The sequence below is a fragment of the Equus caballus genome, chromosome 4 (assembly GCF_041296265.1).
Source record: "Equus caballus isolate H_3958 breed thoroughbred chromosome 4, TB-T2T, whole genome shotgun sequence".
NCBI lineage: Eukaryota > Metazoa > Chordata > Mammalia > Perissodactyla > Equidae > Equus > Equus caballus.
The window spans coordinates 44046076-44118164 of record NC_091687.1 but is presented as its reverse complement, the minus strand read 5'-3'; the positions used below and the strand labels follow the sequence as shown (position 1 = coordinate 44118164).

At 36.6% G+C, this 72089-nt stretch overlaps 1 protein-coding gene and 1 long non-coding RNA gene across 3 annotated transcripts; one reads left to right on the top strand and one right to left on the bottom strand.

The window, feature by feature from the left end:
* Positions 1-23720: 23720 nt before the first annotated feature.
* On the bottom strand, positions 23721-30694 carry LOC111773104 (uncharacterized). Of its 2 annotated transcripts, none has more exons than XR_011437802.1 (3): positions 30569-30694; positions 28897-29019; positions 23721-24473 (listed from the first exon to the last, which is right to left on the bottom strand). It is a non-coding gene; the product is annotated as an uncharacterized lncRNA (long non-coding RNA). The 2 variants fall into 2 exon arrangements; XR_011437801.1 differs by lacking the exon at positions 23721-24473 and adding an exon at positions 26563-27825.
* Positions 30665-54741, top strand: SEM1 (SEM1 26S proteasome subunit). Its single transcript, XM_070264499.1, has 3 exons — positions 30665-30920; positions 48220-48313; positions 54542-54741. Exons 1-3 carry the CDS (start codon positions 30845-30847, stop codon positions 54582-54584), a joined length of 213 nt encoding a protein of 70 aa, XP_070120600.1. The 5' UTR covers positions 30665-30844; the 3' UTR covers positions 54585-54741.
* The last annotated feature ends 17348 nt before the right edge of the window (positions 54742-72089 follow it).

Sequence of the window (72089 nt, the reverse complement as noted above, 5' to 3'; positions counted from 1 at the left end):
TTCCAGGGCTGACTGTGCATCGACGTCTGGCTTGGACAGGTCTAATGAGCTGGGGTCTCATACTATGAGTTCTGGAGAGCCGGAAAGGCAAGTATAATCGAGGCCAAAATATTGACCAGGTAAGCAAACTGGAAGCGGGAGAGCAGAAGCTCATCTCCCATCAGGAGGAAAAGGCACGTCTCCACACATCACTTTCTTTCTACCTAGTGTTAACCCTGCAATTCAGGAACAGCTCTTCTGACGTTACAGACAAATATGAAGGATTTCCTGGGAGAAAAAGGAAACATCTTTTAAACCTGGTTGTTTTTTATTATTTTGACCATTGAGTAGCTATGTAATCTTCAGCTAAACACTTTCCATTTCTAAGTCTCAGTTTCCTCATTAGTTAAAAAAAAAGAATAATGACAACCATCTCATAAGGTGCATACAGGATGCTTACCATGGAACCCAGTAAGCTCTTAATAAATAGTAACTCTCAACATTTGAATATTTTAATGGTACTGTTTTGGATGGTAGCAACACTCGTTAACCATTATATTTTTTTCAGTTTCTTGGGGAGTTAATAAACTCTGCTTGGAAACGGAGCTTTCTCTTTCAGTGATTTAGATGAAACATCTTCTTGACATTTCAGTCAAGAATTTTACCACTGAACAAGAAGGGAAGTTTGGGTTTAATTTCATGTTGGCAATCTACTAATCAAAATTGCTGTTTAATTACCCAATTCCCCAGTTGATTTGTACAAAGAAGATTCAGTACATGGAGTGGATACATTTTGACTACATTAATTTGAATTATATCCTAGTTTTGCAAGTTACTTTTCAGCATTTAATATCATTGATTTTCTAAAGCTGTAGGGAGGAGCTGATGTGGGGGTGTGGCGCTGACTGTACAGAGAAATCTGCATAAGGAGAAGAGGGGAAATAAAAGCACACACCAGCTCAACTGCCTTAATTGATTTGACTGGCTGTTAGACACAAAAATAAACCCTTCCAGTTAAGGCTTTAAAAACAATTTTGTTTGGCTTGCTTCTTTCAGGGTGTGTGTGTGTTTACATTCTATATTTGGGATTATGGGAGAGTTTGTAACAATTAGACAACAAGGCATTGGGACATATTTTTCTTTTGGACTCCCAAAAACACAGTTGTGTTCGTTATACTCTTGGGATTTTGGCTCTGTGCAGATCTTCTCTCTTGTCTTATTTCTATTTTTTTCCCTTTCAACCCCAATGCCCACTCTTTTCACCAATACATGACCTCTCTAATATGCTTAATATGTCCCTGGATATGCACATATCTTTGAAAACTCTTTTAATATTTGCACTGCTTTTGTCACACAACAGTATGTTTTTAAGATCTATCCATGTTGCTGCATGTACATCTAGGGTGTGCTTCTAACCGCTGTATGGTATCCAAATATGCATTTGCTACATTTTATTTATACATTCTTCCAGTAATTGCACCTGGGTTACCTCCAAGTCACTCTTGTCACATACCACCTTGTATGAACATCCTCATATATAACTATTCACAGATCTGTGAGAATATTTTCTGAGATATAAACTAGGAATGGGACTGATAGGTCACTGAATAGAGAATATATATACATAATTTATATACATATATGTATATATTTTAAAACATAAGTAGTGACAGACTACTTTCCAGAACAGTTATTCCTATTTCCATCCCTACTTCTAGTTTTCCTGCTTCCTGTTTGCACCTAGATGTCACCAACATTTGATATTATCCTATTTCTACTTTTTGCCTCTCTGATCAGTAGAGTATGATATTTCATTGTTTTAACTTTCTTTTTTCCCCCTGATTACCAGTGAGGATGAGCATCTCTTCATACATCCATTACCTGTTTGGATTTTCCATTTTGTGAATCATTTCTATAGCCATGGTTCTTTTTTTTCTGCTTTTTCGTTTTTGTAGTTACTAGGAGCTCTCTGTTTATTCTAGTTTTAGAGCTAGAAAATATTTTCTTCTAATGACCTCTCTGTTAAGTTTGTCTATGGTACCTTCATTGAACAGAAATTCTTAAATTTTATATAGTTATAGCCATTAATTTTGGACAGTATTGTTTGTGTTTCTTTGATCCAAGAAGCCATTCCTCAGGATGAAGTTAGAAAATATTCTTCTACATTCTATTTATCAGCTTTATAGTTTAACCTGGTACTTTTTGGTCTTTAATTCATTTGGAGTTCATCTTTGGATAGGATGTGAAGTAGAGAGCTACTTTATTCTTCTTTATATGGTAAACCAGCACAGCCAGAATCATATATTAAAAATCTATGTTTCTCTACTGCTTTGTAATGCTTCCTCAATCATATGCTAGGTTTTACATGAACAGGGGTCTGTTTATAAGCTCTCTGTTCAACCACACTGGTCTCTGTCTGTTCCTGTACCAATACCACATTGTTTTTGTTGCTAGGTCAGGGGTGTACCTTAAAGCCTAAGGTGGGTCACCCTGCTTTGCTCTTCTATTTAAAAATGGTCCTAGTAATATGGGGACTTTTATTCTTCCACTTAAGTCTTACAATCAGTTGAATAAATTCCTAAAAACATATTGCTAGAATTTTATTAACACTTTCAGGTCAATATTGGGAGGAAAAAAATGTTACATTGTCATTTTATATATTTACTCAGATTTTCTTTTATAGTCTTTAAATGGAATTTTAAAATTTTCCATGAAGTTTTATGCATTATATACTTATGTTAGGTCCTGGACACTATAGTTTTGATGGTTACCTTAAACGGTATCTCCTTTCTGTTAATGTTTTTAGCTAATTATTGCTGGTTAAATTTTTTAAATGATTTGGCAAACTTGCTGAACTCTTTCAATACTTATAATACTTTAATATTTTGTCTGCTAATTCCTTTGAAGTTTTTTTAATGCAGATCTGACAAATGGCAGTTGTTTGTTCCATTCTAATCCTACACTTCTTATTTTGTTTTCTAATATTATTATTTGGCCACACCTTCTGGTATCATATCAAATATGGTAACCATTGCAGGCAACCCTCAAAGTTTCTCTAGAAAGTATAGTGTTGGCTGTAAATTTTTAGTAGATAGGGTTTATCTAGGCAAAAAAGTTTTCTTTTAGTAACAATTTTTTAAAATAGTCTTTATCAAATTCTTTTTCCACAGCTACTTGAATAACATAGACGTTTTTCTTTTAGTCCTTTAATGTGTAGATTTCCTTATGTTAAACCACCTTTGTATTCTCAAGAGAAAAACTCCTTGATCATGACACTATCGTTTTTTAAAATTCATTGCTTGATTCCGTTAGCTGATAATTTTATTTAGAATCTTCTTATCTATGTACATAAGTGGACCTATATATATATTTTTTTCTTACACTGTTTTCATCTCGCTTTGAAACCAAGGTCGTACCATCTTTATAAAATTACTTAGGCAGCTTTCCCTTTTTTCTATTTTCTGGAATAACTCATATAAAGTGTAACAGTTCTAGTAAATTTAGTAAATTTAGTAAAACTCAACTGTAAAACTGTAAAAATGCTTTGAGTACCATAAAATTTTAATTGTATTAGTCTATTAAATGTTTCTATTTCTTAGGCCAATCATACATTTTATGCTTTCTCTCAAAATTTATATATTTTACCTAGGTTTTGTTGTTGTTATTCTTTATTTCATTGTTGTTGTTTTTTGAACTTTATCTCTAATATCCTCTCTCTCCTTTTTTTCTTTGAGTTTACTCTGTTGCCCCTTTTCAAGCTGCCTTGCTTGAATTCTTAGCTCATTTGTTTTCAGACTTCCTTGTTTTCTGATAAATATATTCATATCTTTTGAATAGCCTCCATATTGCACATCAGCTATGTTTTGATTGCCTTCCAGTCACCCCCATTGTTAAGGGAGGGATTCTCCCACCCTAAATAGTATGAGATGGCCAAACACAAGACACCTGACATTGGATATATGAGATTGACAGCAGTATACTAGTCACATATATTCACAACCCAAGAGGGAAGGACACCACACACCATAGAGGGCCACAAGGGTTGTACTCAGGAGCAGTGAACAAGCAGGGGCTGTGGGGGACAGATGTTGTAGTAGCAAGAGGGTGAGGAGACCCTTGGTTCCCACAGGAGGATATGACTGGCTTGCTTGAATAATTTCATGAGCTGGCGGGGGAGTGAAACCCATTTGGTTGAGGACCAGGTGAAGTGGAGCTAGTCCAGCTGATAGGGGAACTAGTCAGGTGGGGAGCTTTTCCCACTGCATCATATTTGGTGAAAGTAGGGAAACTCATGGTTAGGCCTTTTGAATTCCTCTCAGTTTCAGGTGTCAAGGCAGCACATAAGACTTAATCTTAATTTTAGGCCTCCCATCATAAGCTATATCCCAGAAATTCTGAAATGTAGTATGTTCTTTGTGTTTATAGATTTTCTTTAACCTAAGAGTTATCTAGTTATACATGTTCGGAGATATATATATATATATATTTGGTTTCCACATAGTACTTTTAAAGCTATTCTTTTACATTTTTTTTACATCTAAATTTATTTCATTATGGGTTGAAAATGTAGTCCATGTAATGTAAAATTTTTGGAATTTTTTGAGGAATTTTCTTCCTTTATGTCATAGTCACTTTTTATGACTGTTCCATTTGTACTTTAAAAGAATACGCATTTTTTGTTTGATGAGTGTAAACTTCTATAAATATCTATTCATTCAAATATATTAGGTTGTCTAAATATTTTAAATTGTTTCTTACTTTTGACTCTTGGTGGATCAATTACTAAGAGTCATATCTTAGAAACTCCAGCTTGCTAACCCTACTTTCAATGGTTTGATATTTGCCTGTTAGGTACTATTCTAATCGTTTAGTTTCAATGTTTTGAATCTTTTTATTTTAAATCTAGCTCTTCTTAAGAGCACGTTGCTCAGTTTTGTTTTCTTATCCAAGCTGGACATTTATGTCTTTTGGTTGGTTGGTTTACATACATTTATTGTAATATTATTCTACTAGGACTTATTTCTACTATATAATTTCGTGTGTTCTCTTTATCATTATTTTTATGGGGTTTTTTCCTTCTTTATTCCCTACAGTCTCAGGTAGCTCTTGTGCCCTGCTTTACGTATGCTCATCCTACCTTTTACTCCAGTCTTGCCTGCCGCGATTGGCTTTAAATGGGTATAACAGGACCTTGCCTCACCTGCACCTTGTTTTCTGCTTTCTTGCTTTCTGCCTCTAAGGCTTAGCTGATTCATGGGCAGCCTGGAAGTGTGAGTTTGCATGCCATGGGACAACACACTTGCTTCTTCCAATCCTTGGGCCGGCAGACAATTATGAGGAACATTTGCTACAGCTCCTTGAAGAGTCCCACGGGGACCACACTTCACTTGTCCACAGCTCCATAATGTATCCTTGTGTTGGTTTTTCCCTCTTTCCTTCTGTTTCACTTCCCTAGTCCCCCACCCCTGCTCACCATATTCACTTCCTCAAATAAACTATCTACACAGCCTCATCTCCGATTCTACTTTCTTGGGAATATCCAGACTAAGACTTCTAACTTGCTTAGAAATATGGAACTTTCTTCAGCTGGTTTGAAAGTTGTATATTATATAGTTTTTCTTCACTATTTAATTTATTAAAATTCTTATTATCTTCTCAAGTATTTCCTTTCCTCCATTTATTTGGTTTGGTTTTGTTTTTTTTCCAGCTTCATTGAGCTATAATTGACATATAACTGTGTAAGTTTAAGGTGATGATTTGAAACATTTACGTATTATGAAATGATGACCACAATGAGGTTAGTTAACACTTCCATCATCTCACGTAAGTACCATTTTCTTCTGTGGTAAGAATATTTAAGAGCTACTCTCTTAGCAACTTTCAGGAATACAGCGTGGTATCCTTAACTATATTCACCATGCTGTATATTAGATTCCCAGAACTTATTTATCTTATAATTGGAAGTCTGTACTCTTCAGTATCTCCCTATTTCCCCCACCCATAGCCCCTGGGAACTACCACCACACTCTCTGTTTCTATGAGTTCAGCTTTTTTAGATTGCACAGATAAGCGATGTCACACAGTATTTGTCTTCTTCTGTCTGACTTATCTCACTTAGCATAATACCCTCAAGGTCCACCCATGTTGTCGCAAATGGCAGGATTTCCTTCCTCCCTTTATTTGTTTCCTCTTCTCAAGACTCCTATCATACAGATCTCAACATTTTTTCAAACTTCTATCTTCTTATCTCTTACCTTTCCTTCTATATTTTCCTGCCTGCTGCTTCTGGGAGAGTTCTCCATCTGATCTTTCAGTTCACTAATCCATCTTCAGGTATATTGAGTTCTTTATTTCAACTTTCATGTTTTGATGCCCAATTTCTTTCACTGATTCATTCTTACAATGATTTGTGTCTGTTTCATGTTCCTAATACTCACCTTTATTTCTTTGATGATTTGTATTATGCTTAAAAAATTTTTTTCTTCTATCTGGTACATTAATTGTGCTTCATCTAGTACAAGTTGTTCAGTTTGTCTTCTTTTATAGTGCTTGCACCTCAAAAAGTTGCCACTTTGGCTGATAATGTTTCCAAGCTGAAGTAGCAAAAGCCTAGGCCCTGTCTAGTACCCATCAGAATGCATTTGGCATTGGACAGGGGATGCTCCTCAATGCAGAAGGTCTCTAGTGTTATAACTCACCCTCTATTACTCACTCTGCTTGCTCTTCTCACTATCATCTAAGCAGTCCTGCTTTGAATTCTTCCTTTGCCTTGGCCTATGGCATTCCTCTTTGTCAAGAGCTGCCTTTCTGAATTGCAATCACCCATCCCATGGAAAAGGAGAAGAGAAGAGGGAGGAAAGAATGTTTAAGGGCTGGTCTCCCGCATGTGTTTTTTCTTTTTTTTTTGAGGACGATTAGCCCTGAGCTAACATCCACCACCAACCCTCCTCTTTTTTTTGCTGAGGAAGATTGGCCCTGAGCTAACATCTGTGCCCATATTCCTCTACTTTATATGTGGGACGTCTGCCACAGCATGGCTTGATAAGCAGTTTGTAGTCCACGCCCAGGAACTGGAGAACCCCAGGCCACCAAAGTGGAGCATGTGAACTTAACCGTTGTGCCATCAGGCCAGCCCCTGCATATGTCTTTTTTAATCACTATCCACCCAAGCTAGAGAGCTCTTCCCCAGCAGACTCTGATCCAGAGCACAGGATGGCCTTCTGCTCTAGGCTGCTGGGCCCCTCACACCTGGGCCTAATCTCCCTCTGTGCTCCCAGGAGCTTCTCACAGTTCCATCATCAGATTCTAGGATTCTTCAATCTTTTTCTTTCTCCTTTGGCATCCCCATGGGTTAGGGTAAAGCCAGTACCTAGAGCTGGTTTACTCTCTTGACAGAACCACCCAAGCACTTTCTGGGTCCTCCTAACTGTATCCCAGTCTTCACTTATAAAATGTGTCTAAAAAAACCTGCCTGCCCAGAAGTATGTTAAAGCTAAGTCTTTCACCCAGAAAGTTTTAGCTCTACAATGATATAGGGTATTTCACAAACTTGGCAGTTTTGTGCCAAGGTTTTTATGTTTTAGAAAGAACACAGCCAGGGCAACACAGTAGGATGGGCCTTGACAAGGACATATACCTCAGCCATATTTATTGACTTCCTATAATCCTGAAGAAAATTTTTCATTCATTTTCCTCTTTCTTTGCTTCTTTTCTTCTCCTCTCTTTCTCTCTAACTTCCCACCCCCTCTCCCTCCCTCCTACCCTGATCATGCAAAATAATCAGAAGCTGCTTGCCCACAGCAATGTGAATCCACACAGTGGGACTCAGGTAAAAGCGGATTTGCAGTAGGAAGTTCGGTGGCAGGGCAAAGAGAAACACTTTTCTCTGTGGTCAGAGGATTATGTCTAGACAACGATGACTGATTTGACTTCAAGATTAAAATGTTGCAATGTAATTTTTCCAACAATAATAGGTAATTCTTATAAGCAAAGCATTATATGGTTTCTTCTTTGCTCTTCTAATTGTAATATCCCCTCTGATTTCTACTATTAATGTGCTTCTTACCAAAAGCAAGCCGGATAATTGAGTAAAGACAGCTGGATTAGTCACTCTGAATTACCTATAGTCTACAAAAGAAAAAAAATTACCAGAAATCTACAGTCAATTTTTTTCTCCCAAAGTGAAAATGTGCAGGGGACTATTTAGAAGATATTTTATTTGCATTCTACATTTATGTAAATCCACAAGAATAAATGGTTTCCAATGACATCATCTTCTCTCCTTTCTAAGCAGATAATTAGAGACTGATATACTTTCCAAAAGAAGGATTTCACCAAATAAGGGTCTTTGCGAATGCAAATGCACAAAGCACACTTTTGCTGAATAGAAAAATAAATCTACCCTCGAAAGAGAAAGAATATACCTAAGTAACTGCTTCTTAGGAATAATAATGTTATTCATTTACTTTGAATTTTCTTATTCAGATATTCCCAATTTATTCGATAAAGAAAATAGTTTTTAAAGCTATTCATTTGCATTTTTTAATATTTAAATTTATTTCATTATGGTCAGAACCTATTTCAACCTATTAATTTGTCCTTCAAAGTATGACATAATCATGCCCCCTCTATCTATACCACTGTCACATCCTTATCCTCCGTATCAGTTCCTATTGCTGAATAACAGAACACCCAAAACTCAATGGCATAAGAAAATTATTTAGTATTTATCACGTGTTTGTGGACCCGACAGGGCTAGCTGAGGCTCAATGGCTCCCCAGCTTTCTCTCTATAGGCTAGCCAAGACAGATTCTTCTCTTGGTGATGCCAGAAGCAAGTCCAATCACACAAGTGCTTCTTGAGTCCCAGCAATATTCTATCAGCCAAAGCAATTCACAGAGTCAAGTCCACAGCCAAGTGGTGGGAGAGAAGGGTAGGAGAGAGAGGGAATGAATATTTGGAACAGTAATATAACATACCACATCCCCTTATTCATATATTATGGCACCTCAACCTCTTAGCTGCTTTTGATGACTATAGAATCATCCTTGTCCAATGTTTCCTGTATACACTTCCCAGATTAATCTTCCTTAAACACCACTTTATCATGTCATTCATCTGCTCTAAAATTGTGAATGGGTCATGATTTCCAGTTACACTGTGTCTGAAGTCTTCTTCCTGTCTTTCAAAACCCTTCATAATCTGGCCATTCTCCATTTACCCAACATACATCCTCCACTCTAATGTAGCCAGACTCTTCAATATTTCATGAACCTCCTTTATCTATTCTAATTTAAGTACCTTTGTCCGTACAGTTCCTCTCACCCCAAATGCCACCTTTTCTCCCCAGTCCTAACTACATCTCTTCCACAAAGTACCCTAGTTAATTTACCCTAATTTGTCTCCCTTTTATTCTATTGAATCAATGTGTTACTTCTCTCAGGGAAAGATTTGTTGTTCACTTATCGATTCACCAAAGTTTTACTTAGTATTTACTAGATGCCAAGCATTGTAGAAAGTGTTGGAGATAACATAGGGAGAAAGACCCAGTCCCTGTCCAACGTGCTGGTTGGCGATCTCTTACGGAATATTAGGGTGTCCTAGAGCTGCAGAGGGGTGAACATAGGATGCATAGGAGTACACAGGAGGGGCATTTAATCCTTTCTTGGGAGACTGGAAAGATATTTGGAGAAAAGTTGTCTATGGTTAAATCTGTGTGATGAGTGAGAGTTACTCAGGTGAAAAAGGATTAGCAGAAAGCATGAAGGGTAGAAGAAACTAAGACAAAGAAAAAAGAGCCAGCATATTTGGAGAGCTGCCCATTACTTTGTGTGGCTGGGGCATTGAACGGGAGACAGAGAGAGGAGGGAGATGAGGCTGGAAAGGAAAGCAGTGTATAAGGAATCTGAAACATACTGAGGGCAGTAGGGAAGTAGGTCATATGTTTAAGCAGGAGTATGACATAATCAGATCAGTGTTTCAGGGTTTTTGTAAATTGAGATATAATTGAAATATAACATTATATTAGCTTCAGTTTTACAACATAATGATTCAATATTTCTATGTATTTCAGAATGATCACCACAAGACTAATTAACATCCGTCACCAAACATAGTTACAATTTTCTTTCTACTGACGAGAACTTTTAAGATCCACCATCTTGGGGCTGGCCCCAAGGCCAATTGGTTAAGTTCGTGCACTCCACTTCGATGGCCCAGGATCCCAGGCATGGACCTAGCACTGCACATCAAGCCATGCTGAGGTGGAGTCCCACATAGCAGAACCAGAGGGACCTGCAACTAGAATATACGACTATGCATTGGAGGGTTTTGGGGAGAAGAAGAAAATGAAGAAGAAGACTGGCAACAAATGTTAGCTCAGGTGCCAATCTTTGGGGAAAAAAAAAGATCTATGGTCTTGGTAACTTTCAATACAATACCGTATTATTAACTATAGTCACCATGCTGTACATTACATCCCAAGGACTTATTTATTTTATAACTAGAAGTTTGTACTTTTTGACCCTTTCACCCATTTCCCACCCACTCCACCCCCCACCTCTGGCAACCACCAATCTATCCTCTGTATCAAGTTCAGTTTTCTTTTTTAAGATTCCACATATAAGTTAGATCATACAATATTTGTCTTTCTCTGATTTATTTCACTTAGCATAATGCCCTCAATGCCCCCATGTTGTCATAAATGGCAGGATTTCCTTTTTTTATGCCAGAATTATTTATATCTATATATTTATATATCTTTATATATATATATATAGATATAGATATAAATAACATTTTCTTTATCTATTCATCCTAAGTGTCAATGGACACTTAGGTTGTTTCTATGTCTTGGCTATTATAAATAATGCTTCAGTGAACATGAGGGTGCAGCTACCTTTACAAGTTAGTGTTTTTGTTTCTTTTTGATAAACACCCAGAAGTGGAATTGCTGGATCATATGGAAGTTTTATTTTTAAATTTTTGAGAAACCTTCATGCTGTTTTCTATAGTGGCTTCACCAATTTACATTCCAACCAACAGTGCACAAGGGTTCCCTTTTCTCTAATTCCTCTCCTGTTTCAAACCTTTTAAAACAGATTAGTGTTTTAAAAGATCACCTTGGCCACTCTGTGGACCACGGATTGCAGGAGACAAGAAGAGAAGCAAGGAGACCAGTTCAAGAGGTTGTTGTAATAATCCAGGAGAGAGATGAGTATGGATCAAACTAAGGTAGTGAAGAAAAGTAGATCATTTCAGAAATATTTGGAAGTGGATTTAACAGGATTTGGCTATTAAATGAAATAAGGATGCTAAGCAAATAGCAGTGCCACTAGTTTGGGGAGCCTGAGAGGAAAAAGAAGAGAAATGGAGAAGTGGAGAGTAGGGCAGGAGCAGGATGAAGAGATGAGTGATGAAGGATGGTGGGGGGAGGGTATCATGCCTTGATGCTAATTAAAGAATGATGCTTCTTGTAGATATGACCAAGCAGGCAGGTAAGGAGGACCTTCCAAGCACCCCTGAAATCACTCCACATAGGTGGCCACCTAACCTGCTCATGAGGAAGACTAAGTTCAAGGCACAATGGGCCTAGGAGGGGGGTGCTATGGCCCAATGTTGCCTGAGATACAGATCACCCCATTTGTGGTTATCACAAGTGGGGCACAACATTGCTGAAAGTAAGACCATGGGTCTCTGTGCATCCTCTCTTTATTGGACTTAGAATAGTGATGTTGTTAATAATTCTTCATTCCTTAAATACATATCCAGTGGTGGGGTTCCTAAGAGATGCTGCTCATCCCTACTCATTTGATGTTGCCAAACTAATAGTATTTTATTAAACAAGAAATAAAAGAACTAAGTCTGAAAAAGCTAAAGTCAGTTTTGCATTTTAAAAAAATTTATATTCCTTTTGAGGAAACTGAAATTAAGACTTATCCTTTATGTCCTGAGAAACAAAATTTCCTTTGCTGGAAGAACAATCAAAATATATATAAGGATCTTAAAAATGAAGGTAGACTTATAGAATTTTTATGTTAATATCAGTAATATTGGAAGGTTGCACCAGAAAAATTAGTGCTCATAGGAATGACAGCTACACACTCAAGGGAAGGAACTGCTGTACTTGATGGTTTGTGATGTATTCAGTTACTGGGTAAATCAGTGACCCAAGGTCCTTAGGAGTGCAAAAGGCTATTAGATCACCCACCACCTCTCCACACCCCCACCAGGGCAGGAGTCTTCTCTTTGGTATGTTCATAAGGACTCTGTTCAGTCTCGTTTTAAAGGTCTTAAGCTTGGGGGTTTTAATCACCTCCTTTAGAAGACTCTTCCCTCCTATCATAGGAAGTATGTCCTTAAGGGAAATTCACTGATACTTAACCCATATTTTACTAGTTATAATTTCCTATTACCTTAATTAATACCTTTCTCTGAGCCTTTCCTTGTGACTCATCCATGAAGTATCACCTCTTCCTCTGCAGTGTTTTCACCGTTCAGATCCCTTGCATGTGGACAGTTATCCTGAGTCTCTAGTCAGTCTTAATAGTTAGGAAATGTTTAAGCCTGTAGTACTAATAAATCAGCTCAAGGTATAATTAGAGGCTTAACTCTGTGACGAGAAGATGTAACCCATTTGTTAATAACATCACTTAAGTCTTTCGAAAACATTCTTGCCTAAAATAACTGAGTCAAATTAAGAACTAGGCTTAAACAAAATTTCAAAATAATGGCCTTCTAGGACATTATGAGCCCAGTTCCTTCACTGAAGACACAGCTAAGAATACTCTGTAGCTTTCTGCTAGTTATTCCAGAGGCAAGTTGATTCTTAGCTGATTCTCCAAAGTAGCTTAAAATTCAGATATAATTAATATTTATTGATATGCTAGATGTTTTTATTTAATCCTACATTTTACTCATTTTATATACAACTACACCAAGGCTAAGAGATGTTAAGTAATGTGCCCAATGCCACACAGTAAAAAGTGACAGACTGAGGATATGGACCCAGGTCTTTTGACTCCAAATCCTGAGGTCTTGAAATGTGATTCACCTGATTGTGAGATGATAAGATGATTACGTAATAGGCCTGACTCTCTCCACCACACCACTAGGCCTTAGCAAAGTACCAGCTTCATATTTTCTGATGTGCCATAAAGCATATGAACATTAAGAACAAACATGTTTATGGATGTATAAGAGCCGTGGAATTCATATTCTCCACCTTGTAATCTATGCCTCTTTGTCCAACCTACCCCTTTTGTGTTCTTATACCTATGGCCACTGCCTCCTTTTATAGATAAAGTGCTCCGAAATATTCTTCCAAAGGTCACACAGCAGAAAGTGACTAAGCTCAAAATCAAACACAAGTCCCTCTGACTTCAAAGTCCTTTCTTCATTTGTTGAAAGTGAATGAAGGAAGCCCTACTTTACTTCCACATAGGTATGTCAGGGGAAAAAATAAGCAAAGAGTGATTGCAACATGTTTTGCAAAGTAAAATATGCTAGTGAAGAACTGATAGTATCAATCTGTTCCATAGGAATTGTACACATGATGAACTTAGGACTTACTAAACCAGTTTTTCTGTTGTGTCATTTCTCCTGCTGTCACTCTCCTAAATTTGCAATATCATATCTTACTTATTGTAACCTGTATAGTGATAGCTAGTTCTAATTCTACTGCTACTTGGATAAATTACATTTAAAATTAAAGCTAATAATTTTTAAAGAAGAGATCTTTCTGTATAGTTAAATAAAATTTCAGAAGAGCATGTAACCTGATGAACACCTCAGCCAGGTGATCAAGGTCAACACCAATAGTACAAGTTACATTGATAGCACCCTTGATATCATGGGATGAAATGGCACTCTATTTCTGTGGTCTTGCTCCCAAAGATAGTAACCCTAGTCTAATCATGAGAAAAACAGTAGAAGAACTCTGGAGAAGGACATTCTACAAAATACCTAAATTGATATGATATAGCTAAAACCAAAATACCTATGTACTCTTCAAAATTGTCAAGGTCATCAAAAACCAAGAAAGTCTAAGAAACTGTCACTGTCAAGAGAAGCCTAAGGAGACGTGATGACTAAATGTAATGTGATATCCTGGATGGGATCCTGGAACAGAAAAATGACATTAGCTAAAAACTAAGGAACTTAGAATAAAGCATGAACTTTAAAATAACGTATCGATATTAATTCACTAATTGTGACAAATATACCATACTAAGGTGTTAAATATAGAGGAAACTAGGTATGGTGTATTGGAATCTCCATACCATTCTCATAATTTTTCTATAATATAAAACTTTTCTAAAAAATAAAGTTTGTTTAAAAAATAATTAAAATAAAAGAGCATGTAAATAGGATTTTGCTTTGAATAAATTCCCTAAAATGTGTGTTTTCATTCTCCTCACATTTCTTTAAAAATCCCAAGGACAGAAAAAGAACAGCATCTTTTTTTAAGCTCACAGGAAATGTTTGGCATGGAAGTGTAATAAATTAGACTTTTCCCATCTTGCCTTCATGAATGAAGAAATTCAGGGCTATTTTTCTTTAGCTTTATTATCGATTAATTGTGATCTTAAAAAAGTCATTTTTCCATTTGTAAAATAGATACAATTCTACCTCATAGGAGGCTTATAAGGTTTAATGAAATGAAATAGATAAATAGTACATAAAAAGAATTACTTTATGACTAGCATTCTAATATCAGAGCTTTTTAAAATAACCAATTTTAAGCCATTTCAACTGCTGACCAGAAGATTTGATTTTCCTGTCAATAAAGAGGCCTATAATGATTTTATTCCTTTGTTGGATTTTCTTCACACAAATGAGCACACACTTAAACTTTGCGTAAATACCAGGACATGCTGACACAAGCCGGGGGCAGAATTGCATAGACAGTCCACACCCTGGCTCCTGCTCAGTTTTTAAAATCCAGGACACAGTGTAACCCAGCAAGTCACTGTTTCATGAATCAGTCCCTCAGTGCGAGGGGAAACATCCTTGGCAGCCTGGCCATGCTGTTCTAAGTAAGAGAAGTGATTGCCCAGGGAGAAGACATCAAGGCCACCACACGTGTAGACTTGCTCTGCCCAGCACATGGGGAATTTTGCTTTGCTTGGAATCAGCCCCAGAATTCAGGATTAACCTAACTACAGCTTGCTTTTCTAATACCCTAAAAAGGCATGCTTTTCATAAGACCGTAGATTGCTGGCTTTCATATTTGTGCTTGCTTTGCCTCTGCTCACCATCCCTGAACCCTTAGGGTTAATACATCATCGCTTGATCTCTTCAGGTAAGGTGAGGTAGAGGAGGCAATCAGATGTTCAACTCAGTCACAGATGTGAGTGTAGAAACCACCCCACGTGTAATCAGAAGAAGTCACAAGACAAGGCAACTGTAGTTCCCAATGGGAGACCTGATTATGTGTATGCCAGAAACTAGGCAGCCAGGGTGGGGTATGGTCATCACTTCTGTAGTGTCTGTTGTTCTTATGGTTTCTGGTATCAGTGCCTAATTCAAGAGAATCTCACCGGGCAGGACCAACAGGACTATTCTTCTAGGAAGGCTATTCTTCTGTGAAACCTGCCAGGTCGTCTCTGGCCCAAGGTGACTTCCAAGTGACCATTTCCTCCCCTTACGTAGGCCCACGGAACTCATGGTGATAAAGACTTATGACTCATGGTAGCTACCGACAAGAATTTTATGGAACATAAATTCACTGGGCTCTGTGGCTTGACTTCTAGTACTACATGAATCGAAAGTTGTAAGGCTGAATTCCATAGCCTGCGTTCTTTTTCTGTTTAATACTGTTCCTACTGCATCTATCCTTAGAGATTCCTCTCCTCATCTCCAAAAGTGCCTGTGAATGGATCACGTACTCCCTAGTACTTTCTTGTTAACTGTATAGACATGCATACTATTTCTGCTTTAGAAGTTTAGACAAAGTACTATAGGAATGCTGACACCAGAAAAGAATGTAATAAGAATGGGGTAAGTTGTAAAAGCTAATAAACTATATAAAATTCTTCCAGTCATAGTCCTTGTCTGCTGTTGTGGGATGACACTCTTTGGCTTTTAGTTCTTACTTGTAAGAGTGACGTTCAGAAGAAACAATAAGGAAAAACATGGATTGCAATCCTATCTGTGGGTAATATTTATTTTTCAGGAGCTTTCAAATGTGTGTTACCAAATTCAGGGGTATTTTCACAACACAGGAATCAACCCCCATTAACATATTATTAGGAATACTTATACCCCTCTCCAGAATTCTCTGAGTGCTAAGGAGCTATTCAATCAACATACTGAAAAAGCAGAATTTGACTTCAAATTTTATTTCTATCATTTGACTCATGAGAGTAACTAGTCAGAATTTTATTTAATATAAATGTGATCCTGAAACAAATGCACAAGGTTCTGTGACTTTGTTTCTAATCCATTATCATCTCTCTACTCAGCAATGTTGCTTGGGCTTAATGCTAGTCTAGGACTTTCTTCCTCCCCTAGTCCTTAGATCCAGAATTCATCTAACAGGTTTAGGTTCCAAAAAGTCACCAGAAAAGTTTATTAATCTATAATGCAAAGTATTTACACTAAGAAAGTTAATTTTTCCTCTAGATAGCGACATCCAAAATGAACTAAGGACAGCAATGGGTTTAATTACTATGGAGCCAGGGAACAAAGCAAAGAGAATGTTTTTAAGCTGAGACAGTTTGCTGAAACTCCCTCTTATAATTATGGCACCACACAGTTATATCTTCCCAGGAGCCTAAATCCACCTACCACTAGTCTGGGAGCCCTTAGTTTAGGGACACACCAAAAAATTCTTACTTTACATTTCTCATTTTTCTGGATGCCATATGCACTCACACCTTTTGAATTCTACATTTTCACCCCCCATTGCAACCCTCTTACAACATCTGGACAATGTGTTTTATGTTCCATTTACCTGACATCCTATGGAAAGGAAGTATCTATGTATATTAAATGCTGTCGGTCCCACAGTAAAACCCGCCCCTTTTTTGTTTGTTTATTTTCTAGCATTCATCTTATTTTGGCCTGTTTTGTATATCCAACTACTACAATAGCATATGAGAATAATTCACGAAATTTCAAATTTGTATTAACATCATCAGTTGAATGGGTACCATAAGCACAAAAAAACCAAAATGGTATTATAAAATTACAAAGGAGCATCACATAGGATAAATATGCCTTTGGGGGCCGGCCCTGTGGCCGAGTGGTTAAGTTTGAGCACTCCACTTTGGCGACCCAGGGTTTTGCCAGTTCGGATCTGGGCGTGGATATGGCACTGCTCATCAAGCTGTGCTGAAGCAGCATCCCATGTAGCACAACCAGAGGCACTCACAACTAGAATATAGTACAACTATGTACTGGGAGGCTTTGGGGAGAAGAAGAAGAGGAAGAAAAAAAAAAAGAAGATTGGCAACAGATGTCAGCTCAGGTGACAATCTTTAAAAAAAATTCCTTTGTTCCTCATCCTATATGTGTGAATGGGGGACTTAACATAGGATGACATATGGGAGGGATCTTGGTACTTGAATATATAATGGTAAATGAGGGAGTGCAATCGAACTTGTGGTCAGTCATTACTGACTTGAGCTTTCAATTCAGAGGACATTTTTTTTGTTCTAAACACAGTGATTACAAAGCTTTGATAGAATAGTAAGGAAGCACCAGAAATGAAAAAATACCATTGTAATTAATATTAATAAACATATTATAATTAATACAGTCTCTGAAGTATCTTTATCTAAATTTTAAAGAATCCTGTGATTGACAAATGGTGCTGGGATAACTGGATATCCACACGAAAAAGAATGAAGCTGAACCCTTATTTCACACTATATGCAAAAATTGACTCAAACTGGATCAAAGACCTAAATCTTCATGACCTTGGATTAGCAATGGTTTCCAGATATGACCCAAAAGCACCAGTGATAAAAATAAAAACAGATAAATTGGATTTCATCAAGATTAAAAATTTTTTTAATGGTAACTATGTGAGGAAATGATATGTTAATTAGTTTAACTGGAGTGATCATTTCACAATGTATATGAATATCAAATTATGTATTATATCTTAAATATATACAGTTTTTACTTAAAACTATTAAAATAAAAAAGATTAAAATTTTTTGCTTCAATGGTTACCATCAAGAAAGTGAAAAAATAACCTGAAGAATAGAAGAAATTGCAAATCATATGTACCTGATAAGAGACTTGTACTCAGAATATACAAAGAACTCTTAAAACTCAACAATAAAAGGAAAATAACCCAATGTAAAAATGGGCAAAGGTGGTCTGGCGCACTAGCATGGTGGTTAAGTTGGCACTTTCCACTTCAGCAGCCTGAGTTTCGTGGGTTCAGATCCCAGGTGTGGACCTACACACCACTCATCAAGCCATGCTGTGGTGGTGTCCCACATACAAAACAGAGGAAGACTGGCATAGATGTTAGCTCAGGGCCAATCTTTCTCACCAAAAGAAAAAGAAAAATGGGCAAAGGATTTGAATAGACATTTCTCCAAAGAAGATAGGATGGCTATAATCAAAACAGCAGACAATGACACGTGCTGACAAGGTGATGGAAAAATTGGAACCCTCATACATTGCTGATGGGAATGTAAAATGGTAGTGCTTTAGAAACAGGAGTTCCTCAAAAAGTTATACATAGAGTTATCATCATATGAGCCAGCAATTGCACTCCTACTGGATCCACTCCTGGCTGTATCCCAAGAGAAACGAAAACATAAATCCACACAAATTCATAATAATCAAAAGGTGGAAATAATCCAAATGTGCACCAACTAACTGATGAACGGATAAACAAAATGTGAGGTGCCCATACAATTTTATATGAAGCATTGACCATAAAATGGAAGGAAGTATTGACACATTCTATAACATGGATGAACCTTAAAAACACTATGCTAAGGGGAAAAAGCCAGACAAAAAATACCACATTATATTACTCCATTTGTATGAAATGCCCAGAATAGGCAAATGCACAGAGAAAGTAGATTAGTGGTTGCCAGGGCTTGGTGGAGGGGGAAATGGGAAGTGACTGGTAATAGGTACTGAGTTTCTTTATGGAGTGATGGAAATTTCTGGAATTAGATAGTGATGATAGTTGCAAAATTGTGAATATACTAAAAACCTGTGAGTTGTACACTTTAAAATGGCAAATTTTATGGTATGTGAGGTAGGTATATAAAATATCCACACGTCAAGGTAAAGAATCTATGGGTCAAAAAGGCTGAGGATTTTATTAATGGAGGTAGGTGGCATATAATACATTGATTAGATTAAAGGTTCTCAAAATGTGATTTGTAAATCAGCAGCAGCAACATCACCTGGAAACCTGTTAGAGATGCAAAATCTCAGGTTACACCCCAGATCAAAAGAGTCAGAACCTCTGGAGGTGGAGCAGAGCAACCTGTATTTTAATAAACCCTGCAGGTAATTCTGAAGAACATTTAGGTTTGAAGAGTCACTGGGTTAGTTACAGCTTTAAAGCCTCATTGCTCTTCCACTCACTAGATTTGTAGCCTTTGGCAAATTTCTTGACCTTTCTGCTTCTCAAATTATTCATCTGGAGAAACGGTTCCTCATAGGGTTATTCTAAGGATTAAATGCTTAAATACAAGTAACATGCTTGGAAGAGAGCCTGCCACTTAATGAGTTGAATACTCAATAAGAATCAGCTATTATTATGCAATAGTACTGGGCTGATCTGGGAATCAAATCTAGATCCCCTAACTGGGAAGAATTGAGCCACACATACAAGCTTAAATTTTCAAGTAATCACATTAAAAAAAAAAAGTAAAAAGAAACAAGATAAATTAATATTAATAATAGATTTTATTTAACTCAATGTATTAAAAATATTAGCATTTCAACATGCAATCAATATAAAAATGTTTTAGATAGTTTACATTCTCTTTTTCAACCTGAGTCATCAAAATTCAGTGTATTTTATACTTAGAGCACATCTCAGTTCAGACTAGGCACATTTCAATTGCTCAGTAGGTCACTGTGGCTGGCAGCTATTGTATTGGACAACACGGCTCTTACTTAAATGCTGTGCTCTTTTCTCTCTCTAAAGTTCCTGAGCTTTCAGCATGCAATCTCTGCCTGAGGATTGTCAGAATGGATGATCAGATGCGGACAGGTTATGAAGAATACTTTCCAGACCATGTCCCATCTTAACAAGCGATGCTGGGTTGCAGATGAGCCTCCAACTCATGTCCTCAACTACATATTTTTACACAAGGATGATCTGGTAAACTGCCTGAGGAGAATCTTAATGGAATAATATTAGATTGTAACTTTCATGTTTGCTCTTGTATGCATAGAGTGTAGAAAACTTGCCTAGTACACAGAAGGCACTCAATACATTTTTTTTTCAATTAATGAATGAACTTTAACAGTGCTTTTCTAACTTAACCTTTAATTTTACTACTATTTTTCAAATATCTGTAAACATCTAATAATTCCTTTAATATTGCCCTTACTTCTCACAAGCAGATGCATTTTTTGTCTTCTAAATTGATTTTTAAGCTCCTCCTTACCCTTAAATATTTATCAAGCCCCTAGTAAAGATTAGGTTTCATAGAGCATAAGCCCATAATAGAACTGCTGATATTAGGGGTTTATTTTCTGGGACAAAATACATATTCCATATAGTTACAAAGATCACAAAAGTAATTTTGTTTGGATTTCTTTTATTGCTGGTCTAAGAATAAATGGAAGCAAATATCCAGAGTTCCAATATTGATGAGTCTTCCTCATTCTCAGTAGCAGCAACTATAGGACATATTGATACATTAAGGGCCTACACTGCTGGATGCTGCTGACATTATTAAAATTTACAGACTGAAGGAGCATGTAGAAACACTGCTGATATGTGAGTGGAATGGTTTCCCAAGGAAGTTGACACCTGGAATGAATTAGTTCCTTTACTGAGTTTCTAGGGTTTTGGAAGCAAGATGTTGTAGGTAGTTTACACAGAGGGAGTAAAAGACGAGGTCCTAATAACATAGAAGGCCTCCGTGATCTCACTGTAACAGTCCTCCTTACGCTCACTCCCCTCCAGCCACGCTGGTCATCTTTCTATTTCTTAGACACACCAGGTTTGTTCCAACGTTCTTGCTGTGCTTTACAGTTCTCTAGGCTTGGAATGCTCTTCCCTCAATATTCACTGGGCTACCTCCTTTCACTTCCTTCAAGTCTTGCTCAGATCTCTCTCCTCCAAAAGTTCTACCCTTGTGCATTATTTAAAGTCAAGTCAGCTGCCCAGATTCCACCCCATGCCCCTTACCTTCCTTACTCTTTTTACTGCCCCCTCACTTAGCACTTACCACCCCTTAAGCTATGACATATCATCCAGTGTTGTTTATTGTTCCTCACACTAGAATCTAAGTGCCACAAGGGCAGAGATCTTGTCTGTTTTGTTTACCTGTGTACCACACTCCAGAGTAGTAACTGGCCTATAGTAGGCACTCTATAAACCCTAGTAAAATGAATAATTAGCTCACTCACAGACCAGGCTCTTTAACAGATTCCCTTTTCACTTTTTAAGCCTGTTCTAGTACTAAGATCAGCTGGGAGGTTTTGCAAGCCTGTCTGAGAAGTTGAACTCTCCCAACCTGTTGGTTGGGCTTGTTCACTGAAGGGTCCTGTCTCTGGAATTTATTCCTCTGGGCAGGTTGCCAGAGCCTGAATTTGTCATCTTTGGGGTATGATGCAAGATTTAGAGTCTTTTTTTTTCTTTTTGGAGGGGCGTATTTCAATTTTAGCTGACTTCATTGTTTTGTCTGGGGTTTTATTCTTGTGTTGAGTTCTATTTGTCTGGGTTGATCAAGCAATTTAGCAACTATTCTTCACAGAGATATGGAATAGCAGAAATTAGAGCTGGAAAAGACCTCACAGTTGATCCAGTCCATCCCCCTTGCCATTGAAGTCTTGCTCTCCACAATACAATGTCCATGGCTTTGTTCAATGGGTTTTAAATATCCTCACTGATTCCTTTGGTACCCACTCAACTAACCTAATACTCTTAAAAATTCACAAAAATTCCCAATGTTTATCCAAACTTTCCCTTTCATATTTTTATTTTATTTCTCCTATTCGTAGTCCAACGTAGCAAGCCCTTTCTCTTTGGGATTTTACACCTTTCAGGGAAGTGTGCACTTACATTTCTGCTCTATTGGTTCTTTAGCCAAACTATACATGCATTCCTACTTTAATCTTCCTTCATTCTCTTTGTTTAATTTTGTTTTTGCTTATTAAATTCCTTCAAACTCTTCATCTTGATTTTTAGTATGTGTAGTTTCACTAGTCATCCATCAAATGACTGTAACACAATGCTTTCCCTTCTGAAGGAAAGACAAAGCGCTGCCATCTACCACATGAAATTGCAAATATATCCAATTCGCTGCCATATTCAATTTAGGGTGTTTTTATTTTATTCATTGGAATATTAAACTAGTTCTGTGCAATGCTCTTCACTTTAAAATTTTGGGGGTAATTGAGTGATATCAGAGATCTTACTTAAGCCCTTTGTACTTTTTGTTTTTATATCTGCAAAAGGAGAAAATATCCACTTCAGCCTTCTTTGCTGTAATCTTATGAAAATAAACATGTTATTCTAGGGCTAGAAAGGGATCTTTCAGAGATAAAAACTCTTCACTTCCCAGTTTTCAGACAGAATCACACAGGACAAATTATTTTCAATACCATGAAGTTCAAATGCACTCTTTTTTTCTGGCTTACAGTAATTTATGCTAGATCAATACACCTCAAACTAATTGTAGTAAAGGGAAAATTTTTAAAATTCCCAAATGCCGTGGACTCATTTTTGTAAAATACAAAATCACGGGGTTGGGTGAAGTGGCAATGTCAAACTGCTCCAAGAGTTTCTAAATGCTTAGGCTCACTTTTTGTATTTGTCTTGTCTCAGGTGGGCACTGGTCCATGGACCTCACTTTGAGGAGCCCTGATACAGCCATATTCCTCACCTTCAGATTCACATACTTTTCAAGTTAAATATTTCTCTTCTGAAGATTGACATAATACTAGCTTTACTTTTCAGCTTCACTTCAAAACCAGTTTTTAAAAAATAGAAGAGCCAATCAGTTAATCATTTTTCCCAACACATCTGGTTATGTGCTTCCCATTTATCTATCTTCACTTTCTTCAAAGTGTAGTAATCTCTAACTTATTTCATAAAATCAAATCTGACTGAAACATACTTTTAAGAAAGAAAAAAACAATTTTGTGGAGTTTATACCAGATCAATGAGCTACAGGATGGTCTCTTGGTCACACAATGCCAGCAGTTTCACTTCTCAAACTGTCACTAGTCTCTAGCAATCCTGACCAAGGCCAGGGCCACACTGATAATGGGCAGAAATCTACCAATCCAAGAAAGGTAAAAAACACTCTCACTTATTCCACCCTGCCTGGCACTCTGCCATCAACCTGTACTTTTTGGATTTAAGACTCAGATTCTATGTCAGCAATAACTGGAGTAGCTATTACATAAGCTGGTTATAGGATGCCATGTGCTTTCAACCAGCATCTTTTACAGTTTGGTATAACAAAAATTTAGTTTTAGCACTCTTTTCTGAAATAGGCTTCTCTTATTTTTAGTGGGCTTTAATTACTTTGAGAGGGAATTGAATAAAAATATACTGAAAAATCATTTCTCTAGGGAATTAAAAAATAAAGTTTATGGAAAACATGAAACATGGGGAAATATTAAATATGGTAAACTACACAAATGTAACACACAAGTTATACATTGGGCTTTTTATGATCTAAAAATCTATTCCAAGAAAAAGAAAAATTGAAATTCGAAGACTTATGAGCTTGTTTCAAAAAACAGTAAAAATAAGTTCCAACTGGTGTGAGAATATGGTAAAGATACAATGCAGTACCAGGGTATGTAATAGCACAGGGCGGGCAAGGCATATGCAGAGGGAAACTTTAAATGCAGAACATTTTACACTGCTTTTTAAAGGGGTTTTTACAAAAGTAGGAAAACATTATATATATATAATGTATATATATACACACACACATATCAATAGCAGAGAAAATCATTGAAACAACATGTCTGATGAAGTTTTCCTTACACAGTTTTCCAAGAGCAAGCACACAGCCAATGTGGATTAATCACTAATGAATTCAATAAAGTGAACAGATTATTAGCTCCTAAAGCAAGTTATTTTGTTTTCAAATGTTTCAATGTACCACGTTTCATAAAAATAGTTTTTATTATTTAAAATGATTTATGAAGCTAGAATGCCCAATTTTTATTTCTGTGTTAAAATTTAAGAGTTAAAAACCGTTAACAGACAAACAGAATTTGCAGTTCAGCTAACAGTCACTGAATGTGAAAAGAGTTCTTAAAACGCTCCTCTTCAGAGCCATTCTCGTTCCCATAGAAACCAAAGTGAGATCCTGGAAAACAAGGTAAGTTCTAAAATAATCACCATTATAAATATCCATTATATAAATGTAAATATAGGCAATTGAAATGATTTAGATGATTTTGAAATTGCATATCATTTCCCAAACCATAATGATTCCTTCAGAGTGGTTCTTGTCTGTCATATAAATACAGCATTTACAAAATTTTAAAAATTCTTATGATTTACTTGTGAGACCATAATCGCCTTTTCAAACAAGTCTTGGGCATGCAAATATCAATTTTTGAACGTGTATTTTGGTGCAAGATGGGTCTTTTTTGGCGGGGCTTTTACTTTGTGGCAGATTAAGTACTTATCATTATTAGCATTTGGATTTTATACAACCATTTCTCTATTCATTATTAATTGCTCTAGATATTTTAGAGAATCATTTTACAATTATGATTTTTCACATTTTTATTTGTCCAAGCATTTTGTCATGATAAAAGAGCCAAGAAATCTTCTTTTATTGGGATTGTAATTCTTCTCAAAGTCCAGAACCATTCACTGAGTAGAGTACTCATAATATTAATGAAGACATGAGTGTGCATTGTTCACAGATACATATCCTTCTAAGAAAAGCTAAGCCTCCTAATATTTAAGAAGCAAGAAGATCTCAGAGGAAAAATTCCAGTAGTGAGAGGCAAACATTTGAATTTAGTATGGCTGTTAAAGGAGTTCTGGACATGCTACCCCAAAATATGCCTCTTTTGTATATTGATTATTTTGAGCTGAAGGCATTTGAAAAGTGACAGATTCAGGAAGAGGCTTTCTCTGAACTCCCTTTATCTGCCTAACAACAGATTCTGCAAAAGGAATTTAATTGTCATAAATCCCCTCCCTGGGACAGACTCTTATTACTGGAGTGACTAGAAGTCAACTCCACACCCAGACAAACTATGTCACAAACTGTCATACCTCCCATTTATTCTTCTAAGGGCCTATTCATCTTTGCTAAAAATCACTCACTTTCCCCTAAGATGCCTATTTCCCCCTCTTCTCCTATTAAGATAGTATTTAAGCTCTTAAATCGCACTGCCTTTTTTTGGTATTCACTTTTTTTTTTCCTGTGATGCCCCAGTGCGCATAATATTAAAAATTAATAAATTTGTTTACTCTGTTAATCTGCCTGTTGTTAATTTATTTTATAGACTCAGCTATTAAACCACGGAGAGTGGAGGGAAAGTCTTTTCTTCCCTATACTGTTAAAAGAGCCACAACAAGTTATAGACTAGTCACGCAGTACCGTTAGCTGGATCAATTTTCAGAAACTCATTATTTTCTTTTACTTTCATTTCATCTAAACCCTTGCTTATTAAAATATGTTCTCCAAACCAGCAACATTGACATCACCTGGGAGCTTGTTAAAAATGTAGAATCTCAGGCCTTAGGTACACCAATTGAATCAAAATCTGCATTTTAATTGCAATTAACAATCTTAACAAGATCGACATAGATTTGATTGCACAATAAAGTTTAGAAAAATTTGTTGTTGTTAGTGCCCTCCAGTTGATTCTCACTCCTAGGGACCCTGTGTACAGGAGAGTGGAACCTGCCAGGTCTTTTTGCACCATCTGCTCACTTTCCAGTGTTATATCAGACAATGCTGCACTGCTCTTCACAGGGGTTTTATGGCCAATTTTTTCAGAAGTGAATGGCCAGGTCTTTCTTCCTAGTTTGTCTTAGTCTGGAAGCTCTGCTGAAACTTGTCCACCAGGGGTGACCCTGCTGGTATCTGAAATACCAGTGGCATAGCTTTCAGCATCACAGCAACACTCAGTCACCGCAGTATGACAACTGACAGACAGGTTGTATGGTTCCCTGACCAGGAAACAAACCTAGGCTGCGGTGGAAAGAGTGCTGAATCTTAACCACTAGACCACCAGGGCTAAGTAGAAAAATAGCCAGTTTCAAATATTTGCTCCAGAAAAACTTCAGAAGCTTTATTCCAAGTGGACTGATAGAAGCTAAAGAACCTACTAGACTCTAAGAGGGGAGGAACCATGCCTGTGTGTGGCATCTGCACACTATGTAACTCAGAGCAGAATCCATAAACAATATTAAATAATTTTGAGAAAAGAGAATAAAAAATATCCCTTTATTTCAAAAATGACATATTTTCAAGTTTTATGTTTTTAAAAGAAAATATTCTTATATTTTATTATATCTTATTATTTTATTTTTACTCACTCCCCATAAGCCAAACCATTAAATATATATCAGACAAAAATCAACTCAAAATGGATTAATGATTTAAATGGAAGAACTGAAACTATAAAACTCCTAGAAGAAAACATAGGGAAGAGCTTCATGACATTGGTCTGCACAATGATTTCTTGGATACGACTCCAAAAGCACAAGCAACAAAAGCAAAAATAGACAAGCAAGACTACATTAAACTAAAAAATTCCACACAGCAAAATAAACAATCAACAGAGTGAAAAGGCAATGTACAGAATGGGAGAAAATATGTGCAAACTATATATAACTGATAAGGCGTTAATCTCCAAAATATAAAAGGAACTCCTACAATTCATTACCAAAAAAACAAATAACTCAATTAAAAAATGGGCAAAGGACTTGAACAGACATTTCTCCAAAGAAAACATACAAAAGACCAATAGGCATATGAAAAGATCCTCAACATGATGAATCATCAGGGAAATGCAAATCAAAACCACAGCAAGATATCACCTCACATCTGTCGGGATGGCTATTGTTAAAAAAAACCAAAAGGTAATATGTATTGGCAAAGGTGTAGAGAAACTGTAACCCTTATATATTGTCAGTGGGAATGTAAAATGGTGCAGCTACTACAGAAAATGGTGTAGAGGTTTCTCAAAAGATTACAACTAGTACTACTATGTGATCCAGCAATTTCACTTCTGGCCATTTATCCAAAAGAATTAAAACCAGGGTCTCGAAAAGATACATGTACTCCCATGTTTATTGCAGCATTATTCACAATAGCAAGATATGGAAATAACCTAAATGTCCATTGACGGATGAATAGATAAAGAAAATGTAGTGTATATACACATGATGGAATATTATTCAGCCATAAAAAAGAATGAAATTATGCCTTATTTGACAACATGGATGAACGTGGAGGACATCATGCTAAGTGAAATAAGCTTATCATAGAAGGACAAATAGTGCATGATTCCACTTACATGAGGTATCTAAAATAGCCAAACATAAAAACAGAGAAATGGAATAATAAAAATAATAAAAATAATAAATAAAAAATAACTTAAAAAAACATAGAACACAGTAGTGTTTAGAACTAGCTGCAAGTGTCCAGTCTGCCTTCACAGTTACAACAGGCCACTTTTCTTCAAGACCTGTTTCAGGGGAAAATGAATACATTTTAAAGATACAAAGGAATAAAATTTGAACAGAGTATAGATTTATATGAAATAAGAGATGTTCTATGAAAGATATCCCAATCTCTACTTTCTAATATCTCAACCTTCCTACACGTCCCCTGCTGTATTTCCATTGCTGCAATTTGCATATGGTTTGGTTTGCCCCACCCTTTCAAATTTTCATTTTCTCCTAATAGAGTTCCACTCGCATTTATCACAAACGTATGTGGAATTTTGATGATGGTGTTGGTAGCTAACTAAATGTTGTGACCTAGTGGAGAAAAGAGGGTCCTGAAGGTGTAGTTTATGGATTTAAGCTCATCTAGGACCTGCCCTTTGGAGACTCAGAGGGAAGCTGCAGCAAATGTTTGTGCTCTGGAGGTTAGAAAAGGCAGATAAAAAGACAGCCACAGCACAGCAAAAGCTCAGTACTTCCGGGGCCGGACGTGTGGCTGAGTGGTTAAGTTTGCACGCTCTGCTTCGGCGGCCCAGGGTTTCACCGGTTCGGATCCTGGGCGCAGACATGGCACCACTCATCAGGCCATGCTGAGGTGGCATCCCACATGCCACAACTAGAAGGACTCACCACTAAAATATACAGCTATGTACTGGGAGGATTGGGGAGAAAAAGAAAAAAAAAGATTGGCAACAGTTGTTAGTTCAGGTACCAATCTCTAAAAAAAAGTTCAGCACTTCTTGATGACAAGCATGGATGCTGTTGGAAATGAACTTTTCTTCTAACCTTGAGTTTTATGCATTGCTACAGGGTGAGAATCAGCATTATCATTCTCCTTTCTACTTCAAACTATTACTATTTGTTGCCTATTTACCATATGCCAGGCAGCCTTCTGAGTGTTTTACATGAAATAACTCAGTTAATCCTTACAACAACCTCTTGGGGAAGGTAATTTATTACTCCCACTTCAAAGATGAGTAAACTAAGGCCCAAAAGGGAAAGTAATTTTCCAGGACCCCTCAGCTAGTAAGTAGCAGAGCCTGAGTTTGAACTCAGGTGGAGTGACTCTGGAGCCAAAGCTTTTTACATACCTTGAAAGGATGATACAGAGACTTGAGGTGTAGGTTGAATGGATCGGCCTCCTCAGTTCTTCATGGCCTCCTGAAGTCAAAGTGAAAGTGCCCTTGAAATCAATCCTTCCTCCAGATATCAGCCTGGATAGAGATACATATAGAAAGGTCAATCTCATATGAGCCATTCTGCCTAGTTACTGAATGGTCACTCCATAGCAGATTTAAGGATTCAGGTATTTGTGATGTAACTAATATCACGTGGACCCCAAATGGAACCTTTAGGAAAAAAAAGATTCGCTTGAGACAAATGGAATCATTTACTATAAAATCTGCTGGTAACTTGATTTCCTGTGAAGTTAAATATAAGCCACCAATTACAGATATGACATGTAGGTAAAGGCATAGTTTTGACTACAATGCTTCTCATTCGAGTTGTGGAAGCTTTCTTAGCCACAGAGAGCTAAGTCAATCCTAAGATTTGATTTTCTTTATTTTATCTTTTTGCCCTCTGCACTTCTGTCTACATGTATGTGTTTCTGCCATTTTCCTACATGTGTATATGTTTAGTAGTGTTAGAAAAAATGATTTTGGGGTTTCTTGTATCAACTGTCTGTCTCTCCACACACCGAGATAGTTTGTTTTCTATTGTTTCAGAAAGCCTTTAGGATACAATAGCTCCATTACTTCTTAGCACTGTGACAGAGGGCATGACAGAGAGTATGAAACTCTAAGAGATGTCATCAAGGTTAGCAAGTGCTGTCATACAAATAGAATTTATTATGAAGAAATATGCTACGTACTTTCTACATTTCTACTGTCTACATTTACTTCCAATATTAAATTTTCCTCATCTTTTCTCTTTTTTCATTAATTTGGTATTTATATAACACGCCAAATTATATATACTTTGAACTTAGTTTGAAGACTGCTAATGTTTCCAGTAATCAATACGAATCAAAACAGTATTATAAGGGCCATCTTATTTTTTAAAAATTTACCTCAAATACTTGTCCAAATTTGTGCTCTATTTAGTGCTGCATTCTCTGTATGCCTACACACTCTGTTCATTTCTCAATTTTATTTTAAAATAGAGATTCAAATGAATTACCATGTTTCATTGTGATTTATCTGTTTACAAGCCTCTGAGTGGAATATGAGCTCTTTGAGGAGAAGGACCTCGTCTACACATATTTGATTTCCAGCACAGTGCCTGGTACATGGTATGAACCAACGTTGTTGAATGAAGAAGCAGGATTTAAACATATAAGCAAACATACGTCTCAAAATTTACAATAATACCCAATTATATATTTATTATATTACATAACATTCATCTATAATATTACATATATATATATAAGTTTTATATAGCTCACTACATTCAAAATTATATTCAAAATTAGAAAAATTCAAAATGATATATTTTGAACACCACAAAATGCGACATACATCGAGTTTTACATAGTACTATTTTATAATAACCTGTAAGCTGGTTATTACACACACGCATACTCTATTTAATAGAGTGAATTAGTTTAAGAACATGGAGCTAATCTATGCTAAGGGCCTGCCTGGCATTTAGCAGGCCTTTCATGAATCTTAGCAGACACTTCATTCCTCAGCCGTAAAGTAAGTAGAAGTGTTTAATTTTTCTACACTTTATGAGTCTTTTCCAGTCAGGGAAACCTACACTGATCTCAAATCTGTCAATTCAGAGAGTCCAGATAAGACGGTAAAGGTACAAAATAATTCAGCTTTCTAACTCTCGGTATTGCTAAACCCGCAGGAAGCGCTGGGTGGACCTCCAGTATCCCAGCATTCCTCGCGTTGCTCCCGCTGCTGGTCTCCTGCGTCTCTATGGTAGAGCCGGCCTCGGCAGCGGCAGTGGCGGCCTCGGCGGCAGCGAGGAAGAGTGAAGGTTCCAACTTTCCTACTAGTCCGAGGGCTTTTGGGCTCGAGGGTCGTGATGTCCGAGAAAAAGCAGCCGGTAGACTTGGGTCTCCTGGAGGAGGACGACGAGTTCGAGGAGTTCCCTGCGGAAGGTAACCGGCTGGGCCGCGCGGACGGTGACTCAGGCCTCCGCTGGGAGGTGGCGCGGGCGCAGGGCCCCAGCCCGGAGGCGCCTGCGGGAAGTTGAGACCTCCGCGGCCGCTCTCGAGGCCCTGCACGCACGACCTTTTGTGCGACCCGCGTTGGGTTCGCAGTGTCACGGTGGCGCTCCCCGGTGAGGCTGAATGCCTCCGCTTCCTCCTTGGGAGGAGCCACGGTGGCCTGGGGCCCCTAGCCCGTGTCCGGGATGGTTGGTCCTTCTGCTCTTCAGCTGGGTTACGCGCCACCTCCTATATGTCTACATAGTCTCTTTTCTTTTTATTTTCTTTTGGTTTAGCAGCCTTCCTTTGGCTTTAAACCTTCCAGAATTAAATTGTTTCTGGGTAGGCCAATGCTGCTTAGTTTTAGGACTTTACAAATAAAGCCTAAGTAGGATGGGAGGATCAGTTGTTGGTGCTTAATACACCTTATTGTCTTACTCTTATTCCTCACTTTTGATCGCTTAACTTCGAACTAACATAAGTTTAAGGATTTATAAGATCCTCAAACGTCTACGTTTTTGTTGGCTTCATGGTTGCCAAGAAGAGCTTTAGCTTTCTCATTGTAGGTGATAGCAAATAGCTGATATTTATTGGGTGGTTACTAGTCTAAGTGCTTTGTTTGTATTAGCTTAAATCAGTTTCGCAAATCTAGCCAGTAGGCATCGGTATTAACCATTTTTCAGATAAAGAAACTGAAGCTTGAACAGTTAATAAACTTGTCCAGTATCGTGTAACTGGCTAGAAATGATAGACACCTGGCCCAGTTGACACCAGAGCTCTTAAACTCTAGCTGTACTGCTTCTGTTTGTTACATGGTTGTTGCCAGTTAGAGGTTTTCAAAATTATTTGCTTTATAGACTAATTGTTATGTGTAGGATAAACATTTATCCCCTAAGAACAGAAGGTTACTATTGGGTTGCCTTTCTGAAGGTGGTAGGAAGAGAATTGTGGTTTATGGTGTACAAATCTGTTACATTAAGTAATTACTGCTTCACTAAATTGTCTTTAAGTTGTACCCCATCATGATCCTATTGTGCATAAAACCACATGGCTGGAATATTGTTCTTTTTATTTATAGTGTACTCTCTTATTTTGTTTAGTGGAAGAAGACATTTTAGTGTGCATACTACACAAACACATAAACTAACCCAAAGCACATTTCTTTTCAATTCTGAGATTCGTTATGTATTGTGGGGATTGTTTGTTTTGGTAGTGGATTTATCTGTCTAGACATGTGTTCTTTACCTCACTTTCAAGTTGGTTTATAATCCTCCAATATTGAGCTCTGTAGTAGAAAACTGACTTACTGAGGGCAAGGTCCTCTTCTTACTCAGATTTGTTTCAAATAGCGTTTATTCATTGTTGATCATATGCAAAGTACAATGTTAGGCATTTTATTTACATTATATAGTCTGATTATCACCACAACCCTGAGGAAACAGACTCGTAGATTTAAAAAGCTCGTCATTGGGGTCGGCCCCGTGGCCGAATGGTTAAGTTCGCCCGCTCCGCTGTGGCAGCCCAGGGCTTTGCCGGTTCAGATCCTGGGCGCGGACATGGCACTGCTCATCAGGCCACGCTGAGGTGGCGTGCCACATGCCACACCTAGAAGGACCCACAACTAAAATATACAATTATGTACTGGGGGGACTTGGGGAGAAAAAGCAGAAAGAAAAACCCGAAAAAGATTGGCAACAGTTGTTAGCTCAGGTGCCAATCTTTGAAAATAAATAAATAAATAAAAAGCTTGCCATTAAGTAGTCAAGCTAGGATCTGAAGGGTCTGTCTGAGTCCCCAACCCATGCTTTATCCCTAATGCGTAGCAAAGTGCCTGGTGCATAGTAGGTGGTCAATAAATGCTTCTTGACTAAATGAACTTGTATTTAAAATAAGTAGTTGAGAATTGACTGCTTAAAAAGGATGTACAGATAACTGTGCACCTGATGATACACTTGATTTTTCTTGGCAACTTTCATGGCATCAGCTTTTGCAGAATATGTAGTTTGTTCTTGTTCTAAATTTATGTTGTGAGCAGCAATTTATTCAAAATGTTGGTAGTTATGTAGTAAAAACTTTTATCAATGTTAAAAGGAAAAGCAAATAATATTTTTTCTGAAGACACAGGCCTTGTAACAAACTGGCTTACAGTATTAGCATTAAGTAACTCATCATTTTTGGTCACCTTACAGAGTATTTATTGTCTTCAGGTTTGAATATGTAGACCCTAATTCATTCAGGAAATTTTCCATTTAGAATAAGAAATAACATTTGAAATGCCTTCGTGTTGTTCAGGTTTCTGTATGTTTCTTCTCTTGTTTATAATTCTGACAGGTTTTCCTTTCATGTTAATTTGAATTAGTGAGATTTTGCTGGATACAAAATTAGCCCACTAGGTGAAACCAATCAATATTTACTAATAAAAACTGTTCTGATACATAACAAAACTAAAAGAAAAAAAAACTTGGAAAAATATCACCAAAGAATCATTCATCTTTTGAAACTGTACTTTTGTTACATTTTTTTGGCCTAGTCGTGGTTTAGTCTCTATGTGTGACTAAACACGTGTAGTTGCTACTCCAAGTGTGATCCAGGGAACTACTCCAGTTTTGGCATCTCCTGGGAGCGTGTTAGAAACGCAGCATCTCAACCTAGACCTACTGAATCAGTTTGGACTTTACCAAGATTCCTAAAAGATTTGTATGCACGTTAAAGTTGGAGAAGCACTACTTTAAAACAGTAGCCTGTTTTGAATCTTTCAGTATTTGAGTTTTCAGTTCAGTTATTAATGCCCTGAATTACTTTCCAAGTTCTTTGCCTTCTTTGGAAACTCTTTTTCTTGTTATTGTCTTTATGGTAAATATGCCATTGAGAAACTCACTAAGCAGTACAGCTTAAAATTGCCTGTAAGCATCTTTTCAATTTGTAGGAGGTCTTACTTTCAAAGGCCTTGTGTCCCAGTGCTCCAGCAAGTGGATGATATTTATAGTCTAGGATAACTTGCAGTTAAGAGCCTGCTGCATGAAAGCCGTTATTGAAATTATGTATCCCTAGTTTGACTGAAGGATTGTCCATCTTTTGGGAGTGTTGTTGCTACGTCTTATCCCAGATAAGAACTTGTTCGGTAGGATGTTAGTTACTCATTTTAAAGAAGGAGAATTTCTGGGGCCGGCCCAGTGGTGCAGCAGTTAAGTGCACACGTTCTGCTTCAGTGGCCTGGGGTTCACTGGTTTGGATCCCGGGTGCGGACATGGCACCGCTTGGGAAGCCATGCTGTGGTAGGCGTCCCACATAGAACGTAGAGGAAGATGGGCACAAATGTTAGCTCAGTGCCAGTCTTCCTCAGCAAAAAGAGGAGGATTGGCAACAGATGTTAGCTCAGGGCTAATCTTCCTCAAAAAAAAAAAAAAGAATTTCTGTTTTAAAAAGAAAACTAAGAATATGTTCTCATGGGGGCTTCATTGCTTTTTCTGAATAGCTCTTCACTGTGCCGTAGAACATGTGGGGTGAGTCTCTGAAGGTATAGAGAAACAAATACTCTTTATTTTTTTATTTAGTCTGTGGATCTGTGTTGCATTGGCAGTTTCTCACAATTCTATTTGGTGAGTGTGTAATTTACTGGTTATTAAGCAGGAACTGTTAAAAATTCATGTTTAGGATCTTTGTGACATACATTCTGCATCTTATTGACTCAACTGATTGAGAATAGACATTCAGTGTTCTGGGCATGATTGATTATAATTTTGGAGGCTTTGGCATGGTTAGAATTTTAGAAAATTCTAAAAGCAACTCAAAATTCTGGAAAGCAACTCAAAGTCTAGAGGAGATTGAACTTGTCAAGATCATGCAGCTAGGTTGGTAGTAGTAGAGCAGGGTCTAAAACTGAAATGTTCTATAATTTACTTGAAGCTTCAAACAATTTTTCATATCAGACAGATAATGAAAGGGTATTAAAAATATTTTCATTAATTTCCTTTTTCTGACAATTCGAAGTGTGAGTAAAAGTGAGAACAAGTGAGCCTTCAGGTTCTTTTCTCTTCTTCCTTTGCCAGAATTGAGAGTTTTTTTTTCTTTTTCGAGGGAAAAGCTTTTTTAGAATACTTAAAATGAACCTGTGGAAGCAATAGTATATACAAGATACTATTTAAGCAGTAATATATACAAGAGAATACTATTAAAGTAGTCTATAATTTTTCTATAACCAGTGAAACTGCTATATTATCTGAAGAAATCAAGAACCAGCCACCTCCCCATCCTCATTGAGAAATTCCTGGCTAAAACACTGTTGATGGGAATTTATTGAGGCAGACAACAGGCTCGTGTTCCCCTAATGCTACCAACGTTCTGGAATAACTGAGGTACTCTCACCTGTACTTAACATAGTAGGACATCTTACAGTGGTTCTTAACCAGGGGAGTATTTTTGCATGTCACATTCACTTGACAGGTGGGAATGTGAAATAACTACCAGCATTTAGTGTATAGAGGCCAAGGACTTTAACTGCCTGCTGTGCGTAGAGCAGTCCTGGACAAGGAAGAATCGTCCTATGAAAAATGGCATTGAGAAATATTTACGTGAACATTGGATACCAACTGGACTAAACCATCAACAGAAGGGTTCCTTAGAATCTTAAATGTAGAAGGTAGACACAACTAATATTGACTATGTCAGATATTGCACTAGTTAGTTTACCTAGTGCCAACAGGGGTTTTGCTATTTTCACTTATTAAAACATAGTGGACACATAAATAATACCATCACACATTTAAATTGGTGGTGGTAGCACGAAATGGAAAAATCATGTTGCTAAAAATTTTGAAGAAAAATGATAAATACAGCGGATGACAAAGTACCTACTGAATGTCCATTTATGGTAATCATATGCAAGAGGAAAGTTTTTGAACCCTCGATGGAATAAGCATGATGAATCTGGGATCAGACCTAGATTCAGAACCTATCGTTCATCTACTTTTGGCTTGTCAGCTCATGTTAGTTACTTCTTTTTAAAAATATTTTTATAGTATAATATATAAGATAATTGTACAAGTAACTGCTTATAGTAAAAGTTTAAACCTATGAATAGGTATAAATTGAAAAGTAAATCACTGTTTCTCCTTGCCTTTCCCCAAAAATGTTTCTCATGCTCCAGTGTTTGGATATATCCTTCAAATACACACAGAGGACCACGTTATATGTAATATTCTCCTCCTATAATATTCTTTTACTGTATATATCTTAGATTTTCGCATTAATTATAAAAATCTCCCTCTGCTTTTTAGTAGTTGTGCACCACTAGTCCATTGTATGCCTGTTGAATAATCTATTTAACTAGCTCTAAAACCACCTAGATAGATAGATAGGTTTTTTGTTTGCTTGTTTTTATGTTTTGTTTTTTCTATTACAGAATATGATGCAGTGAATATTCTTACATCTTTGTGTGTATGTTTTTCTACTTATCTATAAGATAAACTCTTAGGAAATTGCCAGGTCAAATTGACAGGTTCATTTTTTTAATATAATTTTTATTTTGAAATAACCACAAATTTAGAGAATAATTGAAAGTACAGTACAACCTTCTTTCCTTGAGCCATTTGAGAATAAGTGGCCAACCTGATGCCCATCACCCCTGAATATTATAATGTGTATTTCCTACAAAGACACAATCACAGTATAACCATCAAAATAGGAAATTAACACACTGATACGTTAGTGTCATCGAATCCACAGATTGCTTTCAGGTTTCTCTAATTGTCTCAGTAATGTCTTGATTCAGAATCATGGATTACATTCACTTGTCGTGTCTCTTTAGCTTTCAGTCTAGAGCAGTTTTGAGCAGTTTGTCTTTGACTTTCGTAATTTTGACACTTTGAAGATTACAGGCCAGTTATTTTGTAGACTTTTCCTCAACTTAGATTTGTCTTGTGTTTCCACATGATTAGATTCAGGTTGTGCACCTTGGCAGGAATATCATAGTCGTGATGCCATGTTCTCATTGCATCCTATCAGGTGGAACATGATTCTCATTTGTTCCATTACTGATGATGTTCACTTTGATCACTTTATTAAGGTAGTATCTGTGAGACTTTTCCATTGTTAGATTACTCTTTTTCGCTTTGTAATTAATACGTATTTTGTGAGAAAGGACTTGGAAATTATGTAAATACAATATTCCATTCATCATCAAACTTTCAGTTTATTCATTTGCTTATTTATATCAGTACAGGGTCATGGATTCTCATATTCAGTGGGTTATAATTTGCTGCTATTATTGATTTTAACCCTCAAATTGTCCCATATTTGAACTTGGGGAATCCCTTCAAGCTGTTTTCTGTGACCTTCTGACATGTCATTTGCTAGCATTCTGGCAAAAGAACGTATTCCAGGCTAATCTTGTACTTTCCCTGCCCCAGTCCTGGAATCAGCCATTTCTCCAAGGCACGTTCCTTTTAATGGAGAATGATTTAGAAGGCAAGATCTTAACTCCACTAGTGCTAATTGCTTTTGGGACTCTCAGTGAAATATACAAATGTGTGTATACATATATGTGTGTGTGTATATAAAACCATGAGTTCACACGGATATTCTCCAGTTACAGTTCAGCACAAGATTCATTCTAGTTTTTTCTCTTTCCATATTTGTAACCCTTTTCCTCAGCAGTGAGAAACCTGGCTTCCATTATCTTAAATAAATTGTCAGTTTGGTCATCCTTCTCCCTAACTGATCTCTGTTGCCCCCTCCACCCACAGGTGGCCTCTTTATCCCACTTGGGCTTCAACATTGTGTTCCAGGCCACCTTCTCCCCTCGTTATGCCAGCACTAGATGACTTCTTCACCCTGTCCAGTCCATGACGCACCAGCCACGACATGCTGCTCCTCCACAGGAATGCCCTTCTGGGTCTGCTTGGGCTCTAACACCTCATCCAGCTCTAGGTGCATTTTGAATTTTGACATATAGTCTCAAATTGCCTTTGAGGAAAGTTTCACGAATTACCATTCCTATCTAAAGTTTGCCTTTTCTCTCATAAGGTTGCCTACACTACATATTAAACATTTTAGTCATTGAGAACCTGATGGCTGAGAAGTAGTCACGTCATTTTGATTTGGATTGATTTATTTGAGTGAGATTCATCATTATGTTTTTCCTTGAACTGTTACCTTCTTAATCCTCAGTTTCTTCATATCTAATTTGGGGATGGTAGACTCATGTAAGGATTACATGATTGTGTTAGTCTGCGTGAGCTTCCACTACAAAATACCATAGACTGAGTGGCTTAAACAACAGAAATTTATTTTCTCAAGGTTCTGGAACCCAGAAAGTCCAAGATAAGGTATTAACAGATTTAGTTCCTGGTGAGGGCTCTCTTCCTGGGTTGCAGACTGCTGCCTTCTCATTGTGTCCTCACAGGGTGGAGAGAGACAGCAAGCTCTTCGGTGTGTCTTCCTATAGTGGCACTGATCTCATTGTGAGGATTCCATGCTTATGACCTTATACAATCCTAATTACCTTCCAAAGACCCCATCTCTAAATACCATCACATCGGGGATTAGGGTTTCACCATAGGAATTTCGGGGTCCAGGAGACACAAACATCCGGTCCGTAACAATGATATATGTAAAGTGCAGAGCATCAAGTTGGGCAAGAGTTGATATTCAGTAAACATTAGTTCTCTTTCTTTTCTCCTCCCTGATTTACATAGAGATTTGGATTTTGAATGATGTTTGATATTTAATTTAGAATTTGAACTAATTTTGACATATATTTTATTTTTGCAAAACATATTTGTAATTTTAGATATATCCAAAATTACACTAGTTGAGTTTGTGGATTATTTGACAGTTTATTTTTTTTCTAGTAGTAAAATCTTCTAAATTAAAAAATATTTGGGCCGGCCCCATGGCTGAGTGGTTGTTTGCGTGCTCCTCTTCGGCGGCCGAGGTTTCACCAGTTCGGATCCTGGGTGCAGACATGGCACCATTCATCAGGCCATGCTGAGGCAGCGTCCCATGTGGCACAACTAGAGGCACTCACAACTAGAATATACAACTATGTACTGGGGGGCTTTGGGGAGAGGAAGAAAGAAGAAAAATAGATTGGCAACAGTTGTTAGCTCAGGTGCCAATCTTTTTTTAAAAAAAAAAAAGACTTGGTTCTAAATAAATAAATAAATAAATAAAAATAAAATAAAAAATATTGCCAAATTTTTTTCCAAAAGTACTTTAAAAAATAATGTGGTTATTCATATAAAATATAAAGATTCATAAAACAATAGCAAACATTGTTTAAGGATGCATACAGATGTATGAGGTATAAAGAAAGAAATACAGTGGAATAAAAAACCTCCAAATCAAGATACTGGTGCTTTGGAAAGGATGGTGAAAGGTGTGACCCAGGATATTAAACAGTGAAAACTACTTTGAAAAACTGTTTGATTAGCTATTTCACTGATTGTATGGAATGAACAAGTAATAAACAATTATGACTTAAATAGTGTTTAACTGTTGTTAAACAATACTCATTGCGAGATGTGATGTGAAATATCACTGAAAATATTGAGGGGAAAATAAGTTTCAAAAACTATACTTGTACTCTTCTTCCGAAGTATTAAAAAAAATCACACAGTATCTTTTTTTTCCAGTTTTGTGTTCTGCTGTATACATAATACTTGGTGGAAATGCTATTGTTGTCTTTATTCTGGAACATGCTTCTCTTCTTACCTCCCTCATCCCTCAAGTTCCCTTGCGGTGATTAGCACATAGTAAATGATATATTCATTCAATATATATTTGTTGGGTCTTTCCTGTAAATCTGGTGCTGAATGGTGCAGAGAGAATGATATTAGCTGTCATTAATCAGTACTAAGTACTTTAGACACATAATCTCATTTAATCCTAATAGCAGCCTTATGATGGTTTTATACTTGGGGCTCAGCAAAATTAAATAATTTACCAAGATCACAGTTAACTAGAGGCTGCACTGAGGCAAATTTGACTCCTTAGGTAGGTATTTGTCAGTGAACTTAGTGGTATAAATGTTAAGGGAGATATGGATCAGTGGTTTTCATACCAAGCTTGAGCTTTTTAGTATTCTGCAGGTGCTTTTATCCTGGGGGGTGGGGCTCCAAGCCTTTCCCTTTCCACATCCAGTTAAACCAGAGCAACTTTGCTTTTGACTGTTTTTTATCTGTTGGGCTTCTGGGTAAGATTTTATTTGGTTTCCTTCCATTGGGTGGGGGTGGGGGAATGGCGAATTAAGCAACTAGCAGTAAAGTGCAACAGCAGTTCAAAAGAAGGGGAAGTTATTTCCAGTTGTGTACAACATGAGAGCAACATTTGAACAGAGCTTTCAAAAGATAGAAATGTACGAAAGGGGTTTCTGAAAGAAGGGAAAAGGAATAGATGCTTAGAAGTAGAAAATCAATGTATATTTTATTTGGCTGTGAAATAGTGGTTGCAAGCACAGGTAGTTTGGGGCCTAATCTTGGAATGCTTTAAGCCAAATGACCATTTGGACTTTATCCTTAGGTACATGAGGAGTGGTTTTTTTGTTTTTGTTTTTGCTGAGGAAAATTAACCCTTAGCCACCATCTGTTGCCAGTCTTCCTCTTTTTTTGCTTGAAGAAGATTAGCCCCAAGCTAACATCTGTGCCAGTCTTCCTCTGCTGTATATGTGGGTCGCCACGACAGCTTGGCTGATGAATGGTGTGGGTCCCTGCCTGGGATCCGAACCCACGAACCTGAGCCACCAAAGCAGAGTGCACCAAGTTTAACCACTATGCCCCAGGGCCAGCCTGGAGGAGTGGTTTTTTTGTTTGATGTGTGTGAATTTCCTTTCAGCATTAGGCAGTTTAGGAAAAATTAACCCAGCAGAATTATTTTGAAAAAATGGAAAGAGAGAGACAGAGTCAGGAAAGCTAATTAGCAAACTGTTGAAATAGCTTAGGTGAGGACTCAGGGCCTGAAATAGATTGTTATTAAGAAAGAAGTGAAAAGAGTGATGCAAGAATAACAAGGGAGCTCTGGCAACTAGTTTGATATGGAGTGTTGGGAATAAGAAGAATCAGGGGTTGGATTTTGTACTTGCATGTCTAATCGAAGACGGATGGTGGAGTTCACATTTCATACCCTTGACACAGTAATATGGAGGAAATAAAGATGAGTGTAGGGCACGAGGGCTTGGAAAAGATGAGAGTAATGGCTTTGGGGAATTTTGTAGAATTAAAGAGAAACAAAAGCACTAATCAACAAAGAGAACCAACGTCAGCATGGCTTTGTAGTGGAACCATTCTGCCAGATATATGTTTTTAAATTTTTCATGAAAAGAATTGTGTTTGAATTTCCTTGTTTTAAAAATGTGAGAAAAGGGGCTGGCCCGGTGGCTCAGCAGTTGAGTTTGCACTTCCGATTCAGTGGCCCGGGGTTCGCCTGTTCACATCCCGGGTGTGGACATGGCACTGCTCGGCAAGTCATGCTGTGGTAGGCATTCCACATATAAAGTAGAGAAAGATGGGCACGGATGTTAGCTCAGGGCTAGCCTTCCTCAGCAAAAAGAGGAGGATTGGCAGCAGATGTTAGCTCAGGGCCAGCCTTCCTCAGCAAAAAGAGGAGGATTGGCAGCAGATGTTAGCTCAGGGCTAATCTTCCTTAAAAAAAAAAGTGAGAAAAATTATAAATGGTTATGTAAGTTATTTTGAGCCTCTGTTTCAGACTCCTGGCCACAAATAACTGAAAACTCACCAGTAGTCTGGTAGCAACATCATTTATGACTTGCTTTTGGTTGTTTGCTTGGAAGTTCCCCAGTGACACCTTTGGTCCTCGTTGGAGAAAATATAGTACTGCAGTAGTGCTATGCTAGGTACTGATTTCTTAGCCAGTGAGTAGACTTTAGATCTCTATGGTATAGATGTTTTTGTATCATGATACCCTACAGAAATGAAATTTTATAAAAAAATTTTAATCTATTTTATACAGTTTAAGCAGGAACACATGTAAATTTATCTCAGAATGACTAGATTTAGTGTGGCTTATTATATTCATGAGTGTAATGATGCTATTTGCAACTATTGCTGTTCTCTTTTACACTCACCTGTGATGGTGAGTGTACAATTTAGAACTTTTTTGAACTTTCTTCTGTTTCTTTTATATTTTTCTTCATATAATGTTGCATGTACATGCACATTTTTTATTTGAAAAAACTTTCTTGGAGATTAGTTTGTTTATATTCAGAGTAGCTTTACTGTTAAAGAATGAATGAAAATTTGATGCTACTGAAAATTGGTATAGGATGGAACATTTGCAACCCTATTTGGTGTAAATGGAATTTCCTCTTTACTTTTCTCCAAAGTGGTATACTTCATACTTTTAAGAAATTTCAGAATGTATGTTGGAGGGTGAGGAGAGTAAGTAATTTTAAAAACATTAAGTTGAGAGAAAACCCTTTTTTTCCACACTTAAATGTCAAGGTGACACTTAGATGAAGTATGTGGGATCTTTGATAGCTGAGATTTTTGAAATTTAAAGCTAGTCAGAGATGTAATTCTCACTGACAAATATGAACAAAGCCAAACTTGGGGGCAAAGTTTTAAATAATTTAGTATTGCTAGAAACTTATGTATTAGGCATCTGCTATTGGTTATTTCCAATTCTGGCTTCTTAAAATATGGTAATTTTTTTTTACCAGTACACATCTGGAGGCCTGCACACTGAAGTAAACACAGCTGTGGTTATTTAAACGATTAATCACAATCCTGGCAATGCATTTAGTGTTGAAGATAAAGTGTATACTTTATAAAGTCATCTATGTATTGAAGGAAGGCATTAGACATGAATCAGATATCCTTGTTTGATTTATTTATTTTGCCCTTTTTAAAAAAGCTACTTCTTGGTTTAAAGCTTTTAAAATGAGTGATTAAATAAAATTGCATGGTTATCAGTGTCGTGTTATGGTTGAAAATTAAAACACAATTCAGAGATGTGTTGCAGGAGATGTCAGGCAGATCCCAGAGATTACAATTTGTGTTACAGCCTTGAGACTTTAAACTACTTTAATGGAGTTTGGAGTTATCTCACCAGTCTTAGTTTTCAGTTTTGTCTTAATAATATTGTAATTCACATATGTTGTAACATATATACCATATGGAGAATTTATAAGTGTTGGAAATAATATTTGGGTGTATTATACCCTCTCACTTAAACTTTTTACATAATATAGTTTATTAGATTCCTGGTTAAAGTTTCCAGCTAAAATAGATTATAGATTCTGGTTTGTCAGTGTGAATGCTAAGGTTCTTAATGGTACTGTATTAAATAATTTAAAATGCTTAATAAGTTGTAATTCATAAGATTATTTATTGTCTTGGATTCTTATCTATGGTAATGGGAAGGATAATATGGCATGTAGACTTCAGTGCATCTTACTCCTGGGATAAGGCATTACGGCTCGATGATTAATGAAGAATTTAACCAACTGTTCCATTTGGTATCTTTGTATACTCAATAGTGTCATAATTATGAAGTACTGCATAATGATACCAAAGAAATATAGCGCTATTGTCATGAATCTTTTTTGTGTATGTATTCTACCTAAAATCTTGCTCACAATACTAGTTTCCCCCCCTCCAAGAGCCAATTACTTTTTCTTGGGATTTTATTTTTACCTTCTTTTTTCTTTCCTTGCCATTAAAACAGCACAAGATGGTTGTTAAAGGAGGAAGACATGCTTTATCCTTATGCTAAATCATCAGAATTCAACTTGATAAACTAAAAATTGTACCACTCTTAAAATTAAAAAGGGACAATGTTCGAACTAGTGTCTCCCGTATTAAGAATTTTGACTTTTTCCAGCCTTTTTAGAATTAAGGATTGGAATTTCTACAAACAAGTTATTGAATCTGTTATGTGTCTTGTTGGTGATTCTCTAAGGCAGTTGAGTAGAAATTAACCAGTATGGTTTCTTTTAGTCTTTCAAAGTTAAAAGAATTAAAGCCAGCTTGAAGACATTTGAATGACATCAAGTAATAACAATATTGAAATCAACATTTTGAATCAAGTCATAATTAGATTAAAAGTTCCTAGGGGCCTATATTTTTAGTGTTCTGGAAAGGGTAGGCTTACAAGGTTAGCAGAGAAATGTGAAATAAATGTTCTTGTTATTTTATATTTCTGACTTGAATCTTTGATATATTATCATTTCCTTTTAGGGACCAGTGCAGGTGTAAACTACCTAGTTAACAGCTTAGGAAGCTGGTTAGTTAGAAGTGGTTCAAGCTGATGTGAGGCTTGGTGCTTTAGAAACTTAAAACAGTTGTGACTTGAGTTGTGTCACCCCCTTTACTCAAGAAGGTATTATCTGGTATTAATGTATTCAAATTATTTTTGTGGAACATTAAACTCTGTTAGATATCTTTATAAAGACTTCTTCAAATATCAGTAAAACAAATATTTAACAATTCCTATTTCTAGGCTGAACCCAAATATATTTAAAGTCTAGGATTTGAAGTTGTGAAATAATGGTAGAAAAAAGTTAATTTTTTTTATAGGACAGTCTTCATTTCTCTTTTTTGGTAGTGGTAATGGTGGTGGCATTCCAACAAAGAGGGGTATGATATACGGTGATCTCTAAGGCTTTCTGTATCTCCAGAATTCTGTAATTTTAAACAATCCTCAGTCTTAGCCATTTTATAAAAACTTGATGTATAGCCAAACCTTGCTACATTGCAGTTTAATGAAGTAGCTTTGTGTGAATTTTTTTATACTGTAAGGCTTTCATGTCGTTAAAACAAAACAACAAACAAAAATTCTAAGCTGTCCATTATTAGATAGCTACAGAGCTGTAGGTTGCAGTAAGACTGGAAGGAATGTGGAGAAATAGCATTATTAGTCGTTCACTTGCTGTAAAAGGGATAATGGATTTCATTGTTTCATTATAAGTTCAACATTCAAGAATCTGAATTTCTGTAAAAGATAAATTTGAGATTATTTGAGGTGCTTTATTCAGTTTTAATTTTAAAAATTAAAATTAGTTGATTTTTGGTGATTTAATATTACAGGGAAATATATCTACTATTTGAAATGAAGCTTCTTTTTAATTTAAAAGTAGATCTTAGACTGTACCCCATGTCACCTTGATGTAATGCTCCTCTCTTGTATACTTAATACTGCAATTTCTGCCCCCTTTATCTTTGCCTTAAAATTGCTCCCTTCTTTCTGACTGAGATTTCTCTGCTTTTGGAAGAACAAAAAGAAAGTTTATGTATAACATTATAACATACATAGAAAACAGTTTATTATTGATTGCAACGGCAATATGAGAGTAACAGTACTATTTTATCCCTATACTACTGATTAACTCTTTTCCAGTCTATAAAAGTGCAGAAATGTTATTCTTTCAGTTTAGCTTTGGGAATAGATATATCTATGAAAAAATTGAGTTGTAGTAGCTTTCTGATCACTCTTCCATAGACTGAGGGAAATCCTGAATGGTATTTCCTTTTCTTTAACTTCTTAATCTACTCTTCATGTAAAACATAGGTAGTTCCACAGACAGAGAATAAAATTTTTCAGTTTGAGCTTCAAGGTACTTTTAGAAGAAAGGAGAAAATGTAAGTGTATATCTAGCCCAGTTATCTTAATTTTGAGGTATAATTAATACTTACTGTTATTAAGTGTTACTGTTGTTAAGGACCTCAGAGAATAGTAAAGGATTTGAATTTAGGTAATTGTAATATTCCCTCTGAGAACAATAATATTACTATGAGATATCAGAAAATTTATGTGGGTAAATATCAGTATTTTTGATTATTGAGAGTATTTATTAATGAATATATGTTCACTGTCCTATATAGTGATTGAAGTTGGGTATACATTTGACTGAGCTTCCTAGAAACCTGAAATAAATTGCCTAAGAGAAACTTTTTCATCTTTTCAGAAACTGAGGTCTTAAAGAAATTTCCCGCATGATCTCTCTTAGGGAAGCATTGAACGAGGTGACTGCTATTCTCAAAAACATTCTTAGAATAAATATATTTATATTGATAAATATAAATTTATCATGATATTGTTGATCTCTTCTATCTTGAAATATATACTCTTGGCTTCACTGAAACCTCACACTGGCCTCTGTTTTCTTGAGATTGACCACTCAGAAGGAGGGAACTTGACTTCCATTTGCCCAACATTTTAAGTGTCTACTGTGTGCCCAGCACTCAGCTGTAGGCATTACAGTTGCAATAAAATGTGGTTCCTACCTGAAGGTTTGAATAGTAACTGACAGGAATGGCAGTGGTCATTTTAGGCATTAGTGGAGGATAGGTATAAAATGTGTAAGATTGAGGAGGAGGGGACAGAAAGGAGGACCACAGTAATAGTCTATCAAAGGAATAATCACTCCTAAATTAACATAGTGACAGTAAGAATAGGAGGGGGGAGACCAACTCGAGATACTTAGGAGTTGAAATGGAAAGAGCATAATGAGTGATTGTGGTAGATGGAGGAGAAAGAGTAGCTAAGATGCCTTCCAAGTTTCCGGTTTGGGGGACCAGTTAAATGGAGGTACTTCTATTCTTAAATCATAAGGATGACTTACATATATTGCATTTAAACAACTTTGTTAGGTACATAATGTAATAAGTATTATGAGCCGTTGTAGCACAGCTTTAAATCTGTATGTACATTATAAGAAAAGCCTGTATCATCATACCTTTTGTTATTTAGTTATTTGTCTTTTCAGGTTGAAATGTTCTTAGTCATGTTTCTAATAAGTAATTACTAAGATGAAGCTAATGGCTAGGACATACTTGAGTGTGTAACTCATAATTACTATTTTTGCAGGGGAGAGGATCAAACAAAAATATACAAGGTCTGATTTAGAGTTCTGTTGTATCTTTCACAACCATTTGTTGTGCACAAGCGAGGTACTGTTTGTAGCTTAAGAATACAAAGATAAATAGCGTTGTTACTCTTAAGGAGCTCAGACACTAGAGACATATAAACTGATAATTATGATTATACAGTATGTAAGTGCTATGATAGAGACATACACAAAAGAGGGGTCCTAATCTCTGAGGGTACGAAGGAAGAGAAGGGAATAGGGAAGTCTCCAGAGGTGATTTCCAAACTAATTTTTTTTAAACTGTTTTTCCCACATTTTAATCTTGAAACTTTCAACTCTATGGAAAAGTTATTAAAAAAAAAGAGGGCAAGTGGAGGGTGGGCAGAATGGGTGCAAGGGATCAAAAGGTACCAACTTCCAGGTATAAAATAAATATCATGGGGATGTAATGTACAGTATGTTGAGTGTAGTTAGTAATACTGTATTGCATATCTGAAAGTTGCTAAGAGAGTAGATCTTAAAAGCCCTCATCACAAGAAAAAAAAATTCTGTATCTATGTATGGTGACGAATTTTAACTGGTCTTATTGTGGTGATCATGTTGCAATATTTACAAATATGAAACCATTATGTTGTATACTTGAAGCTAATATAATGTTACATGTCAATTATACCTCAGTAAAGAGATCAACACCTAAGTTTCATCAGTTATTAACGTTTTGTCATATTTACTGTATTTCTATCATATATATATCGTATATCAATATATATCAAATATATATATCAATATATATCATATATCAAATATATGTATTTGAGGGATATCAAATATATATATCAATATATATCATATATCAAATATATATATTTGAGGGAACCATTGCAAGTAAATTATCAACAAAATGACACTTGACTCAAATATTTCAGCATGGATGTTTTCAAGAATAAGGACATTTTTCTTTACAACAATTTTACAGTCATAATTAAGAATATAAAAAGATACTACTTTCTGTTATCTGTGTATGAGTTAACCTTTTTTATGTTTAGCAGTTTTGAATTCCAGGCTAATATCTTCCTGCTCAACTCGCTTTAGTGTTCTTGGTGCTGTGTTTTGAAAGATTGTGAAATAGACCTTATAAAAATTAGCCCAAGGTAAAAATCAGGAAAGTAAATATCTTCCTGAAATTGTAATAAGTTTTCATGGCAAATAGAATTTTTTGTATTAACTTTTGTTTTATCTGCAAATTCAGGAATTGAGAGAGTGAGACAGCATAAAATTGAGATTTAAGAGGAAGATTATCATTTCTCATAGATATAGTATTAGTTATTTTGAATTGAGAGAATCTTCAGTGGCAAACTTTCTGAATTTTTTATATTTATGGAAATAATATATGAGAGATATTTAGACAACATCTGTTTCTGTTTTTAGACTGGGCTGGTTTAGATGAAGATGAAGATGCACATGTCTGGGAGGATAATTGGGATGATGACAATGTAGAGGATGACTTCTCCAATCAGTTACGGTAAGTTTCAAGTCACATTTTTATATAGCTTAGTATTAATTATAAGCACGAAATATGTAACTTACATAATGATAATTGATCTCTTAAAAGATAATTAATCTTTAAAATATGTTCTTGAATTATGAAAAGACATTGTCTTTATTTCCTGTGTTTCTAAACATGAATACTTTGTGTAATTGCATAGAACTTTTGTTTTTTTCTAGTCTCTTTACAAAAGTAGTTAAATACAAGCATATTTGCTATTTTTTGTCTTGTAGGTTTAATTCTGTCGATGTTAATTTTATACCATTATTGAGTAACTCAGCAGAAATTAGAATCAGGGTATTAGGACCCAATAGATTGGTGATTCTTAAACTGGAATGGAGATTGGGGTGATGGGAGTGTACTTTTTCATATTCATGTACAAGTCGACTTAATGTGATTGATTAATTGATTGAAGTAAAATTCGTATAACATATAATTAACCATTTTAAAGTGTACAATTCAGTGGTGTTTTGTGTATTCAGAATGTCATGTAACCATTATCTCTTTATATCCAAAAATTTTCAGCACCCCAAAAGGAAACACCATACCCATTAAGCGGTCACTCTGCATTCCTTTCTTCCCCCAGCCCCTGGCAACCACTAATTTGTTTTCTGTCTCTGGATATTTCATATAACTGGAATCATACAGTAGGTGATATCTTGGGTGTCTAGCTTCTTTAACTTAGCATCATATTTTCAAGTTTCATCCATATCATAGTGTGTATCAGTACTTCGTTCCTTTTTATGTCTGAAGAATAATCTGTTGTATGATATGCCACAGTTTGTTTACCCATTAATGAGTTGATGGACATTTGGGTTGTTTCCAGCTTTTGACTATAGTGAACAGTGCTGTTGTAAATATTCATGTACAAGTTTTTGTTTGAATACCTGTTTTCAATTTTTGGAGATTTAATCCTAGGAGTGGAATTGCAAGGTCATGTCATAATTCTCATTAAGTTTTTGAGGAACTGCCAAACTGTTTTCCACAGCAGCTGAACAATTACATTATACTTGCAATGTATAAAGGTGTTAATCTCTCCACATCCTCACCAAAACTTATTTTTCATTTATTTTTTTATTATAACCATCCTAGTGGGTGTGAACTGGTATCTTGTTGTGGTTTTGATTTACATTTCCCTAATGGCTAATAATGAACCTCTTTTCACATATTTGTTGGCCACTTGTGTATCTTCTTTGGAGAAATATCTATTCAAGACCTTTGCCTATTTTTAAGTTGGGTTTGTTGTCTTTTTGCTACTGAGTTATAAGAGTTCTTTATATATTCTGGGTACTAGGCCTTTATCAAACATATTATTTACAAATATTTTCTCCCATACTGTTAGGTTGTCTTTTCACTATCTTCATAGTGTTCTCTGCACAAGCGTTTTTAATTCTGATGAAGTCCAATTCATCTACTTTTTAAGAATTCATTGCCAAATTGAAGGTTATGAAAATTTATACCTTTGTTTTCTTCTAACAGTTTTAGAATTTTACCTCTTACATCAGGTCTTCAGTACATTTTGACTTCATTTTTGTATATGGTGTGAAGTAAGGATCCTAGTTCATTCTTTTGCATGTGGATATACAGTTGTACCAGCACCATTTGTTTTGGAGACACTTCTTTCCTCTAATATTTTTTTTTAAGATTGGCACCTGAGGTAACAACTATTTCCAGTCTTTTTTTTTCCCCCCTGCTTTTCCCCAAATCCTCCCAGTACGTAGTTGTATATTTTAGTTGTGGGTCCTTCTAGTTGTGGCATATGGGACGCCGCTTCACTGTGGCCTGACAAGCAGTGCCATGTCCCCACCCAGGATCCCAACCAGCGAAACCCTGGGCCGCCAAAGCGGAGCCCTCAGACTTAACCACTCAGCCCTGGGGGGTCAGCTCCTCCTCTAATTTTATTTTGATTCAACCTACATGTATCTGTTTTGGCCACAAAGATATCTCAGTAAACTGTCACATACTTTGCTCAGATCAAGATACAGAAGTTCTATTACAATCTTCTAATTTTCTAGTCTAGTACCTTTATTCAAAAAGGAAGTGAGATAATTTATAATGAATTTTTAACATTTATTTTTAATAATAGTGCAGTAGCTTTTGTTCTTTTTAGTATTTTTCTAGAGACTAATCACATTTTCACCCATCTCCTTTCTCCTCTTTTTGGAAATTGTACAATTTACCTTTCACTGTTATTCTGGTACTTTCACACTTTTTTATGATCTCTCAGAATTGCAGACTGTGACTTTTGACTATATTTTTTTGTTCTTTCAGTATCCTGAGATTTAATTATTCGAAGCCGTGAGACTTTAAACTTCTTTAATGCAGTTTGAAGTTATCTCATCTGTCTTAGTTTTCAATTTTGTCATATGTTGTTTTTCCTTTTGCAGTTTTATGGACAACATAGGAATAATAGTTGTTGAGCAATAATCTTGATTTTTCTCTAAAATCTGCTAATATTACCCAATGTGTTCCAGGCATTGGATCTGTCTCTTCTCATTCTTCTTTATACATATATGGCTCTCAAAGCCCTTTTTGTTCTTTTTACAGATGTTGGTCCATTCTGGAAATAAGTTAATTCTGTGTATACAAGTTCTTGCTGCTTTCTTTTTGCATTTACTTTTGTTTTATATCCTTTTAAAACTAAGCCACATCAGAGAACACTCTGCTACCTTTTTTTAATATCCATTTAACCCTTTCTTCCTTATTAGAATCATATTATGCTGTTAGAATATTTATGTTTAGGCCTTTCAACACTGTTGATCTCTATTCTGTGTTGTTTAATGATAATCATATTAATCATAATCTTGTTCATAATCAGTTTTTTCTTTCCTGTTATCTTCTTGAAATTTTTAAAGTGAGGAGAAATGAGTTTTCTTCCTTTGCTGTTGAAGTCAAATTTCTCCAAAGTGTTCTTTTTTGTCTTTTATTAGTCATAAAATAGCACTTTTCTCTGAAAAATTAAATCAAGACATTATTTAATATTTTGATTTTATCAAGGGACTTTTAGTAGTAAATGTACTGATAACTGGATTTCTTGTCACAACTAAATCTTACCTTTGTACTGATTTGGAAATTGAGCATTATCCATATATTCGTTGTGGCTTGTTTTTATAATACACCTCCACAGTGCTATTTTTTTCTCTGTTTTGTTTCTGCTTTTAGGTTTGTGGATTTCCACAAGTGTATAAATCTTGATACCTCCATTAGAGAATAAGATTTTTCTTTTTATTTCCCTATTTGAGTCATGCATTTTTTTCCCCACAAGGTTGTTGATATATCACCAATGCTGTCAAATAGAACTTAGTATAGTGATGGAAATGTTCATAAGCTGCACTATCTAATATAAAAACTACTAGTCACATGTAGCTGTTGAGCACATGAAATGTGGCTAGTGTGGCTGATGAACTGAATTTTTAATTTTATTTAATTTTGATAAATAGCTGCATGTGACTACTGTAGTGGACAGTGCAGCATCAGATAATATTTATATCCTTGCTTTAAAAAAGTTGTCTTGATTAACAAATCTCCTGCAGAGATGCTCTTCCTAGTCTTTGTAAAATGCATCAAGGCCCTTAATGTGGTATTAGAAACCATGGTAAAGAATATATTTACTGTTTTCTAATATTGTTTGGCCCTAATCCCATCTAACTTTGAAGAGGAGTTCATACTCAGGAGTCAGTCGGATCCCCTGGGTTTCAACTCCAGATCTGCCTCTTAGCTACATGTCCGTAGCCAGGACTTAGCTTTCCGCTCTCCAGGTTTCTGTTTCTCTTTCCGTGTAATTAGCTTTAACCAGCAGAAGTCGAAAGAAAAAGGCTACCTGTGTCTCCAAATAACTCAGAGTAATTCTGTTTTTGCTACTTCTGATACATTTGTTTTTCCCTATATCAATAGAAGTAGGCAGGATTCTGAAATTTTCCTGACCCCGCATCACGTTTTACATAAAAACTCCGAGAAGCCAATGTAGTTTCTGAGATACTGTGTCAGATATGGCCACTGTCATATAGCAGAGTAGTTTCTTGCGTAGTAAGAATAATTATCAAACCTACTAGTAGCTATTTGTCTTATTCTTGTTTTGTTGTAAAAGTAATGCTGCTGGTTTTGTTTCAAATAGTGTACATTCACTGTGTGTGCCCTGCGATACCGTTCCACTTATGCTGGATTTCTTCCGTTTGTTCTCTTTGTCAGATTTTTCTATTCAACAAGTTCGTGATATTAGTGTTTTGCGTGTTGTTTTGCGTTTTGTACTTGATGGCCTCAATTTATTTTCCTTTTGGTTTCTTCGATGTCCTAAATTCTAGCAAAGAACTTTTAATCTTCTCTAAGAATTTAGCTGATAGAGAAGCATACCATGATCTCCTTTGTGTTTGTAAACAATTTATCAATATAATTGGTCACTACCTCCTGTGAGGAAGGCAGACAGACACAAACCTGGATGGATTTGGTGTACTTATTACCTAAATCTTAGGTTGAATTTCGAAGGTGTTTTTTGTTGTTAAAATAAGAGAAAGTAAATAATCTAAATTGGTTTTGTTAAAGGCAGCAAAACTATTGTTTGAGAAAGTTTTAAAATTATTTCCATTTTAAATAGGAAACATATGAAGGGACAGGTATTATAATCTTCAATTTCCTGGAGTGGGGAGCCAAGGAAGCATTTTAGTTAAATTTAGCAAAGGAGGAGTAGAGTCAGAAACTTCTACTGTTCTCTTGACTCCTAACCCTGTGTTTTACCATTAGTCCATACTGCCCTCAACACCTGAACAGAAGACAAAGATGATTCATATGAACAATCTCTGGTTTTAATATTATTCATGGACTTTAGGTCAATATTTGTATTAAAAATAAGTAAAAATTTTAGGCAAGTGAAGGAGTTTGGGGAAATGAGTAATAAATATACATCATTCCTACCATGTGTTTTCTGCGTTGTGTTTACATTGGGTGGTGTGATAGTGTTTGAGCTAAATTATACTTGAGAACAAATGTCTTTTTATCTTACTGAATGTAATGATGTAGTGCGCATTAATCATAGTTTACATTTATACAATGTTTTATCATAGATTGGCCTTCAATCTTATTGTGAACTTTTATAAAATCTAAATTGTGGTAGATAAGTTGCTGGTGATATTTGGAATGGTAGTTTAAATAGCTGAAATTGATTACAGGGCTAAACCTTTTTGTGCAAATGTTTTATCCAAGGCAGATGAATAACTGCAGTTGCCTTTTTCAAAATATGATTGAAACTTCATGGTGAATAAATTATTTAAAATTATAAAAAATGTCTTTTTAAAATGTGTTTACTTATACCACTATAAATTTTTGAGATTTTTGTCCACATGTAAAATTAAGAAAATAAAGTCTTGGGGCTGGCCCGGTGGCACAGCGGTTAAGTTCGCACGTTCCACTTCAGCGGCCTGGGGTTCGCCGGTTCAGATCCCGGTGTGGACATGGCGCCACTTGACAAGCCGTGCTGTCGCAGGCATCCCACATATAAAGTAAAGGAAGATGGACACGGATGTGAACTTGGGGCGGTCTTCCTCAGCAAAAAGAGGAGGATTGGCAGCAGATGTTAGCTCAGGGCTAATCTTCCTCAAAAAAAAAAAAAGAAAGAAAAGAAAAGAAAGTCTCGTTTAATGTTTTATAACTTATTTATTTTTTTGCCTACATATAGTTAATGCACAATAATTCTCACACACCCTTAAATTTGATTAATAATTTTTGTCTTGGTTAGAGCATTAGATATTTGTCACTATGGAAAGCATTCTGTTTATTCTTTTTGTGTAAATTATAGTAATACCTATTATGATTATAAACTCTCTGAAAGTTTGATACCATTGTCTTATGTTCTTATTGATATGGTTAATGATTCTTAAAATTTGTGTTTAAATATTTACTGTGAACAGAACATTTGTATGGTATTTGGAAGATAGCAGTAAATCCTTAACATTTCTTCCATAAATAAATCGATTTATCAGAAAATTAAGAAATATAAAATATGTTTACTAATGGGAAAGTAAGATTTTATCAGCATTATGTTGATTCACATCTAATTTCCTTCTTATATAGATTTCTTTATAGAAAGAAGTAAGGGCACTAAAGTAAAGCTATGTGATAGCATTTATTATTAATTGTATTTCTAAAAACTATATGTCTTTAATTTATCATAAAGAATATCTAGTGATGTTGGGTTTTTTTGTTTTATTACAGAGCTGAACTAGAGAAACATGGTTATAAGATGGAAACCTCATAGCATCCAGAAGTGTTGAAGCAACCTAAACTTGAACTATTTACTAAATTCTAGGACAAAGAACCCAGGATGGGACACTTCAAAAAAAATATGGTTATTTCATTACCTGCTTGGATTTATTTTTGTTTTTGTAACACAAAAAATAAATGTTTTGATCTAATCTTGGTTTGGTTTAGTCTTGTTCATTTCCTATTAGGAATTTTTTTAAAAAAATGTTAGCTGAGGTTCAAAGAGATTAAATGATTTGAAGTAGAATTCAGTGATTTTTTTGAAACCACATCGATTAAATGGTCTTATTTATAAGATACTTCTTTTAAGTTATATTTAACCTTAATCTCATCTGTATTCTGAAAGCTTTGTCAGCATTTACTCACATTTCTAAGGTGACCCTTCAAAACCTCTGTTTTTAAAATATTAATCATTTTAAATTGCTGTAATTAGTTCCTGACCCATTAATAATGTTATTAATAGTTGATAGAGTATTATTAGTACTTAAACTCCAGAGTGGTTTGATCACAGTTCTAAGAATGGTGTCCTCTGTGAAAACTGGGGAAGTGGGCTCAGGGTACTTTGTTAACATGAGCATTTTCTCAGGTACTACATAACAGATTCATTTAGTACAATTAAGTTTCTGCAAAATGATTACTGTTGCCACATCTACTTTTGTGAGTGAGATTTAATTTGGGTGGTAAAGGATTCTTTCTGATAAAACTTAGAATGGAGCTGATGTACAGTTTTTATTAGGAATATTCTCAGACTTGAATGTGTTACTCATTTTTCATCAGTACTGTTAAGTAAATTAAAATGTAAACTTTATGTAACATAATGTAATGTTGACACCAGAATAGGGATTTGGGCACCTAAAATATAATTTAAGTTATGCCTCAGAATGACTTTGAACGTGAGTGTTTTTCTTCCTAAGACGAGCATAAATCTCCTTTGCCTACCTGATAGAACAGCTAGGTGATCAGGTGGAATAAAGGAGAGGAAGGAACTTTGGAAAGTATAAAAGCACCTTATATTTTTGTAGTCATATAGTGAAGCACAGGCAGCCATCCTAATGTTGTAGCATGTAAAGAAATGTTTTGGTGTACATTTTCTCAATATTCTGCTCAGTGTTAGAAGGTCATCTTTAGACCCCATATCAGTGTTCACCTTGACTGTGTCAGATCAGTACCCAGAGGGATGGCTACCTCATATAATTTGAGTTTAAATTGGTGAGGTACAATTTTGAAACAGGAGTTGGGCAGAGGTTTTTTTTTTTTTTTTTAATTATTGAGGTCATAATAGTTTACAACATTGTGTGATTTCAGGTGTACAGTATTATTCATCAGTTTCTGTATAGACTGCATCTTGCTCACCACCAATAGTCTAATTTTTATCTATCACCATATATATGTGCCCCTTTACCCCTTTCACTCATCCCCCAACCACCTTCCCCTCTGGTAACCACTAATCTGTTCCTCTTGATCCATGTGTGTGTTTATCTTCCACATGTCAGTGAAATCATGTGGTGTTTGTTTTTCCTCAGTCTGGCTTACTTCTCTTAACATAATACCCTCAAGGTCCATCCATGTTGTTGCAAATGGGATGATTTGCTATTTTCTTATGGCTGAGTAGTATTCCATTGTGTTTATGTATATATACCACATCATCTTTATCCATTCATCAGTTGATGGGCACTTGGGTTGCTTCCACATCTTGGCTATTGTGAAGAATGCTACAATCAACATAGGGATACATAAGTTTTTGAATTGTTGATTTAAGGTTCTTTGGATAAATACCCAGTAGTGGGAAAGCTGGATTGTATGGTATTTCTATTTTTAATTTTTTTAGAAATCTCCATACTGTTTTTCATAGCAGCTGCACCAGTTTGCATTCCCACCAGCAGTGTGTGAGGGTTCCCTTTTCTCCACATCGTCTCCAACATTTGTTATTTTTTGTCTTGGTAATTATGACCATTCTAACAGGTATAAACTGATAACTCATTGTAGTTTTGATTTGCATTTCCCTAATAATTAGTGATGTTGAACATCTTTTCATGTGCCTGTTGGCCATCTGTATATCTTTGGAAAACTGTCTGTTCACATCCTCTGCCCATTTTTTGATGAGGTTGGTTGTTTTTTTGTTGTTGAGTTCTATGAGTTCTTTATATATTTTGGAAATTAACTGCTTGTCAGATACATGATTTGCAAATATTTTCTCCAAGTTGGTGGGTTATCTTTTTGTTTTGTTCCTGGTTTCCTTTGCCTTCCCAGAAGCTCCTTAGTCTGATGTAGTCTCATTTGTTTATTTTTTCTTTTGTTTCTCATATCTGAATAGACATGGTATTGGAAAAGATGGTGCTAAGACCACTGTTAAAGAGTATACTGTCTGTATTTTCTTCTAGTAGTTTTGTGGTTTCAGGTCTTACATTAAAGTCTTCAATCAATTTTGAGTTAATTTTTTCCGTGGTGAAAGATAATGAGTACTTTCATTATTTTGCTTATGGCTGTCCAGTTTTCCCAGCACCACTTATTTTTTTATTTTTTTAAAGATTGGCACCTGAGCTGATGTCTGTTGCCAATCTTCTTTTTTTCTTCTTCTCCCCAAAGTCCCCCAGTACATAGTTGTATATTCTAGTTATAGATCCTTCTGGCTCTGCTGTGTGGGATGCTGCCGCAGCATGGCTTGATGAGCAGTGCTAGGTTGCACCCGGGATCTGGGCGGGCAAAACCCTGGGCCACAGAAGTGGAGGGCGAGAACTTAACCACTGGACCACGGGGCCGGCCCTCCCCAACGATTTGTTGAAGAGACTTTCCTTTTTCCGTTGCATGTTCTTGGCTCCTTTGTTGAAGATTAGCTGTCCGGTTTTATTGCTGGCCTTTCAGTTCTATTCACTTGTTCTGTGTGTCTGTTTTTGTGCCAGTACCATGCAGTTTTGATTATTATAGCGATGTAGTATATCTTGAAGTCTGGGATTGAGATGCCTCCAGCTTCATTCTTTGCTCTCAGGATTGCTTTAGCCGTTTGGGGTCTTTTGTTGTTCATAGAAGTTTTGGGATTCCTTGTCCTGATTTCATGAGGAATGTCATTGGGGTTCTGATTGGGATTGCATTCAATGTGTGGATCACTTTAGATAATATGGACATTTTAATTACGTTTAGTCTTCCAGTCCACGAGCATAGAATATCTTTCCATTTCTTTCTGTCATCCTCAATTTCTTTAAATAACGTCTTAGAATTTTCAGTGTATAGGTCTTTCACCTCTTTGGTTAAATTTATTCCTAAATATTTTATTTTTGTTGTGGTTGTAAATGGGATTGTATTCTTGACTTTCTTCTCCTGATAGTTCATTATCAGTGTATAGAAATGCAACTGATTTTTGTAAGTTGCTTTTGTACCCTACAACTTTTCGTTAGTTGTTGATTATTTCTAATAGTTTTCGGGTAGATTCTTGAGGGTTTTCTATGTATAAGATCATGTTGTCTGCAAAAGCGAGAGTTTCACTTCTTCCTTTCCAATTTGGATACCTTTTCTTTCTTTTTCTGGCCTAGCTGCTGTGGTCAAAACCTCGAGTATTAGGTTGAAAAGGAGTGGCAAGAGTGGGCACCCTAGTCTTGTTCTTGTTCTCAGAGGGATGGCTTTCAGTTTTTCATTGTTACGTATGATGTTGGCTGTGGGTTTGTCATATTTGGCCTTTATTATGTTGAGGTACTTCTATGCCCATTTTATTCAGAGTTTTTATCTTAAATGAATGTTGGATCTTGTCAAGTGTTTTCTCTGTAACTATTGGGATGATCATGTGATTTTTATTCCTCATTTTGTTAATGTGGTGTGTCACATTGATTAATTTGCAGATGTTGAACCATCACTATGTCCTTGGTATAAATCCCACTTGATCAGGTGTATGAGCTTTTTAATGTATTGCTGTATTTGGTTTGCCAATGTTTTATTGAGGATTTTTGTGTCTATGTTTATCAGCAATATTGGCCTGTAATTTTCCTTCTTTGTGTTGTCCTTGTCTGGTTTTATATCAGGGTGATGTTGGCCTCATAGAATGAGTTAGGAAGTGTTCCATCTTCTTCAATTTTTTGGAATAGTTTGAGAAGGATAGGTATTAAATTTTCTTTGACTGTTTCATCCATCTGTTCCTGGACTTTTGTTTTTTGGAGGTGTTTTTTTAAAGATTGACACCTGAGCTAACAACTGTTGCCAATCTTTTCTTTTTCCCCCTGCTTTTTCTCCCCAAATCTCCCCAATACACAGTTGTATGTTTTAGTTGTAGATCCTTCTAGTTGTGGCATGTGGGACACTGCCTCAGTGTGGCTTGATGAGCGGTCCCATGTCTGCACCCAGGATTTGAACCGGTGAAACCCTGGGCCACTGAAGTGGAGTGCATGAACTTAACCACTTGGCCACAGGGCCGGCCCCCTGGAGATTTTTGAATACTGTTTCAATCTCTTTACTTGTGATTGGTCTATTCATATTCTCAATTTATTTATTCTTGATTCAATTTAGGGAGGTCGTATGAGGCTAAGAATTTATTTCTTCTAGGTTATCCAATTTGTTGGCATGTAGTTCTTCATAGTATTCTCCTGTAATCCTTTGTTTTTCTGTGGTATCCATTGTAGTTTCTCCTCTTTCATTTCTAATTTTATTTGAGCCTTCTCTCTTTTTTTTAGTGAATCTAGCTAAGGGTTTCTCAATTTTGTTTATCTTCTCAAAGCAGCAACTCTTAGTTTCATTGATCCTTTCTATGGTCTTTTTGGTCTCTATTTCATTTACTTATGCTCTAGTTTTTATTATTTTCCTCCTTATGCTAACTTTGAACTTCATTCTTCTTTTTCTAGTTCTGTTAGGTGTAGTTTATGATTACTTATTTGAGATATTTCTTGTTTGTTGAGGTGAGCCTGTATTGCTCTGAATTCCCCTCTTAGAATGGCTTTAACTACATCCCATAAGAGTTGGTATGATGTATTTTCATTTGTCTCCAGGTATTTTTTCATTTCTCCTTTGATTTCTTCATTGATCCAGTGGTTATTCAGTAGCATGTTGTTTAGTCTCTACATGTTTGTGACTTTCTCAGCTTTTTCCTTGTAGTTGACTTCTAGTTTCATAGCATTGTCTTCCAAAAAGATGCTTGATATGATTTCAATCTTCTTAAATTTATTGAGGCTTGTCTTGTTCCCCATCATGTGGTCTGTCTTTGAGAATGTTCAAGTGCACTTGAGAAGAATGGGTATTCTGCTATTTTTTGATGGAATGTTCTTAAGTCTGTCTGTTCTAGTTTTCCATTTAAGTCCACTATTTCCTTGTTAACTTTCTGTCTTGATGATCTATGCGTTGATGTAAGTGGGGTGTTGAGGTCCCATACTATTATTCTCTTGCTGTTAATTTTTCCCTTTAGGTCTCTTATTAATAGTTGCTTTATATACTTTGGTGTTCCTGCGCTCAGTGCGTATGTATTCATAAGTATTATGTCCTTGTGGTGGAGTGTCCCTTTTATCATTATATAGTGCCCTCTTTGTCTCTCATTCCCGTTTTTTTTTATCTTGAAGTCTGCTTTGCCTGATATAAGGATGGCGATGCTACTTTCTTTTGCTTGCCATTTGCTTTGAGTATTGTCTTCCATCCCTTCACTCTGAGCCTGTGTTTGGCTTTAGAGCTGAGATGTGTTTCCTGGAGGCAGTATATTGTTGGGTCTTATTTTTTAATCCATCCAGCCACTCTGTGTCTTTTGATTGGAGAATTCAATGCATTTACATTTAGAGTTATTGTTGATATATGAGGGTTTAATACTGCCATTTTATCTCTTGTTTTCTGATTGTTCTATATTTCCCTTCCCTTGTATTTCTGACTGCCATTTCAGTTTGGTGGTTTCCTGGGATGGTTTTCTCAGTTTTCTCTTTTATTTATGATTTGTGTCTGCTCTGATTTTTAATTTACTGGTTACCGTGAGGTTTGTGTAAAAGATCTAGATGAAACAGTCCATTTTCTGATAACTTCTTATCTCTGTTAGCCTAAACAGGTCCCATCCCTTTCATCTTTCCCATCTAAGTCATCACAAGTTATTCTGTTTTGTGTTGTGAGTTTGTGATTAAAATGAAGTGTTTATAGTTATTTTTGATGCTTTCCTTCCATTTATCTTTTATAAGTGTTTGCTAACCTGTTCTGATAGAGAGCTGCGATTTTCTGATTTTGTCTGTCTATTTATTTCCTTGCCCAAGGCTTTATTGACCTTTGCCTTTTTGCTTCAGATATGTTCTACATCCTTGATCATTTCTTGTAAGGGAGGTCTAGTGGTGATGAACTCCCTCAGCTTTTGTTTATCTGGGAAAGCTTTTATTTTTCCAACATATCTGAAGGATAGTTTCACTGGATAGAGTATTCTTAGCTGGAAGTTTTTCTCTTTCAGTATTTTGAATGTATCATTCCAGTGTCTCCTAGCTTGTGAGGTTTCTGCTGAGTAATCTGCTAAAAGCCTAGTAGGGGTTCCTTTGTAGATTATTTTCTTTTGCCTTGCTGCCCTTAAGATTTTTCTTTGTCGTTGGCTTTTCCCAGTTTTACTGTTATATGCCTTGGAGAAGGTCTTTCTCCATTGATGTAATTAGGCGTTCTGTTGGGTTCATATACTTGTAAGTCCAGTTCCCCTGGTTTGGGAAGTTCTCAGATATTATTTCTTTGAACAAGCTCTCTGCTCCTTTCTCCCTCTGTTCTCCCTCTGGAATACCTATAATCTTTATGTTGCATTTCCTAATTGAGTTGGATATTTCTTGAAGAATTTCTTCATTTTTTTAAAGTCTTAGTTCTCTCTTCTCCTGAAGCATTTCTGTATTTATGTCCTCTCAATTACTAATTCTCTCCTCCATAACATCAGCTCTGTTTTTCTAAGGTTTCTGGATTGTTCTTTATGTCATTCATTGTGTTCTTCATATCCAGAATCTCCTTTTGGTTTTGTTTTATTTTTAGAGTTTCAATCCCTTTTGTGAAGAATTCGTTCTGCTCATTAATTTTATTCCTTAGTTCATTGAACTGTCTTTCTGAGTTTTCTTGTAACTTGTTGAGTTTCTTTGTTTCAAGTATTTTGAATTCTTTGTCATTTAGATTTTGTAAATTTCTGTGACTTCAGGGGTGGTTTGTGGAGACTTATAGTTTTCCTTCAGCTTTGGAGTGTTGATTTAGTTCTTCATGATATTTGATAATATGATCCTTTGCCAGTGCATAATGGTAGTATCAGGTTGCAGATTCCACCTACCACCACTGGAAACTGTTTTCTAAACCTGCTGCGTCTGCTGCAAGTTGTGCCTATGTGGCTTGTCTGCATTTTCCTGCTGGCACTTAGTGGGTCACACACCCACACAGAAGCTCTGATGTGGATCCACTGCCTTGTTGGGGGCACCCATGTGGCTGAGCCACACCACTTGATGTGGAGCATTCCCATTGGCTGGGCTGCAACTCTGAAAGCAAAAGCATTTATGTCCAGGCCTTCCTGCTCCCCTGCCTCCTCTTACAGTCACACGCCAGCTGCTGCGTGAGGACGTGCAACCTAGAATGCTAATGCTGGGGAGAGCGAGGGGATCTGCTCACCTCCTTCCACTGCTTCCCTAGGATCAGGTACTCCCACCTTCAGATGTATGGCTTTCCGGATCTCTCACACATCCTATTGTGCTTTATAGGGGATCTTCTGTTGGTTAATGAATATCTATTTGGTTGTAACTTAGTGGGGAGAGAGTAAGGGAACAGCTCATTCCACCATGGTGCTGGTGTCACTCTGGGCAGAGTTTTTAATGGATCATCTCTTAGTTATCCAGTGTTTTGTACTTAATGAAATTTAAAATTTTAGTTTAGGTGGTTTTCTCTGTTAATGATTGAGTATCTGAAAATTGATATTTGGCATCAGAATGATGAAACACATCAGTGGTAGGTAGGAAGTGAGACTAGTCAAACAGCTAAAGAAAATTGTCTTTATGGTATTTTATAGTTAATAGATTTCTTTAACTTTTGATCTTCACAATGACTCTGTGAAGCAGGCATGAAGGGCCTGTCTGTTGTAAACATTTAATCAGATAGAAAACTGAGTCTCATAGAAGATAAGTTAGGAAGTGAAAGGGTCAAACGTTCATAGCTAACAGGTATCAGATATAAACTAGAATCCAGGTTTTTTCCCTTGTAATTTTCCATAATCACTTAATTCCATTCGAAGTAGTTTTTAATTCAAATTGTAGATGTAATAATGGTCAGCGTTTTTCATCGGGCCTTGGATTAGAATTGTTGCCATTGGATGCCATGTCCCTTCATCCTATTCCCACTAAATATTTAATTTAGAGGCCTGATAATGAGTCAACTCTCTTATAAGATTATATGGTGTATTAATAATGCCTTTTTATGGCATGTCATGACCTGCCCTGTATTTTTAAAAGATATCCATATCTTTTCTGTCCCACACTTACAAAGTTGAGAGAGGGAAAGTCTTCCACCCTTTTGGCAGAGAGCTAACAATTTGCACTACTCTCAGTCCACACAACACATAAGACATGGGATTTGGACTCAAGTTTTCTAGCCACCTTAATGGCTCCTGTTGTACTCCACCTCTAGATCTTGGCATGGGTCTAGACTATGTCAGTCTCAGTTGCTGGGGGAAACAAAACGAAAACAAAAACTCCTTTTGATTTCATTCTCTGTTGTCGGTCTTGCCATCTCCCTGAAACCCCAGACTCCTATATCCAAATAAAAACTCCATCACCTTTCCAGTGTCTAATGGGTATCTTAAAGTTAACTTGTGAAAACAATTAACAGTTTCTATGAAAACAAAAGCCTTGATTATCCTTCCCAAACCTGATCTTTCCTTCAGTCTTCTTCATTGCAGTAAATGCCCCCTGTCTTCCCAATTGCTGAAGCCAACTTTCTAAGAACTGTTCTTGAATCCTCTCTCCTTGTGACATTCAACCCATTGACCAGCCCTGTCAACCCCACCTCTAAATCATATCCCATGTCGTCAATACTGCCATTCACCTACTCAGCATCCTTTCCCCCCTTCCTTTTTTTCAGCAAATACTTATTTTTTAACTCAGGTGTCCATCCTTATACATAGGCCACATGACTCAAGGCAAGCCAACCCCATTCCAGTTCAGAATGGGCTCTGCTTGGTCGTTAGCCAGTTATAACTCCATGACCCATACAAATGAGTGGATGAGGGACAGACAGGTTTAAATAAGTGTGGGCCAATGAAACAATAGGCTAGGAGCACCTGGCAAAGAGGAATTCTGGCTCTTGAAATAGCCAGATAAAGCGAGCCTCTCCCTCTGGATATGAATAAGGGAATATCTAGTCTCAGCTGCTAGTGGCAGTCATCTAACACCCATTCCAGTTTGAGGGTTAAGATGATTGGAAAGTCTGAAAGAACATGATTTGTTGATGATATCATTGAGTCTTTGCTCTAGCACTAGGCTTCCTATAAAATAAGCCTGCAAATTTCCTTATTTAAGACGTCTTAGGGGCTGGCCCCATGACCAAGTGGTTAAGTTCGTGTGCTCTGCTTCAGTGGCTTAGGGTTACGTAGATTCAGATCCTGGGTGTGGACATGGCGTGGCTCATTGGGCCATGCTGGGGCGACGTTCCACATGGCACAATCAGAGGCACTCACAACTAGAATGTATAGCTACATACTGGGGGGCTTTGGGGAGAAGAAGGAAAAAAAAAAGATTGGCAACAGATGTTAGCTCAGGTGCCAATCTTAAAAAAAAAAAAAAGACATCTTAGGTTGGGTATTTGGTTACTTGCACCCTGAACCATCTTAACTGATAACATCCAGAATCTATATACTGCCACTTAATAGTATCTTAGTCCAAGACACCACCATCGTTCATTGGGGTTTACTTCAATGATCACCTAACTCATCCCTACTTCTACTTTTTCTGCCCTACAATCTATTCTGAAAAAAATCAGGGATCTTTATAAAATTTGGATCATGTCACCCCCTTCCTTAAATTCCATCAGGAGCTTCTTGAAGCAGCATAAACTCTAAACTGCGTATAAAACCCAACATGATCTGGCTTCTGCTTATCTCAGCTTATATCACTTGATTTTCAATAATGTCATGTTTTGGTTACTTCTGAAGAGTAAATCAAAGCTAAATCACCTAAGCAGAAGTGATTAAACTCACTCAGTTGCTTGAACATGCCAGGGGACTTTGTACTAGATTTCCCAAGCATGTTTGCCCTCTTCATCCTCTCAAGTTAGGCCTTGTCTGATCACTCAGTCTAAGGTATCCACCCAGTCACTCCACAAAACGTTACCTTCTAAAAAATGCTCTGCAGCAATAATTGATTTTTTCATTAATGTTACATTGCAAATGATCACCTCACTGTGTATTAGAAACCAGTGATGAGCAACTGCCAGAATATTGATTTGGTTTTGTTCTCTATACGTTAGCCTTGGGAGTTAGTGGACTGTCCAAAAGATTAATGCAAGGATAAATTTCATTTTATAATAGCCATAGTTTGAATTCACTTGTAAAATGGAATCACTGTATTCTTACTCTGGTTTCCTCTTCCTATTGTTCCATAGCTGTCATGGAATTGAATGAAGTTTATACTCCTACCCTCTTCATCACCTTTTGGCTACAGTCTATTATTAAGGAACTATTAGAACAGTATCAGTGATGGCAACAAGGTAGGATGACATCTTAGATTAAGGTGACTGTTAGAGGTAGTCTTGCAGCTTTTTCCCAATGAAAGTAATATTGAGAGTTACAGGAAGGACCATAACTGACATTCCAATGGTGCACAGAACATTTAAAACTCCAGATTACTATCTTCACCTGTGCTAGCACACCTTTATTTACAATGTAGTATCATATATTTTTCCTCTTGGTTATTGTTTTTGTTGTTTGTTTTGTTTATTATTAGTCTCCTGTTTTAGATTGTGAGTTCTTTGAAGGTAGAACACCATTTGTATTCATCTTTATACCTTCTTGCCTTAGTTTGAGTTCCCTCTGAAGCACACCTAGAGAGAAAGATTTGAACATGCATAGTTTATTACAGAGGTGATAGGGGATTGAGGAAGTGAGGCAAGAAATAGAGGGAAGCTAATAAAGAGTGTATCAAATGAGTTACCACTGTGGGCAATTAGACCTTAATTCTACTTGGGAACTCTGGGGAGCCATATACAACATACCTCAGTGTTGTCCGAACCAAGAGTTTGGGGGCCAGGGTATTTATCCACCAACTTCAGCCAGTCATTGAGGGTTACTCTGACAGAGGAAATTGTTAACTCCCTAGTAACTTCTGGTCTGTCCCACGTACATGCAGAGTAGATACTGGCTGCCAGAGAAAGCCTTCAGGCAGAATCATAGCTGCTGGTGGTTAGAAGTGAAACTGTGATGCCTGGAAATGGTACGTGATACAGGGATAAGGGCAGGGTACCAACAGCATCTACACATCCCTAGGCTATACATGGCGTGTCTTAAATATTTACTATAAAGTGAATCTTAAAACCATTGATCAGGAGATCAGGAGAAGAATTGACAGAATCTGCAGAGACCAGGAAGTAGAGACATTTTTTAACAATGAGAGATGACTTTTGCCTGCCTTCTTGGTTATAAGGCACAAATCCTTATAATGAGCCATGCCATCCAATTGATAGTACCTAGACAATTCAAACCTTATGTTCTGCCAAGAGAGGTCAGTAGGATCACCAATGACTATGAAATATACTTTTTTATTATCTGCACTGAAAATGTCTTGCACAAAAATCTTAATAACTTTTTACTTTGACCAAAATATGGTATCAGCGAAGTTCAGTAACTGTTCAATAAATTGATCACATGAATCTTGTTTATATTTTCAAGATTAATCCCTTATTTAAGGTAAAATGATGTGCTTTTGTCTACATTAGTGTTAATAAGTAAATAAAGATGACTTTAATAAGGATGTTTGAATTTTGAAAACCTGTTACTCAAAGACTCATGGTTAGCATTTATATGTAGAAATCTACGGTGCAAGTTAATAGGATATGACTTAATGATTTTGATGATAATATTTCCAGGTAGAGGAATAGACAGAACACTGATTTTATGAAAAAAGCAATTGCTTCTCTTTGCCAAGGCTGAGTAGGTCACTATCATTAACACAAAGATGACAGTTTATGTTTGTCATTAAATATTTTTTAGTAATTTCCCTTTTGGCAATTAAAAAAGGGACATGTGCTCAATTACTTTGGCTTTGGAGACATATGTATCTTTCCTCTGAGGCAGAACTGTAGGAAAAATCATATAAGAGGAGGATGTCTTGCTAAAATTTATCAAAATTATAAGCAAAATTTTAAATGCTATTTATCGAAGAGATTTCTTCATATTTTACAATTTAGCTTGTTAAATAAGTATAGTAAAAATGTTTTGGAAGCTAAATTTTCACTGTTTGATACAATAGTCTACATATTACTAGTTGTTAGTAGTACAAAGGATTAATTAATTGCTGTTAGATTTTATTTTTCAAATTAAAATGTGGATAGACTAAAAAATGATCTAAGTCTTTTTAACGCCATTTAAAGAAAGTATATATATTTTTCCTTTTCCATGGAAAGTTTTTTCTTAATTTTTCCTGTTTGAATGAAATTGGTAATCTCATTTTAGAACTATCACAAGGCGCAGAAAGTCTAGGGGTACTCAGTCAGGAATTGCATGAGTGATGTCAACTGGTGCTCCCAGGAGCCTGTGGGAGAAGGTGTGAGGATGGGGGCCCACATGTCGCTCTTTGTTTCAGTCAGAGTTTTTTGACCTTTATTTGTTTTAGACATTGGGATTCAATGTAAGATTTCATTTGAAAAATTGATTCTGCTGCCTTCCTTTTAAAGTTTGATAACAGTGATCTAGATTTTCTGCAATATTGGCAATTTCTCCTAAATACTACCAAGTAAGTTAGGTTTTACTTTCTGTCCAGATTCAGGGTACAGCCACTTCATACTGTGAAAATTATAAACATTTTTTTCTAAGTTTGCTGAGTCTCTGTCATCTATATATTTGTGACCATGATGTTAGACTTAGAGAATAGGACAGATTCTTAAAGAGCATCTACCGCTACCACTTCATTTTACAGACGAAGAAATAAGCCCAAAGTGGTTATGACCTGTCCCCAAGGTCACCATTGGGCAGAAGCAAGATAAGATTCTCTTCTAGTACTCTTTCCACTGCAGTGAATTTTCTCTTTTAGCATTCCATTTCATCAATCTCAAATAATGAATATTTGTTAAATATTAGGAAATATAAATGGCATAAAGGAAAGGAAGAGAACAAATAACATTAGAGAAGAAGTTCATCCATTCAAAAGATATTTATTGAGCAGCTACCATGCATTAGGTAATGTATTATTTACTAAAACTAGGTTATTAGCTTACATATGAAAAATCTACATGGGCTATATGCCGTATTAATGTAAATTGATGGCTCCTGGCCTTTAGGATTAAAACAATTTCTATTTTAACACCATAGTGGACATTGGTTTCATCTTGGCCATCCAGGATGCATCCCCCCTTATGTTGATAACAGCACGCAGATTTCCTTATGGGTAATTAACACCACCACCTCCATATTCCACCCCCACCTGCCCCACCTTCATTTTTCTGCAGTATTCATGGGGCCAAAATCAAGGTCGCCTGTCTAGCCCTAACCAAAGAAGTGAAAGCATAGGCCAATTCTAGGCTAATTAGACTCTTTGCCCTGGAACTTTCTCTCTCAAGCAGAGAGATACAAAGATGAGAAAACTGTCAGAATTCCTTCAGTCCTGACTACTGAATAGTTCCTGCTTCTGAGACTCTCTGCCCATTAGATCATCTTGGATCCTATCTTTTTCAAGCCTGGCACTTCAGCCTCATCTTTGATTCTCGTAACTCTCACTTCCTTCCACTAAATTCCCTTTTTGCTTGAGTTAATCAAAGTTGGTTTCTGTTGCTTACAACTGGTTAACCCCAACTGATATCTTTGTCTGTTTGTAAAGGATTCTGCAATTCTTCATTGGATGTGACAACACAAATTGCTAGAGAAGAACTGTGAAAGTTTAGGCTCCTTGTCTCAAAGTTCACAACCTGAGTCATTGTACTGAGAAATGATGATCCTAACCCCCCAATTAACTTTTTAGCTCTTAGTTACATTAACAAGCTTCGAATCAGGAGACCTGTTACGCGATAAATATAATTCCCTTCTCTTGCTTATCTTTTCTCTTCCCATTTAGAGGTGACTTCCTAAGAAGCCGTCCTGGGCCTCTTAGGGCTGTGAAGCACTGTCATCTTTTTCCAGTCTTCATTTTGATCTGTTAAAGTACCATCGTGCTGGCCCTCTGCTGAGTGCTGTTGACCTTGTTCGCTGATTGCTTTTGGTGATTCCCCTCAGTGATTGATGGAACAACTGGACAGTGATGAAAACAGAGCTGATTCACTTTATCTTAGCAGGATTAAGGCCTGAAAACAAATCTAATTTTCTTTTATGAGGAGGGGAAGTAGGAACAAAAGATTTTGAGCAGCATCTTAAGGTAACATGAAAGGAAGACCGGAGGACTTAATACGGTGAAAGGAAACTTCGTAAAGGAAAAGACGCTTAGCTGTCAGGTTCCTGAGGAGAGGAGCAGTGATGCTCTAATTTCCTTTTTAACAATAAATGCCATTCATATGCTAAGCATGGGACATATACTAGCCCACAGACCTTCTGGATAAATTTATGATCGAAATTGGGAGAAAGACGTGGGAAATGTAAAACAATCACAGGAAAACTGAAGAGATTGGATTACAACTTTGGCAGCATAATTTGAGATCTTTCCCTTTCCGTTATATCTCTCTATAAAATTGGGAAAAATCTAGCTTGCAGGAATTTAAAGATACTTGGGAAGTTCTTGAGTTCTTTGAGTTGTTTTTATGCCAGTGATGATGAATATAAAGGGTTAACTATTAAAAACTGTAGCATAGCACAGAATGTTAGATATTTACAAATATCTTTTAAATTAAAATTTCAACCTTTTTAATACTTGTAGGCACATTATAGGTACTTCCAACTGTGATAGGCCCTATCATAGAAGGATGAATTGTTATGAGGACATTCCTTCTCCTTTCACATTTTCCTTGCAGGAATAAATAAATGGTTTAACCTATAGGCAAAGAGAAAAGCAGCAGAATAGCCCAATGCAATATCACTGCATTACTGTAATCATAGCTTATATGTCAATGACTTACTCTCTAGGACTCTGTTTTACAACTGAAAAATGGGAATCTGTCAGTCAGGGATAGGACCACTGCCTGCCTATGCAATGCATCTGTGGAAATTGGAAAATGCTACCCCTTCCTCCCCTAAAATATGGCCCCATGAGCTTGGCAAGTGGAGAACAGACTGGATTTTAACCCCTGTGGTTTCTTTTGTTGTGTTCTCTCATACAAAGTAAAACTTACGTAGCTGTGTATAGCAGCCCTGGTCTGAGTTCTTAGTTGCTGGCAACAGAAACCAACCCTGAGTGTCTTAAGCCAAAGGAGAATTCATTGGCAGGATATTGGAGGCTGCAAGAATCTGAAAAAGTGACAAGAGCTGGAACATCTCTGGCATCAGGACCTTAGTTAACCAAAGTTTCAACTCAGGAGCTGCCTGGTCTTCAAGCCTCAAGTGCCGCTGCAGTGGATTTGACCTCTGCCTGCGCCCTCTTCCTTTGCATCACTCACTCAGGATTTACAGTCCCAGGAATGATATTTGTTTGCCTGGCCCATGGGTGTACCAGGGAGTTAGTGGAGGAAGGAGCAGCCTCCCCGCTTCTGAAGTGGGAAATGGCAATGAGAGATGCCACTTAGTGCCCTCCCACTAAGACTACTCACCACTTGAATTATTCCCAAGGGAAGACTGGGGTGCTGTTAGGAAGGTAGGTATGTGTGGAGAGAGTGGGTGTGGATAACTACAAAATGATAAGTGTCTGGCATAGGACTTAGTATCTGCTATTTTTACCTAGATGAGGTATTATCTAGTCCTAGCTCCTGTACAAAACTGCTATAAAGAGAGCAACATAAAAAGCGTTATAACTAAAGGCTCTTAGGTGACTAGTTTTCCTGACCCAGTGTTTTAGTGCATGCCCTTTTCTCTGTGCGTAGAAGTCATGGCAGAAATGGATGACCCAGGAAAGGAAGAATCTCAGGTGAAAGTGCATAGTGAAATACTCAAAAGGTAATGTGAATTCGTTATTCCTTTTGATTCTTTGTAGTCTGCCCTACACGGAGTGCAGAAGACAATTTTCTCTAGAGAAAGAAGAAAGGTTCCCCAATTTTTATTATCTCCGCTCTTATAGATAGAAACGTATTTACTTTTTCACTTTTTACCTTTTCCTTTTTTGCTTCATTTCTTTCTTTCCTTTTTTTTTGGAATAGCCCTACCCATAAATAGCAAAGAAATGGCCCTTACAATCCACAATATAATCTCCCAGGGTCGGGTGAGGCGCTGTGTCCTCAAGCTCCTATAAGATCCAGAGCTTTCCACGTGACCCTGTCCCGACTCCTTCCCACTGTGAGGAAAAGCTAGTGCTTGTGGACAGGATTACCAGAATGGAAGAGAGTATAATGGCAATTCTGGCTTGGGGTTCTTGCTCAAGACTTTCTGCAGATTTTCCTCTTAGATGTGAAGTTTTTTATGCCTGTGAGTTTCTTCTGTGTACAGAACTTTTTCGTAGTCAAGTCTCTATGCAAATTTCTGGCCCGGCTCATAGTCTAGTGGAACTTGTCTTTCTCCTAATGTCCTTGTCCATATTATGAAAGAACAAACTTCCTTCTGCTTTATATATGCTTCTTTTGATGGATAAATGTTCATTAAAAAAATACACCATTCTAAGACCTACTGATATTCTAAGTCCTAATTTATCTATTTATTTGTAAGTAAAACCTAGATGATCTTATAGATTCCTTTCGTTTCTTACAGTCTACTGGTGGAGATGAGGAAAAAAATAAGTGGACAGATGTATAAAATATATAATTATGAATTATGAGGGAAATAACTTTAAAAGGAAAAAAGGTCTCAATAATAGAGAAGAGCAAGGGTGGGACCTACTTAAGAAAGGATGACTCAGGCTTCTCTGAGGAACAGATGAGTCGTGATGTGAAGATTCACAAGAAACCTGTCAGACAGGTAGATGGAGAGGTGGGGGTCAAGGTTGGGGAAGTAAGGCTGGAATAGGGGTGAGGTGTAAGTGCAGTATATTATTCAGGATGGGCCAGGCTGAAGCTTTGGTGAGAAGCAGCCCCGAAATCATGGCGGTTTAACACTTGAAAGTTTGTCTCTTGCTTACACAAAGTCTGTTCTTTGGGACAGCTGTACTCTGTCGGTGACTCAGGTCCATCAAATAGACCCCCATCTCCACACATGGCCGCCATATTCTCCACCAAAAGGGAAGAGCAAGGGGGAAGGTTATGCAGTGCTTTTCTCCACTGTTGACAGACCATTAACCTGCACTGAGTTCACAGCCCTACCTAACTGCAAAGGGCTGGGATGCTCAGGAAGGAGTGGAGAGCAGTGTAT

Bases quoted from the DNA above. Each gene is read 5' to 3' on its own strand.
- SEM1 (XM_070264499.1), top strand. From the start codon at position 30,845: ATGTCCGAGAAAAAGCAGCCGGTAGACTTGGGTCTCCTGGAGGAGGAC. The intron at 30,921-48,219 runs GTAACCGGCTGG...TTCTGTTTTTAG, and splicing joins CGAGGAGTTCCCTGCGGAAG to ACTGGGCTGGTTTAGATGAA. The intron at 48,314-54,541 runs GTAAGTTTCAAG...GTTTTATTACAG, and splicing joins GACTTCTCCAATCAGTTACG to AGCTGAACTAGAGAAACATG.